Source organism: Pleurodeles waltl, chromosome 7, assembly GCF_031143425.1.
Source record: "Pleurodeles waltl isolate 20211129_DDA chromosome 7, aPleWal1.hap1.20221129, whole genome shotgun sequence".
Classification (NCBI taxonomy): Eukaryota; Metazoa; Chordata; class Amphibia; order Caudata; family Salamandridae; genus Pleurodeles; species Pleurodeles waltl.
The window spans coordinates 75,252,329-75,324,417 of NC_090446.1; the positions used below are offsets into that span (position 1 = coordinate 75,252,329).

The 72,089-nt window shown below is 45.2% G+C and overlaps 1 protein-coding gene across 1 annotated transcript; it reads left to right on the forward strand.

Moving 5' to 3' along the window:
- Positions 1-18,113: 18,113 nt before the first annotated feature.
- Positions 18,114-51,039, forward strand: LOC138303671 (epidermal differentiation-specific protein-like). The gene is made up of 4 exons (XM_069242982.1): positions 18,114-18,260; positions 27,041-27,122; positions 31,426-31,515; positions 48,529-51,039. The coding sequence occupies exon 4, from the start codon at positions 48,569-48,571 to the stop codon at positions 49,574-49,576; it is 1,008 nt and encodes a 335-aa protein (XP_069099083.1). The 5' UTR covers positions 18,114-18,260; positions 27,041-27,122; positions 31,426-31,515; positions 48,529-48,568; the 3' UTR covers positions 49,577-51,039.
- Positions 51,040-72,089: the final 21,050 nt, after the last annotated feature.

Here is a 72,089-nt window from a genome sequence, read left to right on the forward strand (position 1 = left end):
TTTTGAGACAGTCTTGCACAACCAGGTTGATTCAGTGCACCAAACACAGGGCTCTGAAATAGCCACCGTCTGCCATGGCCTTGACTATGTTACTACCATTGTCCGTGGCAACAAATCCAATGCGGAGACCTCTGTGTCTCAGCCATTCAGACTCATTGCTTTTAAATTCACCCAATATGTTTGCAGTTGTATATGATTTCTCCATGACGAGCATGGCTACTGTTGTATGCCGCCAAAAACTCTTAAAACTTTCTTTATGGCCAAGACCTGTAGATAGCTTATGTTTTACACCTGCAAAAGAGAACCTGTGTGCAGTAATGCACATATAATCAGTCACTGTCAACAGGTCAACATGTCTGTCATCAGGTGGAAAGTGTAGACAACACTTTGCTGCAAAGTTTTTCTAACTAATTGCAGCACATCTTGATGCAGCACTGGAAGCAGCTACTCTGGCAAAATAGATCTGATGTTGAACCTTCCATTTCGGGAAGATGACTGACACAAATTCTAAGAATCCCACTTCTTCCACAAACGGAAAATGGGAAGAGGTCCAGTCCTACCATTTTTGCCAGCTTCCCACTGTACAAAAGTGCTGTTCAGTAGTTGCTGCCTAAACATGCACATAATAACAGCCTGATTTTCTTCTTTTCGGAAGCCACTGATGCAGGCAACTTTCAAGAAGCAGGCGGTGGTAGACTCAATGTGCATTGTGAGGCAGTTTCTGTATGCCGTGGTATCGCCATATGACTTTGAGTCTTCTTGTGCCATTGTGAGGTCACTGAGGCGGGTGATTCTGGTGCATTACTGGCAACAGGGCTGCTTCGAGTGAGGATGTCACCCTCTTCTTCACCAATTTCCATAGTGATTGGATTTGTAGCTGATGTTTCCTACCTCTCGTCACCTTCACCACCATGACTACATTCAGCAACTGTTATAAGGTGCTTCTCCCACCGGATTGCATGATGTTTTTCATATTGGTCCTTTGGCCTCTAGTGCCATATTGTGAACCAGGCTTACCTCGACGAACAATCATGTGGCAAATGGAGCATATTGCAATATTCTCCTCCTGTTTACTAATTGCAAAAACGTCCAAAATAAGTACTTTCTTAGTGGGCCACTGTCAATGGCCTAAGAAGAACTGGAGGTAGGTGGGTGTGTCATCAATTGCCTCTCTGCAGTGCATACTTCTACTGAGGCAGGGGTTGGTGCAGGTCTCAGCTGGGGCTTTACAAATATGGGAGCAGTTGGTGCTATCTGTGCCACATCCATTGGAGCAAGTTGAATAGTAATGCCAGACTCCTCTGTGCCAACTTCCACAATGACTGGCTCATTATCGGTATCCTCCTCATCATCCTCTTCCATGAATCTAAACCTTTCAGCAACTTTACTTTTCCCCTGCCTCTCCTGCTGTTTCCTGGGCTCTTCTTGAGTCCACTCCATATCCCTATCATCGTCATCAGATGTAGTGCTTGGAGGAGATGGTGGAGTAGCACCCTTCTTTTTCCTTGCTTGCTATCTTGGATCCAATGATTCTAAAAGAGGAGGTTCTTGCTTAAAAGAAGATCTACTATTGCTGGCTGAGGCTGCTGTCCACTTTGCTTCATGTCCTGAAATGATTGGGTACAAATCCAATTCAGCGTCACTGCTTGTTGGCATCACCATGATTGCAGTGGTTGCCTCACTGACAGAAATGTTCTTGAGCTTCAGTTGCCGTGGTGCTGTTGATGCCGGAACGCTGCTCCCAGGTTCCTCCCCAGAGGCTGGTGTGGCATGCATATGTCTCCCAGAAAAGGTTGCGGTCGGCACGACACAGGTGGAAAGCTGCTTCTTTTCATTTACCACTTTCTTGGGAGCCACTTTCTTTGGGGCCATTCTAAAGTTCTCAGTTGGCAGTGGCACTAAACTGCACAGGCAGAAGAGAGCCCAGATTTCTTCTTCCTTGTTCTGTTGCAAGTTCCTGATTCCCCCCTTGACCCGCCACCCAATGCAACAGTCAGGGGCATAACGGTTTTAATCGCTTCAGATTTCCCAGCAATCAGGCTGCCATTTAATGTTGAAATACATTATAAGACAAACAAGGTGCACAAGAAGGGCTTACAGAGGAATGTGGATTTGTAGAGGTACTTGGGAAAGAAAGCGCATTATTTTGTGAAATAGCCAACATTTTTGAAGTCTTTCCAAACAGAGTGAGGGAGAGAGTGTGTGTGCATTTTTGTTTGTGTGTTTAAAATTCCTGGTGAAATCCTAAAAGTCACTGTATCCAACTATGTATCACATTTGTTAGAGGGGGGTATCACAGTGCTTAATTTATAAATAAAAATGTGCTGGTGCCCAAAGCTTTCCTTTGAAACATGTGACTGCTCCCTTTAAATGTGCGAACACCGAATATTGAGGCAGCGTAATCCTAAAGGCATCTCGGGCCTCTTTAATCCATTTACAGCCACTCCCTGCCCCTTCAGCTCACTCTTGAAGCTTTCTGTTTTCTCTGTTTGTGACGCTTTTTCATTTTTCTCTTCCTCCGTCTTTCCCATATGTGTTTTTGCTCACAGTAAGGTGGTCATTACAACACTGGCGGACGGTGTTAAAGCTGCGGTAACACCGCAAACAGGCCGGCGGACAAAAAAAGGGAATTACGACCCTGGCGGAAACCGCCAACAAAGACAGCTACTTTAACACTCCGACCGCCACAGCGGTACAGACAAGCAGCGCGGAGGTCACCGCCAACAGACAGGCGGAAGACAATGTACCGCCCACACTATCACAACACACCAATCCGCCACCTTTTCCGGGGCGGATTCACTGTGGATAAAAACACGGCAGAAACAGCTTTTGCTATGGGAAAACTCTCACCTCTACACATCCCACGAGGAACGAGGACACCATGGAGCCGGAACTACAAATACTCCCAGCACTAGCATTCCTGCTCATCTACGACCAACAGCGACGTACGCGCAGAAGATACTGGTGAGTACTGCACCTACGACACAGGGGAGGGGGGAGGCAAAAGTTACGGGGACACCCACCAAACACCCCCCCCCCACCCTCGCATATCACAACATACACACCAATGCAGTCACAAAAATCACAGTAACAACCCACAATCCCCCCGGAAGAATGCAAAGACAATGCGAATTGCGGTCAAACTCTGTATTGTGACAATATACTACCCATAAAAAAATAAACTGACACATATCACGAAATTTGTGAAAAATAAATGTACAATACAAGAAGTAGTGCAGATATGTACACAACAATGTGCGTGCACAAACAGTCCAAAAATGCATGGGCGACGCCCACAATAGATACCTGACCAAAATCTGAGAGAACACTGCCGGGGCATCATATAGAAACAGTACAGGCACCTCAGGGGGAAGGGAAGGTGGGGCACCTCAGCCAGATGAAGGCGAACCCAGATCCACGACGGGACACCATGCCCATTGATGTATCCTGGGGAGTGCTAAGCCACAGTCTCTCAAGTCTATACAGTGGGTGGCTTGCCCACTGTGCCATCCTGGGGAGTGCAAAGCCACAGTCTCTCAAGTCTTTACAGTGGGTGGCTTGCCCACTGTGCCATCCTGGGGAGTGCAAACACACATCTTCGCAAGTAGATGCAGTTCTCTACTGGTACTGGGTGGGTCTGGTGGCCAGACTGGATGAGTCTCCCCGTGAAAGTACATGTCCTGTCACTGTCCCAGATGCACATGGGAGAACGATGCCTGATGTGCCGGACTATTCATACCCACACGGTCCTGTCCCTGTTCAGCGGTCTTCACCATGGCGGTCTTGTCCCTGTTCAGCGGTGCTTTGCCATGGCGGTCTTGCCCCTCTTCAGCGGTCTTCACCATGGCGGTCTTGTCCCTGTTCAGCGGTGCTTTGCCATGGCAGTCTTGTCCCTGTTCAGCGGTGCTTTGCCATGGCGGTCTAGTCCCTGTTCAGCGGTATTCACCATGGCGGTCTTGTCCCTGGCGGTGGTCTCCTGACCAGTAACGATACTTGGGCCCTCTTGGGCTGTGACTCCGGCGGTGGCGGTGGTCTCCGGACCAGTAACGATACTTGGGCCCTCTTGGGCTGTGACTCTGGCGGTGGTCTCTGGACCAGTGACGAAACTTGGGCCCTCCTGGGCTATGACTCTGGCGGTGGTCTCCTGACCAGTAACGACGGTGCTGGTGGTTGTGTCTGGACCGCCGGAAATGATGGCGCACTTCTCCGCCGTGACACTCACAACAGGTTGGGGAGACTTCCTCTGGACCTTCCCCACCTTCTTTGGAGTTACAGAGGACTCACCAATCGCCTTGGATCCCATTTCACTTTGTGTCCCACCAGGAGTCTTGACACGGTCCCTTCGTCCACTCTCCAATTTCGGAGCCTTTACAGGGGGTGGGCTGACAGTGCCTTGGCTCTGGGTCCTACTGCCTGCCCTGGTGGACGGGACACTCCAAAAACCTGGAACACGCACCACTAGTACTGGAGGCTTTTTGGCTGAGGCGCTACGACGGGACTGATGAATAGGAGGGGGCGGGGGCAAAAAGGTCAATTTGACATAGGGACAGTTTCTGACGTACACTGGGATGGGTAGCTGGAGGGGGTCTGGGAGTAGAGGAAAAGGAGGTGGTTTTAGGAGGTGTCACTTTAGCTGTTTTGGGTGCAGGTACTGGAGGCTGTCGTGAGGTGGATGGATGTTGGGTGAGTGATTGCCGGCGTTTGTGTACTTTGGGAGGGGGCGTCACAGACACACTGGGAGAGGACACAGGGGACGTGTATATGGCAGTGGAGGTGGTGAGTGTAGGTGAGCGGCTTGTGGTGCTGGGTGTCCTGGTGCGAGTCCTAGTGCCTGTAGATTTGGTGCATGCAGGTGTGTGTGTAGACGACACTGGGAGGGAGGAGGGAGAAGAGGAGGAGGGGGACACAGTGGAGACAATGGATGTTGCTGTATCTGTATGGGTCTGATGCTTGTGTGAGTGCCTGTGGTGTGTGTGGTGCCTATGTTTGCTTGAGCTACTTGTGTGTGTTGACTTGTGTGCATGCTGGTCTGTATGTGTGCTTGGGATGGGCTGGGGTTCAGGGGATTGGGTCTGGGTGGAGGAAGTTGGAGGGGGGAGGCTGGACACAGGGACAATGGCTGCCATCAGTGCTGAGGCCAGAGATTGCAGGGTTCGCTGAAGGACAGCCTGACCTGAATGAATGCCTTCCAGGAATGCATTACCGTGTTTCAACTCTCGTTCTACACCCTGGATGGCATTCACAATGGTAGACTGCCCAACAGTGAGGGACCTGAGGAGGTCAATGGCCTCCTCACTGAGGGCAGCAGGGGTGACTGGGGCAGGGCCTGAGGTGCCTGGGGCGAAGGTGATGCCCACCCTCCTGGGTGAGCGGGCACGGGGCGAATGCTGAGGGGCTGCTGGGAGGGCTGTGCTGGTAGGGGAGGTGGCGGCTGTACCTGTAGAAGTGGGGCGCACAGATGGTGCCGCCACCACAGGGGAGCTCCCATCGGCGGACGAGTCCGTGTCGCTGGTTGGTGATCCTGTGGCCGACGTGAAGCTCCCCTCGCCCTCCGTCCCACTGGTGAATTCAGAGTCTGTGGTGTGGCCCTCCATGGCCATGTGGGATGCAGCTCCCTCGTGCTCCGGTGCCACTGTACCTCCGCCTGTTGATGCTGATGTACAGAAGGACAGGGAGAGCAGAAAAAGGGGGGAGACAGAAGAAAGAGAGTTTTAGTGCATGGCATACCGCTACCATTGGCGGACAAGACAAACGCAGCAGCCCCATGCATTATGCCGTGCTCCTGCCCTCTGCACATGCAATTTCTGGGATATGCCCTACATGGCAATGGTGGAAATCTGCACTCATGGATGGCAAAGGGGCAACTATACATCAATTAGGCTTGTTTTTTTAGCTTGGGTAGAGTGCCACATGGCCTACATAACGGAGGGGCCTTGCCTACCTAACTCGCCCTGGCCTAGGGACACCCACAGCCCACCACACCCACCCAGACAGCTCCACTGCACGCAAAGTCCATAGGATGAGGTTGTACTCACCCCCTTGTGTCTGCTGTGATGTCCTTAAGCGCCCATCCAACTCCGGGTAGGCCACCGCCAGGATCCGGAACATCAGGGGGGTCATGGTGCGACGGGCACCCCTCCCACGTTGGGAGGCCATCCCCAGCTGAGCCTCCGCCGTCTTCTTGCTGCAGCGGCGAATGTCCTCCCATCTCTTACGGCAGTGGGTGCCCCGTCTCTGGTGGGCCCCCAGGGTCCGGACTTCCTTGGCGATGGCACGCCAAATGTCCCTCTTCTGGTGGGTGCTGACCTACATGACATGCACAAGGAAAGAGGAACAGTCATTACCTACAGCACCGTCGTTATAATTGGCCCCCTCCAAACTCCATCCCTGTGGCCCATTCATCCCCATGCATGACTGTTCTATGTACTCTGCCCCCTTCCCTCATCCACCCAGCCCTGTCCAGCCAGGCCTATCCCATACAACGTGCTCCCTGTGTACTAACCTGTTGGTCTGGAGGACCGTAGAGTAGCGTGTACTGGGGGAGGACCCCATCCACAAGTTTCTCCAACTCCTGTGCAGTGAAGGCAGGGGCCCTTTCCCCAGACGCAGCAGCCATCGTCGCTTCCAGACCGAGGTCACAGCAGCACTAGCAGTGTAGGTCCTCTCCTGTGGAAGGTCAGGTATCTAGTGAGTGAACAGATAGAAAATGGCGGTGACGTCCGCGGCGGTGCGCATCATCACCGCCGGCGCACCTGTTCATTGGCTCCTGGGTCCAATGTTAACCAATGCAGCATTGCGCCGCGCTCTACGACCGCCTACCGCGACGGTGTCCAACGCCAGCGCAGTTACCCCACAATTCCATTGTCCCAGTTTAGAGGTCAGGCAGCCGCCATTTCAGGGGCCCACATGGCTTCAATTACTACTGCGTCACACATACCGTGGCCTACACTCAAAACCTTTCCCGGATGGGTTAATTGCCTGTTGTAGTCTTGTGTGTGACTGTGGGTACATACCTGGAGGAATGCTGACAGTTTCTTCGCTGTTGTCCTTCTTAGGCACCGTCAGCTGGGACATATTGGAAGATGGCGGAACCCGCCGGTGTACCGACCGCTGGTGGACCTGTTGACAATGGAAGAGCGACATGTCATCGTGACCTACCGGTTTGACTGTGCCACAATCCAGGAACTGTGTACCCTGTTGGAGCCAGACCTGATGTCACCAATCCGCCACCCGACTGGAATCCCCCCTGACGTGCAGGTGCTGTCAGTGCTCCATTTCCTTGCAAGTGGGCCATTTCAGGAAACAGTGGCCATGGCGTCAGGGATGTCCCAGCCTATGTTTTCCAACGTCTTGTCCAGAGTGTTGTCTGCCCTGCTGAAACACGTAAGGAGATACATCATTTTCCCTGAGGCCCGGATTTGCCAACAGTAAAAGGTGACTTCTATGCCCTTGGACATATCCCCAACGTCATAGGTGCCATTGATGGGACCCATGTAGCTCTGGTCCCCCCCGCAGGAATGAACAGGTGTACAGGAACAGGAAGAGTTATCATTCGATGAATGTCCAGATGGTCTGTTTGGCAGACCAGTACATCTCGCAGGTAAATGCTATGTTCCCTGGCTCAGTGCATGACGCCTACATCCTGCGCAATAGCAGCATCCCTGATATGATGGGTGAACTCCAGAGGCACCGTGTATGGCTATTGGGGGACTCTGGTTACCCCAACCTGTCCTGGCTACTGACCCCAGTGAGGAATCCCAGGACCAGGGCAGAGGAACGCTACAATGAGGCCCATGGGCGGACTAGGAGGGTGATCGAACGCACCTTCGGCCTCCTGAAGGCCAGGTTCAGGTGCCTCCATATGACAGGTGGGTCCCTATTCTACTCACCGAAGAAGGTGTGCGACATCATCATCGCCTGCTCCATGCTCCATAACTTGGCATTGCGATGCCAGGTGCCTTTTCTGCAGGGGGATGATCCAGATGACGGTGTTGTTGCAGCGGGTGTGCCTGTGGAGCCTGTGGACAGTGATGAGGAGGAAGCTGATGAAGATGAAAACGACAACAGGGAGTCTGTCATACAACAATATTTTCAGTGAGACACAGGTGAGGACAATTTCATGTTTCACATAATATTACATTTCACACGTCTACCTCTATCCTGTACCTACATTTCACTCCCTATTTGTTAACTGAGTTGTCCCCTTCCATTTCAGTTTCACCAATGTGGTAACCTACGTGTCAACAGCTTGCACCCTTGAAAGGCTTGTGATGTGTGACCTTGGTATGTTGGCCTTCCAATGGGTAACCTTTTTTAAGACTGTAATTGACAATACACAGTTCACAATCATTGACTGACTCCAATATTATTATGGTTTCAAGGGTGTTTATTGAAGTGCATAAAAATGTAGGGGGGTTGTGAAATGGGGAGAGGTCATGGTGGAAGAATGTCCATGGCAGAGTCCAGTCTATTAGTCTCACAGGTACATTGCACATCTGGCCATTGGAAGTGGAGCTGGGGCAGTTCCGATTTGGACAGGGTAACAAAGTGGGACAGTGGGGGGACAATCAGGGTGGTCTTATTTCCTGGCGGGGGTCTTGCCATCTTGCTCTGTCCTGTTCCTGGATCTCAGGGACCGCTTTCGTGGTGGTTGTCCGTCTGCAGGGGGTGGGGTGCTGGTGTGGTGGTCCTGTGGCGGGGCGTCCTGTCCACTAGCGCCGGCGGAGGTGGTGGGCATTTCATCATCCTGGCTAGTGTCAGGGGCCCCTTGGAGTGCCACAGTGACCCTCAAGGTCTTTTGAATGTCCATCAGCACCCCTACGATGGTGACCAGGGCGGAGCCGATGATCCTGAGCTCCTCCCTGAACCCCAAATACTGCTCCTCCTGCAGACGCAGGGTCTCCAGCAACTTGTCCAGGACCGTTGCCATAGTCTCCTGGGAGTGGTGGTATGCTCCCATGATGGAGGAGAGGGCCTCGTTGAGAGTTGGTTCCCTTGGCCTGTCCTCCCCCTGTCGCACAGCAGCCCTCCCAGTTCCCCTACGTTCCTGTGCCTCCGTCCCCTGGACCGTTTGCCCACTACCACTGCCCCCAGGTCCCTGTTGTTGTTGGGGTGGTGGGTTACCCTGGGTGCCCTGTAGTGGTGGACACACCGCTGATTGACCTGTCCTTGGGACGGGGGTATGGGCCCGCTGGGTGGGTGCTGTGCTGGTGTTACCAGATGGTGGCAGCTCGGTGTTGGGCTGTGGCTGGGCAAGGGGAACCGACTGTCCTGAGGCCCACGATGGTCCGGGCTGGTCATCAGTATCCAGTAGGGCAGAGCTGCTGTCGTCACTGTGGGCCTCTTCTGGGTGTGGAGTGGTGTTGTCTGGACCCTCTGGTGTGGTGACGTTCCTTCGGGTTCCTGCGGGGGAATAAGAACATGATTATTGCATGTGTGTGTTTCATGGTGTGCAATGGTTGGGTGTGCGTGAACCCCAGTGCAGGCATTCCTGTGTGGGGGCTTGTGTGGTGATGGTTGGGAGGTGTTGTGGGTCTGTGTAGTGGGCATGCTTTAGTGCTGGCGGTCCATGCTTAGTTGTGTCATGCAGGTATTGGGGTTGGGATGGGTGGTTGGTGTTATGGGTAGATTAGTGAGGAGTTAGGGTGATAGGGGAGGGTGTGAGGGTGGGGGTGTGTGATGTCATGCAGGTAGGGTGGAGGATATGATAGTGAAGATTTGACTTACCAGTGTCGGTTCCTCCAACGACTCCTCCGAGGCCCTCAGGATGCAAGATGGACAAGACTTGCTCCTCCCATGTTGTTAGTTGTGGGGGAGGAGGTGGGGGTCCTCCGCCAGTCCGCTGTACCGCGATGTTGTGCCTGGATACCGTGGAACGCACCTTCCCCCGTAGGTTGTTCCACCTCTTCCTGATGTCCTCCCTATTTCTTGGGTGCTGTCCCACAGCGTTGACCCTGTCGACTATTCTTTGCCATAGCTCCATCTTCCTGGCTATGGATGTGTACTGTACCTGTGAGCCAAATAGCTGTGGCTCTACCCTGATGATTTCCTCCACCATGACCCTGAGCTCCTCCTCGGAGAAGCGGGGGTGTCTTTGGCGTGACATGGGGTGGTGTGTGTGAGGTGTGGGGTGGTGTATGTGTTGATGTGTGTGGTGAGTGTAGTGGTATCTGGTGTTTTGTGCGTGGATGTTGTGTGGGTGATGGTGTAGTGTGCCTCTGTGTGATGGGGTTCTCTATTCTGTGGTGTCTCTCTCTGGCCTTCTCTCTGTAATAGTGGTCGTAGCGGTTTGTGGGTGATGTGGGTGTGTGTTTTATATTGTATTAAGTGTGTGGGAGTGGTGTTTGTATGTGTGTCAGGTGTGTGGAATTGTCCAATGTGGTGGTGTTTTGGAGTTGTGTGTGTATTTTGAGCGCAGCGGTGTGTACCGCCAATGGAATACTGCGGTTGAAAGACCGCCGCGTAGATTCGTGGGTCGTAATAGCATGGGCGTGTTTCTGTTGGCGTGGAGGTGGAGGATATGTTTCCGCCAGTTTATCGCTGACCTTTGGTGTGGCGGTATTGTGTGGGTGTCTGAATTTCGGCGGATTTCGTGATGTGTGTCATAATAGCTGTGGCGGTCTTCCGCTGCCGCCGCGGTGTACTGGCAGTCTTCTGCACGGCGGTAAGCGCCTTTTACCGCCAATGTTGTAATGACCACCTAAATGCCTGATGCAAAAACTAAGTGCTGGCGCTCAAAAAATAATTGCGGGTGTCCTGCACCGGAGACCACAGGCTCAAATTATGCACTGGTGTAACACCCCACACAACCCCACTTGAAGCCACGGCCCTGGCAACAGTGTTTCTGCCCCTCCACAGTTCTATCAATGAATCCCCAAATCCATAGAAACAGTAAATCAGCAAATTGTAGAAGTCATTTTTGTTTGCTGCTGGGATCCCAGAAAACCTCTATCTACACCATTTGGGGGGGGTTGGGGGGGGTGGCTGTAACCCCGCTGTATCTGGGCCAAATCTCAATACAACATTATTGGGATCCCAGAAAACAGCATCCTCGGAACAGCGACAATGTGTAATCCATCAATCAATCAGGAATTTGTAAAGCGCACTACTCACCCGTGAGGGTCTCAAGGCACTGGGGGGGTAGGTGCTGCTACTGCTCGAACAGCCAGGTCTTGAGAAGTTTCCTTAGGGTAAGGAGGTCTTTGGTCGGGCGCAGGTGGGTGGGAAGAGTGTTCCACGTTTTGGCGGCGAGGTGTGAGAATGATCTACTGCCGGTTGTAGTTCTGTGGACGCCTGGGATGGTTGCGAGGTGGGCGGAGCGGAGATGCCGGGTCAGGGTGTAGAAGGAGAGCCTTCTATTGAGGTAATCTGGTCCGTTGTTATGTAGTGCTTTGTGAGCATGGGTGAGGAGTTTGAAGGTGATTCTCTTGTTGACTGGGAGCCAGGGCAGGTTTCTCAGGTGGTCTGTGATGTGGCAGTGGCAAGGGATGTCCAGAATGAGGCATGCGGAGGTGTTCTGGATGCGTTGCAGCCTCTTCTGGAATTTGGCCGTGGTTCCTGCGTCGAGGGCATTGCCTTAGTCCAGTTTGCTGCTTACGAGGGCTTGGGTGACTGTTCTTCTGGTTTTGGTGGGTATCTATTTGTAGATCTTTCAGAGCATCCGGGGGTGTTGAAGTAGGAGGAGGAGATGGCGTTGACTTGCTGGGTTATGGATAATCAGGAGTCCAAGATGAATCCTAGGTTGCGTGCGTGGTCGGTGGGAGTCGGAGCGGCACTGAGAGTGGCAGGCCACCAGGAGTCATCCCATGCGGAGGGGGTGGAGCCAAAGATGACAACTTCTGTTGTGTCGGAATTGAGTTTGAGGCAGCTGCTCTTCATCCATTCGGTGATGGCCTTCATTCCTTCATGGAGGTTGGACTTGGTAGAGTCCTTGGTGAGGGGGAGGATCAACTGGGTGTCATCGGCGTATGAGATGATGTTGAGTTTGTGGGATCGGGCAATGTTAGCAAGCGGGGCCATGTAGACGTTGAAGAGGGTCAGGCTGAGGGACGAACCCTGGGGTAAACCGCAGATGATTTCGGTGGCCTCCAAGCGGAATGGAGGGAGGCGGACTCTCTGGGTTCTACCGGTGAGATAGGAGGTGACCCAGTCCAGGGCTCTGTCATGGATTCCAGCATTGCTGAGGCATGAGCGTAGGGTGTGGTGGCAGACGGTGTTGAACGAAGCCAAGAGGTACAGGAGGATGAGGGCCGTGGTTTCGCCGTTGTCCAGTAAGGTTCTAATGTCATCGGTGGCAGCAATGAGGGTGGTTTTGGTACTGTGGTTGCTGCAGAATCCAGATTGAGAAGGGTCCATTTCTCCTCGAGGAAGCGGGTTAGTTGTCTGTTGACAACCTTCTCAATGACTTGCCGGGAAGGGGAGCAGGGAGATAGCCTGAAAGTTCTTGAGGTTCTTTGGGTCTGCCTTGGGTTTTTTGAGGAGGGAGTTGAGTCATAATGACATCCAGCTGATAGGGCAGCAAAGCTTAAAGAAATTCTGGTTTGCTAGACACCATGCTTCTTCTGGCTTTACCCGCTGTTGATGCTGTCTAGACTCAGACTGAAATACATGCTGTCTAGACTCAGACTGAAATACATGACATTTGATGCAGCCATGGACCTCTAACTTAAGACAGACATTACAGGATGGCCGCCCTATTCTATGTCATCATGGACTCTTTTTTCAGTCCCGGGCTTTTCACCTACATATGTTAGCTTTCAGGTGTGTTAGCCTAATTCAGAGATGCACATCATTGGTCCAGGAGGGTTAGATCTATACCAGATTTTTAGGGTCAGCACTGACTACATAATGAGCTTCATTTAGATTCAGTGTAGTAATAATTACCTGTTTTCATGCAGTTCTTCATACCTCAATCCTCCGGTTTCAATGAGATGAAAATGACTGGTGCTACTAAAACCCAATCTCTTCTTCTGCTTTACTGACATCATATGGGAGAATGCCTACTTGGCCTTTCCAGGACTGAAAGTCTTGACCTTCAGCGCGCTCAATCTCTCAGCAAGGACCTTTAACTTACTTGGTCATCCTCTTGACTTATTTTATGTGGACATACCGAAACACAGGTTCTCCTGGACTTATATTCGACAACCCAGATCGAATTACTTAGATGAAATCAAAAAGGCAATACCACCCTGGATGCATTGGATGCCACGTAAAACCCCAGTATTGGAATCTGCCTTCTTCAATACAGGGAGTATGGTGGCTAACCTGTAGGTTCACAAAATTATTGTGACCAGAGATCGGGCCAGTTTTACAAGGCCCTAGTGCCTCTTAGCACCACACTAGCATAATTGTTTTTACGCTAATGTGGCAGTAAGGAGGCCATTCTCCTTCGTCATATTTACAAAGTGGCGCAATGCATGCATTGCGCCACTTTGGAACCCCCAGTGCCACATTGTGCGTTTGTCAGGCATAAAGTATGCAAGGGGAGCATCCCCACACATGGAGGCCCATAAAAATGGTGCAGTGAAATTTACATTTAACTACGCCATTTTTAGCGTCATTTTTAATGCCTGCCTAGGACAGGCATTAAAATGGGACGCGCATTACTTTCTATAGGCTTCCCTTTACTTTGCAGGATTAGCGCCACATACTTGTGGCGCCAATCTCGCAAAGTACCACAATAGCATAAAAAATCTTTGACGCTATTGTCCTAACATGCGCCATGGTTCTCTGTATCGTAAATATGGCGCACACATTGTGTGGTTAGGTGGGAGCAAGAAAAATGGTGCATCAAACCTGGTGGGCCACTGTCTGTAAATATGACCCATAGTCCCTTGATACCTACAGACAGGTAAGAAAAATGTACTTCAGTGATAAGACCCAGCCCTGCTGAGTCCAGCACCCTGACCCATGAGACTGGGCAGCGCCAATTTACACCTCGGCCAGAGCTTCTGGAAGTGCCAGGGCAGCCGCTAGAACCTCTATTGTTGCTGTTGTTTATATAACATGGACAAATCCTGTATTTGGTGTGCACCCAAAGGACCTTCATAGACCGCAATGCACTATTCAAGCAAAGCTTGCCCTTCTCCAGCAGCTGCCACATTCATTCTGTAAAGACCCAGAGGTGAGCACTGAAATCCAGGCTCCATTGACAAGCTGGCATTGATTTGTTTGCTGGTTGTTCTTAGAGGCCATCAGCGTTTTTTTCGAAGTTTATAAAATAAACTCTCTTTCTTAACAAGAAGGCTATTCCTCCACAAGTATTTCTTCCTCTGTAATCTCTCACTCGGAGCCAGGCAGGCATTGTTATCTGTGACCTGTTTATGTGTTGTGGGGCAAACATTACTTCCTGCTGCACCGAAGTAACCTCTCTTACTAAGTTTTCGGCAATGATTCCATAAAAGGAGATGTGTTGCTGCTTTATTGAGGGTAGGAGTGACTTTCATGAAATATATACCAGCGCATACATGGAAGTCCAACCAACATATGCTGCTGGTGTTAAGATTCTACGTCAAGATAGGCCTGACTGGGAACATGAGAACATTCCTGTAAACCTATCAATAGCAGGTCCTCTCTTGTTGCACGCAAAAGGTGTGGCTAGGGAATTTAGGAATTTGCAACTTCCTGCTGCTGTCACCATCTCCTCAGGCCTGAAATGTTATGTTCTCTGGGCCGCTCCTATTCAGGCCACTATTACTGACTGCATTGTGCAATCTTTACCTGAAACCCTCTAGGTGGGCCCCCGACCAAGGTGTGCGTGTTTTTTTGGCTGCTTGCAAGAAGGAGAGTAGTGATCAGCCATTATGAAGCGGATTCCAAATTGTATGCTAAGGGTGTGGTAGTGAATATGCACGTGAAATTACCATTACTCTGCAGTAAAACCGCACAAGTAACATGTAATTATGGGTTAAACCTCATCCAGTGAAGTATTACCACTTGGGACAGGATTTACCACACATAAAACCACACAGAATTCCCAATTTGTTGGGGTTTAATGCACTGATTTACTACCTCCTGTAGCCACCTGGTAAGTGTATGCTATGCCCTCTTTGTGGGTGGGGGTGGACAGAATGGGGTGTGAGGAATAGGGAAGCGAAGGATAAGTTCAGATAGAAGAGACCAATCAGGTTAGGACTGGGAATCTAACAGCGGCGGCATAACTCAAGGGGGGGCAGTATGGAGACCAGGTAAAAATAAAAAGCACTTACCTTGCCTCCGTCCCTGCCGCCTCGCTCATCGCTCCTCTTGTGGTGTCCCAGCAGTCACTGAGGCACCAGCAAAGGGTCCCCAGCAATCCTGGTGTTGCTTTCATGCTAAAGCTAGCATGAAAGCAGTGTCAGGATTGGTCTAAATGGCTCGGACTGCCGCTCAGACACAGCCCTGGGGTCTGTGCAGTTTCTCCAGCCTGGCGGTGTATGCAGCTGGGTTGGAGACACCTAAGTGCGCATGTGTGTTTGGCCAGCCTAAGATGGCTGGCCAAACACAAATGCGCACTTAGGTGGATTCTCTCCTCTCCCCCCTCCCACTTCCCTCCTCCTGTGGCCCAGCCCCAACCCTCCCTGTACTGCTGGCTGTGCTAGAAGCAGAAAAATAAAACGCTAGTAAACTATCATTTTATTTTTCTCCTTCTGGCTCAGCCAGTGGGGCAACGCTCCTTCGCCATAGTCACTAAAATCCAAAGCAGTGCTGGTAACTATTGTCAGACCAGCCCCTGTGTGGTGCACATCGAGCATGTGCAGCGAGCAAGACTGACCACTACAAAAAAAATTGAGGAAAAATGGCAAAAATAATGCATTGTTTAACACATTTTGCATTATTATTATATATTTAATTGAGTTAGCTTTTAAAGCCCAGTAAATGATGACCTTAGAGTGCACCAGGATACCCAGTCATACCCATAAGAATTCTTACAGAGAACACAAAAAATAAGATGTTGAGAATGAAACATGAATTTAAATATAACATAAGTGCACTCACTCCCTGTTAATCAAAGCTGAAATGAAAGACAATTTTGAGGGATATCATCATCCTCCACCGAATAAGTGGCAAAATAGGGTCGGCTTTAGAACTGGTGGCACTCGGTGCGACAATATTTTTGGGTGCCCCGCCACAAATTACATCTTCCTCCTCAGAATCTCTCACCATCACTCTCCAACAGTGCCTCTCATCCCTCCGTAACCCCTCACAAATATTTCATTTGTTCTATAGCGTCTCTCATACCAATGTAGGGTGTGGGAGCACTTCACATCACACACACATGCAGAGACAATGAATCATACGTGTGGAAATCAGTGTATAGAAAATGTTAAATAAGAAAAAGGTGACTATAAGGTGTAGAATTCAAATATCATCCACACTGGTAGGCATTTTTACGATTGCGTGGTATGGACAAGCACAAGCTATAGTTTGAAAATGTAAGACAGTGGTTAAGGTTGACTTCACTAATAATAATGTATTTTATAACCAAACACACCCCTTTTAGCAACATTAGGACAATGAAAGACTGGGGAAAAACATACCTTTCTAACCTGCATTATGCAGCTTGAATGCAGCTATTTGATGGCAGCTCATAGCTCACTGTGCTATTTTACAATTGTAACTTATGAACTACAAGTAACAAAATGGTCTCTATGATAAAGCAGTAACCCACTGAGCTATCCCCCTAAAATACAATTGTGTGAGATGCATGGTACGCGTTCTTTGCAGCAGGCATGTTTACCCTCTGCGCTACTTTAGATGAGTCAAAATTGCCGTTAGACAAAACTTTGATCCCTCTCCAGCAGGAAAATGATCACCAGTGTTATCTTGACGTTTTTATTGTTGCCAAATGCCTTTTCGTGGCCTTGTATATATGGGCCGGCACACTGCGCGACCCGAGCGTAAACAAAAAAACACGCTTCGCTGGCGTAATGTGTGGCTAGGACCTCGTAAATGAAGGCTCTGAGTTCATGCACTGAGGGCCTGATTACGACTTTGGTGGAGGGGATTGCTCCGTCCCAAAAGTGACAGATATCCCGTCCGCTGTTTTACAAGTTCCACAGCATCTCCTGGAACTTGTAATACGGCGGGCGGGATATCCGTCACGTTTGGGATGGAGTAATCCCCTCCACCAAGCTCGCAATCTGACCCTAATTCTGCTGTCTCTGACTCATAGAAACAATAATTATAAGAGAGCTGTCACCTCTGATGGATGTTGGGGATGTGGGAAGTGGGGGGGTAATTGATAAGAGGCAGCAGAGGTCCACCCACTTATAAAAAAACTTTCTACAATAGAGAAAAAGGTTTGTCCTCATCTGCTTCTAACAGAGATCCATATAGACTATTTGGGCTGGTATTTTGTGCAAAATACCCTTAAAACTCTTTTTGAAATGTATTTTTGAGAGTTTTATGGATTTAATAGCTCCACTTAAAACCAGAGAATGCCGTGGCCTCCCTGCTTAGATTGCATACTTCTTTAGGAATTCGAAATAGGGTGGAAGGGACATCTGTTGGCAGATGCCTCATATCTACCAAACTCTTAATCCTCCCCACATGTTTTCCAAAACTTAAACATCAAACTATCATAGTTTTCAAACTCCCGTGTGTCCCCACTGGCGCGTCCACCCAGTACACCGCTGTGTTGGTAGATCCTTGCTAATAAATAACAAAACATGCACCCTTACAGAGATAAGTACATACATACATACATGCACACATGCATGCCTACAAACAAGAATACATACAGACATACATACACACGTGCATACCTACATACAAACAATAAATACATACATACACATATACATGCATCCATATATACATACATACACACATACATATATTCATGCATACATGCATACATACAGGTATTAGCCCAATGTCCAAAGGCAAACCGATGTAGCATCCCGACCTGGGTCGAGGTGAGCAGGTTTCACATTGTACTTGGAACAGCCTTTGAGCGCGTGGGTGAGAGGGATATTACCCAACAGCAGTTACTGCTGAGCCACAGCTGCCTGAAGAAACCAACCTTCTAGCCGCCCGCGTCCGAACAGAGGGGGTTTGTCTGCACCTGTGCCCCGGGGTGTATTCGGATAAGGTTTCGTTGTAAATCTTTCGCATTCAAGGCACTTTTTCTTCAAGATCTACTACACAACTGTCAATCATTCAATTGGTGGAATGAGAGGGGGAGTCTTGCCGGGGGCCTGGGAAGGGCAGAAGCTGGTGGTACATAAACAGGGTGCCTGATAGGTGATTGTGAGATGCGAAGGACGAGGGGACATCAGGTGAGTACACTGCATGGGCCACTATACTTTGGTTTACTGTCTGTGAAAATCTTCGAGAGTGAGAAATTCTATACGGGAAGTTGGAGGGTAAATAGATGATGTGGAGGCGCCCAGGATGTGTGCACGCGCTGGCACTCTTACTCAAACACGCACACGAACATCACATCCGGACACATCACGCACATACACCATAAACAGATAAACACCCAGGCCCCGATATGCTCACATTCACACCTTACACACGGACTCACACACCTGCAGAAACATGAACAGACCCACAAAGACAGACAACACACACATCAAACTACATGTATATATAAATACCCGAACACACACATATATACACACTCCCTGCACCTGCAAGCAGAGGCCCTGGAATAACTTCAGGTGGGCAGTCATAGCACAAGTCAGTCGGAACCAGGGGAAATCCGTGCGAGGCAGGAAAGTTGGAAGTATAAAGAACATGAAATATTTGGAGCTGGGAGGGATGTGAGATACGACTTGTTTTGTGGATCACTGGTTGCAGTACACCTCCAGAAAACAAGAGCCTGGGCGTAGCAGCTATCCGTTAGCAATCTAATGCAGGGGAGCCTAAGGAAACCAGCATCAAAGAGTGCCATAGGGGTGAAAGAACCTCAAGAGACAGGCTAGGAATCTAACCGGGTAACACCAGCCCCCACAGCCTTGCCACAGTGAAAGCTCTGCTCCATAACAAGGACTGGGACCCTGGGTGAGATCTGTCCACTCCACCATATCATGTTGACCTTTGTCAGCAAGACCTAGAAATAGACACGACAAAATGTGGGTGACACAGGTGATTGATGCACAATACTGCTACCTGTTGCACAGTAACACCCACATGTGTTTCTAGACACATTACATTGGATATCCAATGAGTTACTGCTCAACAGGAAGATAAAGATATTGATTCTGATGGTGCGTCTGTAGGGGACAGTCACAGCCATATAAGAGGATCCTTAGCCATCAATCTCGTTTAAAAGCCAGACTTAGCCCAGACAGCCTACAAGATTGCCACTCTAAGTACCCTTGCCCCAGGGATATCCCCATCCATACCAACTCTCCTACAAATCACGAAGAAACTGAAAACTGAACGCTACACTAAATACTAGCTCAGTTAGGCTGACCTCCCACCCCTTCCACTAGCTCTACGCACTCCCTCTCTACAGTTCCACCCATTGCACCCTCACCAGGGTTTGCTCCTTGGCGAGCGCTCCTTAGCTAGCCTTCTAGGCTCGCAGAACTACCAAACATACATCACCATCTCAGGTCTGGGTTGGGCTTGGTCGACTAAATGTACATCTAGTGCCTGGATATGATGCAAATGAATACAAGGGATTTTTGGAAAATATCTTGCAGTGGCTTATGCTCGTCTTCAAGACAAGACAATGAAGCCTTTAGTAGAGCCAGGGCCTGCTCAACGGTAGTCGAGTAGAGATGTGGGCTTCCCAAGTCACTGGTGACAGGGTGATAGTAAAGGCCCTAGATGACCTTGCAGCTACACTCAAGCATTCACCCATACTCATCAGCCTCTGTTATTGAATGCCTACCTGAACTGGTAACACACGTCTTGTGTAGTCTGTGTATGAGTGCATGTGCTTTACCACCTATGACGCCACCGAGCTTTCTTTAACATATATTCCATGTCACCCGGCTGGTGTTTAGTGTCATGTTTTCAATACATCTTAAGTTTCTGCCCAACCCTACAGTTTTGCGAGTGTGATGTGTGATGAGCGTCAGCACTCCTCGTGCCACACATCCTCGGTGGAGGCGGTGCCTCGCGATGCTGGGACAGAGGCTGTTTCAGAGGATCTGGCAGCCGTGGGTGGGTCTAGGGCAGTACTGAGGGGCGTGGTTAAATGGCTAATTAGCATCACCGGTCTTCTGCATATTTAAAAGTGTATCTTACTCCTCATGCAGAATAGAGGCGGAGTGTGCCGAATGTGTGCACATGCTAGAGCGCCAATGGCAACACATAATACTGGAATTGCTTTGAGGAAGCATTTCAGGAAACACACAAAGGTCATGTGACCCGCGTGTATCAACATCCCATTCATCGCCGCGATGAGGATTTGTGAAATACTGTTCCTGCTCTGAATGTCTCACTGTGCAGGTGAGAGCACGCGACAGAGCAGTGTAAGACGGGAAGCAGAATTAACACCGGTTGCATTGAAGCCACCTTGCATCCGGTGTCAAGTTCCCTGTGACTGGCAATATTTTCAATGATAACGCATATCAATACCTTTGAGTGCCCTCATGTTCAGTGGATTCTCATTTGCGTGGTGTCCCTTCTCAGGCTTTGGAGAGTGCAGCTGTCCTTCCTCCATTTCTTACAGTTTCACATAAGGACCATGCAGCTCAGCCGGATTTATTCTATTGAGGGGGCTCAGGCTGGTTTGGGTGTCCAAGGCCATTGTCATTTCTTTACTAGTTATCCATAATGATTTACTACCTGCTTTTCGGAGGCGTTTTAGGTCTGGCCTAGGGACAGTTTTAACTTTATCCCCAGCCTCATGCTTAAAATTAAAACAAATAATACTAATAAAAGTATCCACATACATACATCATATGGTGGCTGGCAGTCACTCTTACATACATCTCTTAAGTGCTGTCCACATTTTGCCTACACCCACTGCAGCACACAGCAAGATACGCTGGGGCAAATTTACAAGAAAGTGGCGCATCATAAATGATGCGCAACTTTTCTTGCGCCCCACCGGCACCTAACGACACCATGGTATTCATGATATGATGCACCACAGCGGTCGTTAGGCCAACAGCATCAGAATTTTTGATGCTATTGTGGGTGTTTGCTGCACTAGCTTAACATTTTTGATGCTAGTGCATCTAGTGCTTTGAGCAGGCATTAAAAATGATGCCAAAAATGGCAAGTGAAATCTTGTAAATTTCACTGCACCATTTTTGCGGGCCTCCTACCGCTGGGACAACCCCTTGCATACATTATGCCCGGTACAGGCATAAAGTGGTGCAAGGGGTTACAAAGTGGCGAAATGCATGCATTGAGCCACTATGTAAATATGGCGCTGTGAAAATACCTCCTTAACGCCACATTAGCGTACAAAAATTATGCTAATGTGGCATAAGGAGGTGCTAGGGGCTTGTAAATATGCCCCAGTGTGCCCCTCCCATCCACCCATAGCTAACTTGAACTATGAGTGACAGCATTACGCATATCTACAGTATGACATTATATCTTCAGTGTTGTAAATGGCCTTGGGTGGGAAATTTTAGTGGTAAATACCTTTCTGCGATTTTGACTACTTACTACTGGCATCTAAATGAAGGTAACAGTGCAGGGCTAGTCTTATGACCATCAATGAAAAGCATCTTTTGTTGGGAGTTGATTAATTATTTCATATGAACATAAAAGAGGTCCTGAGATGATGTAAGCATTGATGAAGAGGTTTAGGGGCATACTTATACTCTGTTTGCACGGAATGTGCGTAAAAAATTTTGACGCACATTTGGCACAAACCTTGCCCCATATTTAAACTCTCATGCCTGACCCCACGGACATCAAAAAACCTCAGTGTGCATCATTTTTTAGATGCGAGAAACCACCTTGCATTAATGACATGCAAGGTAGGCGTTCCCGTCCAAAAAATGACTTTAAGGCCTGTGCGCCTAATTTATACTCCTGCGTCATTTTGATGCACAGGAGGGGGCGGGCCTTAAAAAACGGCTCACAGCCTGATGTGCACCGTTTCTTAACGCCTGGGTGAGGGCAGGCGTTAGGGACCTGTGAGCTCACTTCCATGGTCTCAGACCATGGAAGCAGTCCAGAGGTGCCCTTCCCTGCCCCCAGGGACACCCCCTGCCACACTCGCCCCCCCCCAGGAGGACACCCATGGATGGGGGGACCCATCCCAGGTAAGTACAGGTAAGTTGAGGTAAGTATTATTTTTTTTTTTTTTAAAGTGGCATGGGGTGCCTAATTTGGGACCCCCTACATGCCACTGTGCCCAATGGCCATGCCCAGGGGACATAGGTCCCCTGGGCATGGCCATTGGGCAAGGGGGCATGACTCCTGTCTTTGCAAAGACAGGAGTAATTTCAATGGGGGATGTGCGTCAAAAAATAACGCAAGTCCAGTTTGAGCCATGATTTTTGACTCAAACCTGACTTGCACCATTTTTTTAGCACAACCCCCATTTTCCCCTCCGCCTAACGTCAGTCCTTAAATAAGGCACCCACCTGGCGCGTAGGAATGGCGTTAGCCGGCGGTAAAATTAAGTATAAATATGGGCCTTAGTGAGACAAAATCTAGAAAATTAACTTTTGATCCCTGGTCTTTGTATTGTGGGGCATTTGTTCTCATTTAAGTACTGTGACAAGGAAAGTGACAATGACTTAATTTTTTATATATATAGCTCGAGAAAAAGTTTAATTTAGATGACATTTACAGACTTTCATAAATGATCATTTCTCAGTAAACCACATTTGGCTCCTTTTGCTCTGAGACTAGCTGAAGCAAAATAGAAAGTAATAGGAAACCCAATAAACCATCTGTTGCCAGTAAATAGCGTCCAGAAGTATCTAGAATAAAATTCGAAAGAGCTAAACATAGCCCCTTTTTCATGTAATTTACCAGTATCTATTCCAAAATTAGATATATGAAGCCTACAACAGTCTCTTGCCACAATGTGTCAGGTTTCTTGCTCTCTTTCCATTACTGAGTGCATGGTGTGCTCTGTGAAAACTTGATTCTACTATTTGGGGTCAGGTAATCACTGGTAAGGCTGGGGTGGTGGAGGAGTTTGGACTGATGGTGGGGCTGTGGCAGCTTCAGAGAATAAAGGGGCATATTTATTCTTTTTTCACACAACTTAACACAGCAAGGCACCTTGCTGCACTGCTCAGCGTGAAAGAGAGAGGGCAGGAATGCTCCATATCTATCGAGATATGGCACGTTCATGCACTTCCCTTTGGCTGGCTCACTGTTGTCTGCTCTGTGCCGAAAAAGGCACTTGGCACCCTGGTGCTAAGGTGACTGTGTTGCATGCAGGATTGGTTTTGTGCAGGAAGGGTCACTTTCGTGTTTTGGTGTAACGAAACTGGAGGTGGGCCCCCTGCAAAGAGCATGGAGGGGGCCCCCCCTGGACTCACTCAGGCCAGGAGCTGAGCTGGGGGCCACCTCCCTGGCACCGTAGGGGGTTGGTGGAGGCCTTTGTTATGCCTCTAGCAGAAAGCAGCACGCGTAGAAAGAGGAAAAATTAGGAAGAATAAAGATATTGCTCCTCGTTACTGGCGCAGAGTAACGCAAGGGAGTGACTTGCACTATCTTGTATAACCCCAGATTTACCAAGCACTGTGAGGCCACGGAAGGAGGCCTTGCGTCTTATTAAATTTAATCTAGGCTTTGCGTTCCCTTGAGTCACGTTGCGTGGCTCAGGAGCGAAGCAAAACTTTGGTAAATATGCCCTTGTATTTGGATCGGTCCCCACCTGTTTCTGAACATAAGTATGGTTTATAGCTGTCTTGACAGCCTATTATGTTCTTAACATTTCATTCATGATATTCTACAAAAATACCTTTAGTCAATTGGAGTCTCGTTTAAATTTTGGTTCCGCCCAGAAGACAGCTGACAAGATAGATCGAGACTGGGTCAGCCATTCTCAGCATTTTGTTTCAGTCCAGAGAACAACCATTTAGTGTTTGGCTTCTGAGGCAGTGTGAAGGAGGTTGTGTTGCTTACTTACAATATGCTAACCGCCTGCCTCCGCATCAGAGGTGACAGCCAGCGACAGGCAAAGGAGTTTGCATCAGTCACAAACTTCTTCGCCCTTGTTTCAAGAGATTCATTGCAGCTCACAAAAGGAATAACCACCAGAGGGCAGCCTCATTCAAAATATGGCTCTGCAACGCGAGTTTCCCCATCAATTGTACTCCAACCACATTTTTAGTACTAAACATATTTCAACAAATGTGATGAAATAACCACAAACTGGCATTTACCTGCATCATGTTAAACGTAGGGAAGCCACCCTCTAGGCATAACTGTCAGACCGACGCAGGGGAGAGTGATACAGAGATGCAGGACAGGTCTGACTGTCCCTTCAAGAAACCAAATAAATAGCAGCTTTAACACCATCCAACCAAACGTCTCCAAATTGAAACACTGTACAGAATCTTAACTAGTAAAGTCAGCACATAGTTAGAACTTCTTGCCTGGTGAAAGGAGTTGGTCCAGGACTGTCTTTCTTCTGCATGTTGGATCTTCTAGTCAAGCTTGTGGGTATGTTACTTGCCTGTCAAGGGTCGCCTCTTTGTATTGGCTGGGGTTAAAAATCTAAATCTGGCCTCCCCTGTGGCAGGCCAGCCAGCAAGACCCACGTGGCTGAACGGTGCAGTGTCAGGTGGGCTGGAAATGTCGAGCTACCCTCAATCAATCAATCAATCTTTGAAAAGCACGGCTAATCACCCGCCAGGGTCTCAAGGCGCTGGGGGGGAGGAGAGGGGAGGAGAGGGGCCTCATCCAGAGAGCCATGTCTTGAGGTTCTTCCTGAAGATGGTGCGGACGGGCTTTGTCTGAGGTGCAGGGGGAGGTTGTTCCAGCTGTTTGCTGCAGTGTAGGTGAAAGATCGTCCTCCGGCGGTGGCTTTGCAGATGCGAGGGATGGTGGCCTGGGCCATATGGGTGGAGCGGAGGGATCTGGCGGGGGTGTGAAAGGAGACGTGGTGGTTCAGGTAGGCTGCTCCTTCGTTGTGTATGGCCTTGTACCTGTGGGTGAGAAGCTTGAAGGTGATTCGCTTCTCAACCGGTAGGTAGTCTAGGGTCCTCAGGTGCTGGGAGATGTGTTCTTGGCGAGGGAGGTCCAGAATGAGTCTGGTGATGGCATTCTGGATGAGTTGAAGTTTTATGATGTTCCTAGTTGAGGTGCCGGCATAGAGGGCGTTGCCTTAGTCGAGCTTGCTTGTGACTAAAGCGTAGCTGACAGTCCTGTGACAGTCTGCTGGGATCCATCTGAAGATCTTCAGAAGTTTGCGGAGTGTGTGCCAGCAGGAGGAGGCAACAGAGTTTACCTGGCAGGTCGGTGCTGGGGGGGTCGATGAGGGATGTGGGCCACCAGGAGTCATCCCAAGCTGAGGTGGCGTTTCCGAAGATGATGAGCTCCGTCTTGTCGGAATTGAGCTTGAGGCAGCTTTCTCTCATCCAGGTGGCAAAGGCTTCCATTCCTGTGTGAAAATTCTTTTTGGCTGTGTCCGGGTCTTCGGTGAGGGAACTGATGAGTTGTGTGTCATCAGCATATGACACGATGTTCATACCGTGGCTTCCGAAGATGGCAGCAAGAGGGGCCATATATGCGTTGAACAGTGTGGGACTCAGTGAGGATCCTTGGGGGCTCACCATGCCTCTAATTACCAAGTTAGAAGCAATCCAGGGATATGGAAGGTCCCACATCAAAGAATTGCGTTGCCGTGGCATCAGTGCCATTCTTGAAATAACACTGTGCGCGCATCTTCTGCAATTGGTAAGGGAAGTCATTCTTCTATTCAAAGTGTAGAACAAGCTGGTCACTGCACAATCAGTGCAACCATGTATGGAACCATTCAGAATGGACCCTAGAACTCTTAAGTGGGTGCCAGGCCTGGGCTCTGGCCAAAACCTGCTCAAATTAACCACTGGCATGGAGCATTGGTACGAATACCCCGCATTCCTCTATCTCTAATCTGTGTCATGGGGAGTGTGAAGTTAGAGAGGGTGTCTTGTGTGCTTTTTCCTGCTTCAGATAAGTTTTGATTAAGTTTGTAAACGTCCTCCCTGGTGTAGTGCAGCAGCAGGGACCTCTTTACTGCTCTATTTGTTCCATAAGTTGCTTTGAGGTAATTACTCACTCCTTCCTGCAGGATGCAGCATTGGCAAGTGAGGCTAGTGCACTGAGTGGGGGTAGAGGACATGGGTGGCGTGCAGCGTGACTCTCCCCATCTATATCATGGTCTCATTACACCCCATCTTTAGATATTAGTGAGGCTCTTGTGTGTTTGCTTCTCTTGTGGGATTCATCAGCTTCATTTTTTTGGTTGATTGCACCCAGTGACTGAGCACTCCAAGCCATATTGCCAAGAGGTGACAGACTTATCCCATCTTAAACACTCTATAACTAGCAGCAAGTTCAGGTGCCTACTGCCAGAGCTGGCTTTAGCGCTGGTGGTGCACAGTGTGACAGTCTTTTTTGGTGCCCCCACCATGACCTCCTCCTCGGATTCCCTCATTACAACCCAGCAAAACTACCCCTCATCTTGCCACAGGAACTCTCTCACATACATTTCATGTGTTTTAAAGCACTGGTAAAGGATGGTTTTACTAATCCACTCAGCTATCCACATAAAATACAGATCTGTTCTTTGCAGCAGGGATACTAACCCTCTGAGCTACTTAATGGTGAGTCGAAACTACCACTAGACAAAACTCACATCTCTCTCTCTGTCTGGAAGGAACATTAATCACAAGAGTTATCTTGACATGTTTCTTGCTGCCTGAAACCCGAACACACGAGATACTCTGCAGCAGGTCTTTTGAAATAGTAAGTTATTGCTAAACAAGGCGTCCCTCCTGAGGTCAATGCCCCCCCATTCCAGGTCAGCACCCAGTGCAACTGCACCAGTCACATTTCCCCAAAGCCGGTCCTGCCCACTACAGAGATGCTGTGGATTTCGATCATTCCACTGAAATAAACTATATTATGTTGTCTACCATTTATACATTTATTCAGTCATGCCATGTTTTTCTTCTCCTTGTAGATCCAGCGATAATTGTTAGCTGTCTGCTGCGAGAGTTGCCAAAGGCAAGAAGCAGTCCTTCACAAGTCACTTTTGCAAAGAGGTAAGTGTGAAAGCTTTCCATCAAAGGTTTCTTATTAGGAAGCAGATGTCTCTTTTCAATACCACCAATATTAGGGTGCTGACATGTTCTTTGAAAGCTGTGGAGGGAAATCCTTGCCCTGAACTCTAATGAGCGAGTGAGCCAGGCCTTTTCTATGGAAGGTTTGGGGTCCTTCCCATGAGAAAACTTTGAAAAAGATAATGCAATTTAAAGCTCAAATTTCACATAAAATTACTAAAATGCATTGGCACTTATTAAATATTCAAGTTCTTTATTGTGTGTGTCAATGAAACCTGGTGCTCCTCATTAGTTGACCCCTGTTTTTTCAAAATGTGTTTTGGGTGCCCCCATATGTCAAAAATTGTCAAAAATTGACTCCAATATGCCAGGTCTAGCATTTTGTCATGGGTGGCCCATGTCAAATATTATTACATAAATAAGTATGTCAGTGCTAGAATTCCACCATTATGGCTATCCATATATCATGGGTAACCAATTAGTAAAAAAAACAAATACCTCTAGTATGTCAGGGCAAGCATTTTTTCATTGTTGCCCCCACCCACCTTGGTTGTCCTCCCTTCTGTCAAGAATTATCTCCAAGTGCTGCTGCCAGCATTTTCTAAGGGTGCCCATATGCAAAAAATTGAATCCGGTATACAAGAGCCAGTATTTCACAATTGGTGCCCATTATGCCAAGAATTACCTCCACAACGCCAGTGCCAGTATCTTGTCAGAGGTGCCTCCAGTATGCCAGTGCTAATATTTTACCATGGACGCCTCTATAAGCCAAGAATTACCTTCTGTATGGTAGGGCAAATGGAGGACTCGCCAGCAAAAAACAACATGCTCACTCACTATCACTTACATTGACGGACACATACTCAGTCTCACTCATTAGTTTCCACTCACTTATTTCAAAGTCACTCTTGCTCTCACTCTTACTTTCACTAATGCTCACTCATGTGCACTCATTCACTCTCACTCATTCCCATTCTGATGTAATCATACTTTCTCACTCACAATTACTTGCACTCATTGATTCTCAAACCCACATATTCACTCACTCTGACTCAATGAATCTCATTCTTTTACACTACTCATTTTAAGTCCCATTTACTCTAACTCATTCATATTTTCTCACTCGCTTACAACTTGCAATCACTGTAACTCATAGATGTTTAACTTACATACTTAATGTAATTAAATGATCCAAAATGCTATAAACACACACTGACTGACAGACCAGTAAGTAGTGGGAGTTCCCAGCAGTACAAAATGGCACTCAGCATGGCTGGTAGAATTTAACAGTAATTGGGCCATACAATTTACTTGATAAGATTGTAAATACACCTTCATTAGTACTAACTCCCAATAGAAAGAAATGTCGTAGATTTGTACCAGAAAGAAGGGGCATTTTTCTTACTACATCACACACCCCCCTTCCTTGATGACATAAAATACCACTTTAGGAAGAAATGCTAACACAAATACTGGTCAAAATCTCTTATGAAGCACTTTTTCCTCAGTAGCTTTTAGACCTGAACAGCTATGACATTGTAGTGTATGTAGGATGACTTGCCCATAGGAAAAATCTATAGGTCAAAAGCAGACAAAATAAAAATATACCAACAGTAGAAATTTGTAAAATTAGCTACTAGAGGCCATTCAGTTGAAAGCATATATTTAAACAGGCATTTGCAATACAATAGGTCTTGCATTTGCTTGAGTTAAAGCTATTGCCGTTGTAAATGCATAACTGAACTTTTCTTGACACATAACTTGGCCAACCCTGCTGCATAATTTGGTCCTCTCTGCCACATAATTGCAGTGCATATAGCTAAAGCACTTCCATTTACTTTCTTCCTCTATCTGCAGCAAAAAATGAAAATATTGCTATTATTTATGATATTTTTTATATTATTATTTTGGGGTCCCTGGAGAGTTATGGGTAAAAATGTTTTGTAAAAGGAATGCCCTGCAAAGCATTATGGGGTGAGTTTCTGAGTGCAGCAAATATTGTAGTATATTGACTGTAATGCTCAGAACAGCCACTAGAGGGCACCACTATAAAAATAACATTTGTAAGAAACATGGTCATGTAAACATATAATCACCCCTAGAGAGCATAACCACATGAAAACCGAATGGCAGAACATAATGAATTGTAACCATACATTTAGCCTCTAGAGGACGTAATGCTTAGAAGGCCTATTTGCAGCCCTACTAACATAATATTACAAACCAGGCCCTTAAAACACAAATTACTCCCCGCTGTAAAACAAAAGTTCCAGCCATGAGAGAACTTAAAAAGACAGTGAATGGTGGTAGGTGTTAATATTTTGCGGTCCACCCCAACCTAATGTGGGGACCAGAGATGCTCTAGCAGAAGGAGTGTGTTGTGCTGAACATTTTGATGGTGGTCCGACTGTCCTTGGACAACCACATGGTGGGTTATGGGCAAAAGTGTTTTAGAAAAGGAATGCCCCGCAAAGCATTATGGGGCAAGTTTCTGAGTGCAGCGAATAATGTAGTATTTAATTGCAATGCTCAGAACAGACCCTGGAGAACATCATCATAAAAATGGCATTTGCAAGAAACATGGTCATGTAACCATATAGTCAGTCCTATAGAGCACAACAACATGAAAACAAAATAACATAAAGTAATGCAGTGTAACCATATATGTAGCCTCTAGAAAACATAGTGCTTTACACATTTCAGACCTAGCAAGCCTACTGCAATACTATTACAAACAAGGCTCTTAAAACACCAACTATTGCCAGCTAGCTTGCTTAAAACTACATTGAATGGTGGATGAGGTTACTAATTTGGCCCCCCCCCAACCTAGTGTGGGGACCCATAGATGACCTAGACAGAAAAACGCACTGTGCTGAATGGTTCGGTGGTTGTCCCATTGTCGTAGGACCTCCACAGGCTGAGTTATGGCCAGAAATGTTTTGAAAAAGAAATGCTCTGTATAGCATTATGGGGTGAGTTTCCGAGTGCAGCGAATATTGCATTATATTGACTATAATGCTTGGAACATCCCCCAGGGGGCACCACTATAACAATACCATTTGTAAGAAACATGGTCATGTTACCATATAGAAGAACATGATATTGTAGTAAATGATATTTCTGACACAATATTTTTGTCAGATATATTGTTTACCACAATATTGTGTCAGTGATCCTGTTTTTTCATTTCTTTTCTGGTCTAATGAAGCAGTAGAGACCTCTTCACTGCTCCACCTGTTTCTATGATGGCTTTTAGATAATCAGTAACACCTCCCTGCAGGAGACAGTGGTGGTGAGAAGGGCTAGTTCATTTATTGTGCACCGAGTGAGTCTTGCCATCTTTATGTCAATCCATGGTCTGAGTTTCCTGTTTGCTACCTTCTCCTGTGAAACTGTGCTTATCTCTCTTCTTCGTGGTTCTTTGTGTGACTGTACCCAGCACCTGAAAACATCAGACCAGTTCTTGGTATTCATTGCAGTGCACCAGCTGGATCTGAATTACTCACTTGGTTACTGCCTTTGAACAGGTGCTCAAGTGTGCTCTACCCCTTATTGGCATTTGCAGCCATCCTTGGATACAGTGCGTGAACAGTACATAAAGGCGGGCTCTGATTTGAGTAATTACCAATGACTGAGACTAGTTAAAGCATCCGACCTATGACCATTTTATTTTCTTCAGTGCAATGCACTAAGTGCGACAGGTATGCCCAGATGTGTGTTCTGAACTCACTATGCCCCTAGAAACAAGCTGCAACTAAATGAAGAGGCATCAACTATGATGAAACCATTCTTGGGTTGTTTGTATTTTGGTTCTGAGAGGACCTGGGTTGGCAGTTCAGGTTGAACTGTTACTATTAGAGCAGGATAAAGGCTGCTTTGCATCTGGGTTGGTCTAAATTGAGGTAGTATAATGTGCAAAAAGTAGGATGGAATGAGATGTGGCCAGAATAGTTGCAAGTGGCTAAGATCAATTTAGACATCCTACCATCACTTTTTCGTTCGCTTCTGATCTTGACATAGGACATAAGCATTCTCTGTACAACAAAACAAATTTGCAGTGTCTCATTTTTTGAAAGATTAGGGTCAAATTAATGTTTCTGAAGGAGCATTTATGACCATTTACACTACTCTCAATGAAGTAAATATTTTTCTGTTTCCGTCATGAACATTCCACAACCGATAGCAGGACCTGGTGGCTTCTGCAGTAGGATTGTTGATTTAACATATTTGACTCAGATAACTTTCTTAAAATTTTAAGTTGTCCACATTGATTTCCTTCTTGTAGATCCAGCCGTAATTGTCAGCTGCCCGGTGTTACAGCCAGCAAGAGTCCTCTGGAAGCTACTTAAGCCACTGGAAACCAGTTTGTTGAGAGGTAAGTGCGGCAGCTTTAGCTCGTCCTGTCATAAACTCCTTATTAGGAAGCAAATTCTCAGGCAGCCGGGCTAAAAGAACCTTGGCTTCCAAGTTGACTGCCTAAGTCTCACAAGAGGATCAGCTCTTGTGAGACTTGAGACAGAGGGCCTCATTACGAGGCTACCGGTCTTGAGACCACCAGCTTCGCGGTGGCAGTCAGGACCACTGCTGCTGTGGTGGTCCGATTGCCACATTAAGAACCTGGCAGTTAAACCGCCAGGGTACTGCCAGCACTGCTAGGATCCATGATCCCGATGGGCTGGCGGTGGCAGAGATCGCAATCAGCCAGGGCGGCGCTTTATGCACCACTGCCCTGCTGTTTACGACCTTGTTCTCCACCAGCCTTTTCATGGTGCTTTTACCGCCATGAAAAGGCTGGCAGAGAACAGGTGCAGGGGGGGCCACAGGGGGGCCTGAGCACTGCCCATGCACTTGGCATGGGCAGTGCAGGGGTCTCCCTACCCAGCACCCTCGCAATGTTCACTATCTGCTGTGCAGACAGTGAACATTGCAAGGGTGCTGGTGCACCCTCCAGGCAACAGCATGGCTGCCGGCTCAATTACAAGCCAGAGATAATGCTGCCACCTGTTTCCCACTAGGCTGATGGGTGGAAACCAAGGTTTTCACCCGTCAGCCTAGAGGGAAACACCTAATAGGCCTGGCCGGATGGTCGTCACTACGGCGGTGCCCACCCTGTCAGAAGTTGCCGGACGGGCTTTCCCGTCCGCTAAACTCAAAATGAGGGCCAAAGTTTTGCTAAACCTTCCAGACCTCAATTGACAGAATGTCAATGTACTGCAAACCTTTTTTGTGAGTTCCATGCCAGAGGATTTTATTTTTGTTTTCCAGGGGCATGGTTTGTTGTTTCTTGTTCCATGTGTGGGCAGCTCTTCAGGTGCAAAGCTTTGCTTCACATTGTTCATGAACTCACCAGTAGAATTGGATTCTACAATAAGACTGCATTGCTGATCGCATGTATGTGCATTAGGCTGGATTTCTAGCACTATTGTACTCAAATGACACTGGGTGAGGTGGTTTTGACTGTGTCCCATGGTCTATGCTCTTTCCGATGGTCTTGTTTATTGAGATCGAACAGTCAGAACTGCTGTGTAAGTTGAAGGCTATGAATCTGTGCTGTCAGTTCCCAGGATCTGCCCTCTCAACTATATCTTTTACAGTATATTACTGCAGCACCCACTGGACAACCCTACAATCTTACATTGAAAGAAACTCATACTTCAGGTCAGACACCATAGGTCAGACAACATGCGAACATGCATGGGCAGGAATGCTAACCATGTTTCAAGTTCCAAAGATTTTATAAAGACTGCCTTCATTTATGTCCACTCTTTTATTTTAAATACTCTGAGACAGCACATTCTTGATTTTGCTGGAATTATCAGAAGATTTGGAACTTGCTTGTCAATCCCATGATGTCAGATAGACTGCGAGGGTTGTTGGGTGTCAGTAGTAGTGTTGCAAAATTAGTTGAAGTGTTTCCTCCCTGAAAGGAAGGTTAGCGTTGGAGCAGGACAGGAATCAATCAAACCGGTAAAGGTTCCATGCTAGTACTTCCAGGATCATGTCTGTATCAACCCCACTTTAATATCCACACTCAGAATCTCCACCAGCTACTGTTATACCTCAGAATCAATTAAAAACATTATGCTGGTGACATTCAAATATTGGGTTGTATGTCAGATCATAAATAAAACATATATGGCCTGGAATGAATATCATGGTGGAAATATTCTTGACAAAAATATTGCTCCATTGATTGTAAAATTTCTATTACTAACTCCCATATGCTAATATTTCCATAAACAATATTTAGGACACAATGGGGGTCATTACGACCCTGGCAGACGGCGGAGAAGCGGCGGTAAGACCGGCAACAGGCTGGTGGTCTTTTTTTTGCAATTATGACCATAGCGGTTACTGCCATGGTCATCCGCCGCTTCTCCGTTCCGCCCGCTGGGCTGGAGACCTGGGTCTCCAGCCCGGCGGTTGTCACTATACCACCGGCGGGATTTGGACCAGGCTAACCGCCATGGATTTCATGCGGTTTCAAACCGCCATGTAATCCATGGCGGTAAGCACTATCAGTCCCAGGGAATTCCTTCCCTGGCACTGATAGGGGTCTCCTCCACCCCCCACCCCGAGTCCCTCCCCTACACCCCCCACCACCCCTGCCACCCCCCAAAGGTGGCAGGACCCCCCCCTCCACCCCGACCCCAACATCAGACATCACTCAATCACACACGACACGCATGCAGGCACCATCAACACACATACACGCACACACACCGACATACATGCCAACATCCACACACACAGTCAGACACGCACACCCACATTCAAACATACATGCACACATCCATACAGACATACCCACAGACATACACGCACTCATTCCCAAACATACAACACCCCCACAAGCATACACGCACTCACACACCCCCTCTACATACACATACGCACACTCCCATGGACACACACAACACCCCCCAACCCCTCCCCTAACGGACGATTGACTTACCTGGTCCGTCGATCCTCCGGGAGGGGACGGGATCCATGGGGGCTGCTCTGCAAACACCACACCGTCAACAGAACACTGCCACACCGAATCACAGGACCTGATTCTGTGGGCGGTGTTCTGTTGACGTGGCGGTGGAGCAACCTCTACTTCCTCGCCACCCGCCAGTATGGCTGTTGGCGGCTCTCCGTCCGAAAAAGGACGAAGAGCTGCCAACAGTCATAATACGCAGAGCGGAAAACCGCCACCACTGGCGGTCTTCAGCACGGCGTTCCCTCAGCGGTCTTTCAAAAAGACCGCTGAGGTTAAAATGACCCCCAATGTTTCTATGAGACCGCCAGGGCTAAAATGATGGAAGCACCGCCAACAGGCTGGCTGTGCTTCCAGGCGTATTACGACAGTGGCGGAACCGCCGTGGTCGCACCGCCGCGGCCCAGGGGATTACGAGTCCCCGACTGCCAGCCTTTTTCTGGCGGTTTGCACCGCCAGGAAAAGGCTGGCGGAACGGGGAGTCGTGGGGCCCCTGCACTGCCCATGCCACTGCCATGGGCAGTGCAGGCGCCCCCTGACAGGGCCCCATGCACTTTTCACTGTCTGCTATGCAGACAGTGAAAAGCGCGACGGGTGCAACTGCACCCGTCGCACGGCTGCAACACTGCCGGCTCCATTTGGAGCCGGCTCCTATGTTGCAGCAGTGATCCCCACTGGGCCGGCGGGCAGAAACCAGGTTTCCGCCCGCCGGCCCAGTGGGGATCTCCAAATGGCCGCGGCGGGCGTGCGGCCGCATTGGCGGACGCACAGCAGTCAGATCATGGCGGGCGGCTGATGCCGCCCGGCAAGGTCGTAATGACCCCCAATATTTAGACCACCATTTTCTGGTCACATACCGAAATGGTGTTTGATTATCCAAAGATGGAATAGCTGCCAAGGGTGGAGGTGTTCACCGCTATTAGTCAATGGATAAATTAAACCTGCATGAGCTTGTATGTTTCCAAATCATAGTTCTTGTTCTTCCACAGTGATCATTGGTTAAAGAACCAAAGCCTTCTCTCCTTAATGATGAGATACAATGTTATGCTGGAAAAAGCTTTGTTGATGACTGACAGCCAGGTTAATCAGGTTACAGAATCATTCAAGTAGTATCTTCTGTGCTTTGAAGGTCATGTCATCACTTTGGGCCTGATTATGACTTTTGCAGTACCACCTTGGGACCACCAAAGCCGCGGGGATGCCACCAACACCATGGAGGCGGTGGCCCCGCAACCGTATTACAATGTTCCCGCCAAGCTGACCAGCGGGAACATTGTATTACAAGGTACAGTGCTGCGGTATTGGCCTCGGCTCCCTTAAGGTAGTCGGACCACTACCGTAGCACCACATGACCATTCCGATGATGCCACGCAGGGGGAGCCAGCACTCCCCATGCCATGCCCCAGTGGCCCCTTGCACTGGCTTTCTGCTAGCCTTTCCATGGCGCAGTAACCACCATGAAAAGCCTGGCAGAAAGTGGGGTTGTAATCAGCCAGGTGGTGCTGCGTTTAGCACCGCCCTGGCTGGTTACAACTTCGGCCACTGTCGACCTATCGGGAACAACATTCCCAGTGGAGACGGCAGTCCCCTGCTGGGTCCGCTCACCAGGGTTGGAATGTGGCAGTCGGATCGCCACAGTTGCGAGGGTCCAACCGCCACTGCGAGGCTGCTGGACCTTGGATCAACAGCCTCATAATGAGACCCTTTGTTGTTTGCAAAAAGATCAACTTTTGTGAGAGCCATTATTGGTGCTATAACTGATGATGGCAGTATAAGCTCTGCAAAACTTAACAGCGAACAGTTCATTCACCTTAGAGGGCCTATATCTCTCTTGTTAGTCAAAAATTGCACTTACCGCCAGTGGCCACTTGATCAAATTTAATACCCTTATACAAAATAGTGTTTGGTAACACCCCTGATCTATTCAAACCCAGCCTGATTCGGATGAGTGATATAATATTGAGTCTAGAAGTATTGCAATAGAAAATTATTGTGTCAAAAATATTGTTGACACAAATATCATCTCCCTGTAGTGATGATAATAAGTACAAAAATAGCAAAAAAAATATTGTTCACAATAATATACAAAATATGACAAAGATATTCTTTCCTGTTATATGGCAGTTTAAAATATTAAATCTTAAATATTTAAATACATAACAGTTATATATTGTATATTAAATAAATGTATGTAACATTTACTATTAAAATTAAATATATTCATATATAAACATAAACACAGAAATACTTGTGCGTGTATGTTTATACATATATATATATAATATACCGCTATTATAAAAAATTTATTTTGCATTATCTTAATTTTTGTGTATTTTTTCAATTTACTACTATAAAAATATATGTATTTTTATATTTTAATGTAACAAAATAAAATATGAAATATTAAATAACTTACCAAAATAATTAAAGTAAAGAGAACACATTTACTAAAAACATTATATGTATACACACACCTACATATATTCACACATACATATATATATACACACACCCACAGATATATATATATATATATATATATATATATATATGCAACGTTTAAAAAAATTACCAAATAATGATATAACAATAATATAAACAATATTAATAAATATAATAAAGTCTGTTAATAACCGCATGAAATTTCATAGGGGTAAAATTTAGGGGCAGATTTAAGAGCACCTAGTGCCTCCTTGCGCCACATTAGCATAATTTGTTTTACGCTAATGTGGCGCAACAAGGCCAAAATCGCCACGCCAAATTTACAAAGTGGCGCAGTGCATGCATTGCACCACTTTTTAACCCTTTGTGCTACATTATGCCTGCATCAGGCATAATGTATGCAAACGGGGCGTTCCCTCATTAGGGGGGCCGAAAAAATGGCGCACAAAAATCTAAAAGATTTCTTTGTGTTATTTTTCTCCACACTTTTAACGCCCGCTCAGAGCAAACGTTTAAAGGAGGCACACCATTGTTTACAATGAGCCTGAATGGGCTTTGCAGGATTAGTGTCAACATTTTTTGTGTGCAGTGCCACTTTCCTTAAATCAGGCACTTAGTATTTCCACTCCAGTCGGCGCAACAGTAGGAAAAGTGTTGGACTCCAAAGTGTAAAATGAACTATTCCCACTCCAGTCTGCACAACAGTAGGGAAAGTGCTGTACTCTGAATGGGTAAAATTTACTATTCCTATACCAATCTAGGCAACAATAGGGAAAACATTGGACTTCGGAGGGGTAAAATTTACTATTCCCACTCCAGTCTGTGCAACAGTAGGGAAAACGTTGGCTACACAGTGGCAAGATTTACTATTTCCAGTCCACTTTTTGCAACAGTAGGTAAAGAGTTGGACACCGGAGGGGTAAAATTTACTATTCCCACTCCAGTCTGCAACAGTAAAGAAAGTGTTGTACTCAGAAGGGGTAAAATGTACAATTCTCACTCCGATCTGTACAGCGGTAAAGAAAATAGTTTACCTAAAACACATAACATACTTTAATAGCTCAATTAATTCACTAAAAATATACAAATGCTGATATAAAAATCATATATTTAAATTTAAAAAACAATTACATATTTTACATAACTATTACATTTTTTTTATTTCAGGCAAAATAAAGTTAATAATTGATATTTAATTAAATTCCCACACTATACTACCACAGACCTAGCAGCCCATATTAAAATATAATGAGAATACAAATAAAATAACACAATTAATTTATTAAGTAATAAAAATGAAACATTAATAAGTGAATAATTCTTTGAAAATTAATTATTACTCAAATAACTGCCTGTTACCCTACATAAACAACAACCGACAACTAATATATAATATAAAAGCTATAGGGCCTGATTACAACTTTGGAGGAAGGTGTTAATCCGTCCCAAAAGTGGCGGATGTACCACCAACCTTATTGCGAGTCCATTATATCCTATAGAACTCGTAATACGGCTGGTGGTATATCTGTCACATTTGGGACGGATTAACACCTCCTCCAAAGTTGTAATCAGGCCCATAATTCTTAAAGAAATAACATAATTGTTATTCAATTAAATATTTGAATAAAAATTAATAATTAATTAATAATTATTACTCAACTTAACCCTATACTCCTATAAACACACCACTTGCACCTAAAATATAAATTATACCCCTACAAACCCAACATGCACATAATACATAGCATACAAAATTTAATACTTACACAATTTACATAAATATCACCTAAATACGTAATAATCATAAACATTTCATTATTAATTAATTATACTTAATTAACTTCTCACCATGTACCTTTACAAACTTTCACTATCTGCTACGACACTATAAATTACTATTAACAATTAAATTAAGAACTATACCTAACTTAAAATTACAAACTATAATCATAAATATTAATAACAGTTATACAAATAATCTAACGCATATACAATTAAAATATAACTCAAATTATTATAAAGATAATTAAAATGATATTTTACAACTATATTATTGAAAATGATATTAGCAACACAGATATTATTGAAATTGATCTCACTTACCAAACATTTTATAATAACGTCAACGATATTGCTGCATCATGATATTTAGGTGTCTCAATATTAATGCTCAATATTTCGGTGACTTGATATTTTTGATTTGATATTTTTTTCAATTACCCCTGATCCCACACTGATTTAAGATTTCAACGAATAAACATCTGTTGGTGTCTCACCAAAGTATTGGAGAAAAGGATGTAAGGGCCCTTTCCAGCCATTGCAAGCTTATTGTGAAATTCTCTGCAGATATGTACAACAACACAATCCAGAACGGCTTTAAGATCTATTTGGGTAATTTACCAGGATTGCTTTACACTGCAAGTGGCCTTTTAGATTTTGTGCTTTCTATATATGATTTATGTATTCAGTTTATGAAGTATTACTGCTACCTAGAACATCCTCAATTTCTGGTCTTCGGGAATTGTGGAATGGTAAGTAAACAGTTAGAAGAAGACCTAAGACTCCCTGCAGAACAGTAGTACAATTTTAAAAATACCCAGGTCCAGCATTATAGTAGAGATGGTGTGCCATACACAAAAGTTTGACAGAAACATGTTTCTTTTAAGGTAACAAGTGTGAGGCTCAATGATGAAAAGAAATATGGGCCTGATTTAGATTTTGGCGGCGTTTACAAGTATTGCTTCAATCTGACGGATTTCCACCTGCCATATTTAGAAGTCTGCCCGCTGATTCTCCATCCACATTGTTTTCAGTCATGCAAGTGGCACACCATCGACAATGCGTCTGTCTCCTCTGCTGGCTAACATTACTCTGTCGTCATCAGACTGGCGAGATTGCACCAAGCGCATTTAGATTTCTCAGTTGTTCTGGCGTTGTTCTTGCAGCTGATTCCTGACAGCGAGATTTCGTTGCAGGGCACATACAACATTGTACTATGCCTGCGGCTTTTGGATGGACTCTAACATCACACACCTGATGTGTTTTGGCTAATTGTTTTCACCAGCATAGCACACCATAATACACACTCCATTTCAGACCATGATCCTCGGCCTTTCCATCACAGCGCAACAGTTTTCTGCTGCAAACACACAAAGAACCACAAACAACATACACACACTATTGACACTATACTCATAAGCTCAGCACCCATAAGCACCACAACCAGACCAACCACCACAACAACACTCATCTAAACGAATACTCTCACACAAAAGCACACCTACACATAAAACAACACCAATGATCACACACACCTGAATATTACACATCAGAAAAAAAAACACATCCAAACACACAAACTAACAAAAGACCCACATGCAACTACCAAACATACAGAAACAACCACATCACCCACTCCAACTCCCTCTACCTCAACCAGCCAATCCTCTCCCACCCCTCTTTCCCTTACTCCTCCTTCCTCATTTTTATCTTACCTTGCCTTGACCCCTCTAACACCTAAACCCACACTTCCCAGGAAAAAAGCATTGAGGTGTCTACAATGTGCCCAATAGATGCCCCTTCCTGAGGAGGTTACCCTTGTACTATCTGTAGGAGGCAAGTTATGGGCAACAATACCAGAAGATATTGTATATTCAAAGTATTATTTACTGTTAGTTTTTGTTATATTACCAAATTAAATTACATGAGAGAATGACCTCATTTATGAGTAATCTAATTTTACTTTCATAAACCTTGTCCTACCTTTATTATTTATGTACAATTCATTTGTTTTATAAAATGTTAGGGATGGAACTGTGAGATATATATTCTTGCTTACATTTATTACAGTAAATACAAAATATTTATGAAATTACCTGTTTGTAAAGTCCACACATTAGGAAATAATTCAAATATAATGGACATAAAAAATTTGATGCAAGCATGCATCATGATAATGGACACTTACGCCAAAAAATACCATTGATATTTCTATTTTTAAGTGTTCATAAAGGTGTGTTTTTTACATTTCTTAAATTACAACATTACATAAATGCAATAAGAAGTAGCAAAAAATTGCTTGAAGAAGAGTTTTAGAAATATAGGGGTCTAGAGCAAATGTAAACAAACAATTCAAGAGAAAATAAGGTAAATAAAAGGCTTACCTTCGATTCTGGTGACAACGGATTGGTTTGCTTCGTGGACAGGTAGCAGCAGCAAAGGAAGGACTTGAATGATTGGGTTCATCCCTTCTACACCACCAACTTAGTTGAGGAATTTTACCCACCACAGTTACGTCGACAGGAAGGCACATCATGATTGGGACGGCGGCAATATTAGCTGTATTCCCTCCAACAGCCACTTTTGCCTATGATGCTGTTGGTGCAGGTGTAAAAATCTGGCAGAGACGGCAGGTCTCAGACAATCGTCCATAGACCCACCAGCATTTAAATTCAGTGGGTGGACCGCCTAGTAGGTGGAAGTTCCTAAGTGAAGTAAAGTGGCATTTTGAAAGGCATGGAGCGATAAATCCTAACCATACCAAAATACAAGACCTAACACCCAGTTTTCTTAAAAGAAGGTAGCAATGGCAGAACCTTTCTTAACACTTCATGCAACATGCGGGTGGAAACCAGCTGATTGATATGATCCTTAAAACTCAGTTGGTATCAAAAGTCAATACCAACTTATGACTTATGGACTGGCATGGAAGGACAGCTTAGATTAGAAGGCCATCACACATTGGACCTTGCTGAAGAGGTGTTTCCAAATGCAAGTAAGTTTTGTCTTTGTGCTCCAGTTAGGACAGAGAGCATTGGATTTCATCCAAGCAGGAACATGAGTCAGAGTCTGTAATGTGTGACTGATGCTCTGCTACCTCAGGTAGTCATACGGTCAACCAGTTGTCATCTACATAGGCATAGAAGTTCAGTCCAAATAATCTCATTAGAAATGCAAGTAGAGCCATATAAATATTAAACTGTACAGACTAATTACTGACCCCTAAGTAAAGGACTTAGGCAATGCACAAACATAAAAGCAAATGATGCCATCCTTCAGCCGGAGCCCTTCATGAGTTCACCTATATGATGGGCTTGTCCTAGAGCTCCTAACTAGAAGTCATAGTGCATTCTGACATTGTTGTGTGCTAATGTTGTGGGCAAAGTATTCCTCCAGGTCAGTGAGGGATTACCCACAGTGCTCCAACCCTCGACTGGAGATGGATGCCCAGTTGGACCAGCAGCCCCTCCTCTCCAGAGGAATAAGAGTCTAGTGATAGCTTTCCATCCTCTATACCGCAGTCCTCTTAAGGACTGACTTTTACAAGGACAGTGCTGTGGAAATAGCATTTTAGTACCTCAGAACTAGCCTGGTGCCAGACCAGTCTGCACGAGCATCCCCAAAGGTGTTGGGCCATCTTCCAGGATGGGTCTGCTCCTACCACGTGTGATCTCCATGGGTGATGTTTGGTTCTGCCTAACCCCCTCAACAGGACTGCATAGAGACTAGGCCTCAAATCAGAATATTAGGCTGTTGTTGGATACAGACTTGATTATAAACATTGACATCTCTCAATACTTGATGGAATGTTTACACAGTCCAAAGTAATTGTGTTCACCTTTTGGTGGCTACTAGCAAGTTGGAGCATCCCACCCCCCTTAAAGCAGTGACATATACCTTCCAGTGGCAATGCAGATGCAGACCAAGGTGCTTTTCCTTATCCTTTAGACCATAGATGCAAAGGCCCCATTTTCATTTTCAAAAGGTTTGTCCTGTACAGGCCAAATGTTTCTTTAAGAGTGGATCTCTAATACTGTTGTCCAAAGTCAATAAATTTGTTGGCAAAGTTAAGACGAAGGTTACTTTCTGTTTTGGCACTCACTCTGTGCTCATTGGGCCAAACTATTTCTACATGCATTATTTCATTTCACATTCTCACCAAGAAAACACTGAAGACATAGATAGCTATTTTCCAGGATTAGACTCACCCATTTTCATTCTAATTCTTCTACCTCAACAAATTTCCAGCAGCATGAATCTGACCTGTCAGTCCAGTGCTTTAGAAATAATATGATGTTTTACAATAAATAAATATGTTTTTTAGAACCAATTTCAGGCAATAAATATATTCATATTGTACAAAATATGGCTTATTTTTCTGACCTACAGGAGACAAGGAATGACAGTGAGCTGCGGTTCAAGTTAGTGCCAAACCCAGATATACTGCCAAAAGGATGTAGTTATCATACACAAATAGAAACCATGTCTACATCATACTATTTAATGGAATTGTATTGTACTGTAACATTTCTACAGCCTCTTATATCCCTTCAAAGAGTTGATGTGCTACTGGCTTCCCACAATTTATCTACTCTGTTTTTGTGCATGGTTGATAGAGTGTAAGTTCATACAGTGACCTTCAGTGAAGAGTTGGATTTCTTATGTGTAGTTCATAAGGGTGCTTCAATCATGTTACAATGAACACGTGGCTGCACTTAGGCACAAGTTAAAGAACCCAATCATGAGAGAGCTGCTCTTCAAATATTCACCATCTTCTGGGTTGTTCGGTGACAGGCTACCCTAATTGTTGTCCTTGATTGGAATGGTGTGGGCATGCAATTTACATGTGGAAAGTATTCAGTGTTGTATGTGAAGTTTGGTAGATGTGCCTCAATCATGACATTCTTCATCTTACTGTGCAAATGCACATAGTAAAACTGGGAAGTGTAAGACAGATAGATACATACCATGCATGCCATACATACCACCCCACTTTAATTTGACTTGGTCATGATAGGGTCATATGTTTGCTATCAAACATCATCCTTAATTCACAGTTCCAGGAGGCTGTTCCAGAGCTTGGTTTTCTGCACAGCGAAGTAAGTATTACTGGCAACGTTCTTGAAGGCAGCAAATCTGGATTGAAGAAACTTTCTTTGAGACCATAAGTAACATTTTATTTAGAAGAACATAAGTTAATGAATAAAAACACAGAGCCATAAAGGAGTTATTTTTGGCCACATGCACCCGTGGGGAGCACGTATCACTGGAGATCTGTGATTGCCCATGTGTTGATGATGATGTATCCTTTGGTAAGGTATGAAGGAATTCTGTCTAGAATAGTAACATGAATGTGGAGGTCAGACACTGCATGAAGAAGAGCGAGTGGTACACCATGTCAAATACTGAAGTGAAGCCCAACAGAAGCACAACATTATGTTTACAACAGTCATCCTATATGGAGAATAAGACATGTTTAAAGGGGACAAGAGAGATTTGGTGACCTTACCAAAATTAAGCCACTGGAAATTGGTCAGAAGCTGGCCAGTTTAATGTAGTAGTCCTAGAGCTCACTAGAGATCCTGCCAGACGAGTTTATTGCTGATGACTCTTACAGGGAATGCAGGATAGGCGAGAGGAGGATGTTCTTCAGGTGACTCATCCTTACCAAAAGTTCCTCCAATTCATTGGCTATGGCTAAAGATAGGTGAGGTTCTGCCAGTCACTGTTTGTGTAAGGTGATAGGCATAGGATGAAGTTTGCAGTTAATGTGAAGGATATGTTTGTCACTCCAGGTGATGGGCTGATTTGCTATGATGGTGATGTGCCCCAGTGAAGCAGGGATTTTGGCAAGGCTATGCATGGAACATGAAAGATCAGGTAGCTGACACCGAAGCTAGATTCATAAGCATCATCTGATGTGGGGCCGGTATGGTTTGTCAAACCAGACATTCTGGCCTCCCAGATGCAAAGATGGTTATGTCTGTAATGGTTCCAGTAAGGCTGGATTGTTCAGGGACAGTGTGTAACTCAACAGAAATAAAAAAACACAAGTTGGAGAAGATGAACAGTTGATGAGTAAAGCTTTGCATTCTGTGGATACATGCTCTAAGTAGCTGAAAGTGGATGGAACGTTCTTAGAGGTGACCACATCTTAGATACTTAGCTTCATAGAAGGCCAATTTCGCATGAGAATTGTAGAGACTGAAGGCTCAGCCTCATGAAAGGCTGAAAAATGTCATCGGCTAAGCATTTTTCAGCGATGAAGAGAAAATAAGGAGAACAAAAGATGTTAGTAGTTAGTTAGATTAGCAAAAATGGCGAAATGTTGCACAGGAAAAGATTGTGGTTTGAGGTGAAATAGGAGCAAGAGGAAAGTAGACAAAAGATAAGTGTGAGATTTGTAGAGGTGTCAGGTGTGGAGAAGAGGTGTGAGATGGAGAACAATCTGCTTCTTTTGGGTACTGGTTTTGTCAATGCTGCAGGGTTGAGGGAGGAGGGAGTCAAGGTGCAACAATGTCCTTAACAGATTCAAAGATGTAGATGAAACATTTGGGAAGGTGTTTTAAGGGTGTGGAAGTAAAGGTTTTGCGAGAGGAGGCCACCTACGGGAGTGCAATCGAAGAATGGTCCTGAGTTGGTCATGGGAAGAGAATGTCTGGGCAGTTGAGAAGAGTGGAGTGCTTGAGAGGTGTGGAGAAAGCCAGGGAGACAGAGTGAGGGAAGAGGGTTATTTGTAAGGTAAGGAGAGTTGTGAAGAAGGAAAATTAAGCAGTGGCTGGAGAGGGATAATGCAAAGCATAAGATGAGAAGATCTGGAACAGAACGAGAGAAGGGAACATTGGAAGAAGAAGCACAGTTGCATGGAAATAACCTTGATGAAAAGGGAGCTCGCATGCAGGACATTTTGAAAATTAGTGATGTTTTACTGCAGAGTGAGAATACAGATTGAGAATACCCGTGGGAGAAAGGTGAATGGAGAATGTCTAGGCTCCCAAACCCACCAGCTAATAAAAACAGATGGGGCAATCCAGTAATGGAGTAGGTGCAATGCCCTACAAGCAACAGATTTCCGAAACTAAGAGCTAACAATAGTCTATGGAACAGGAGGCTTAGACACAACACACTAGAAAGCACTGCTCCTCCAAACAACTTGTTACTAAGGGGCATATTTCTGAGCCGCTTGTGCTGCCTTTGCGTCACTTTTAGTGGAGCAGCAGCAGTGCAAAACATTGCATGCTTTGAATGGCCTCATAGATATGGAGGACGTCAAGGAAGCGCAAATTGGTTAGTTGCCTTACTCTGCATTCCATGGACGTTGCAGTGGGTGTTCCCACAAAACACCCACGGATTTTGACGCATCCCCTGACTTACAAAGCCATGTAAACTTAGGGATTAGTCAAAACCTTACGCCTCCCCTGGGGAGGTGCAGCAAGGAAAAATATCTTTATGTATTCTCGTTTTTTCTTCTTTCTATGTGTGCTCCATTGTGCAGCACACATGGAAAGAGGAAAAAGCCTCACTGTATATTTTTTTTGCAGGAAGATGCCCCTGAGGGTCACAAAAACAATCCTGCATGTAACGCAGGCATCCTTGCACCATGGTGCAAGGGTGTCTGCATTGGTGGTAGGCTGCCAAAATGGTGCCAGCACATAGAGGAAGGGCAGCAATGGGCTGTATACCATAGATTTGGTGCATTCCTACCATTTCACTTTGAAGCAGAGCAGCGCAGCAAGATGGTTAGCAGCACTGCTGTGCCTCAAATCCCCATAAATCTGGGGCTAAGTGTTAAGTCATTAGGTGTCAGTGGAGTCCAGCCAGGTGCAAAGCTGGTGCAAGCTATTTAAAGGTTCAGCTTCTCCAATCCACCAATTAATTAACATCTGTGAGATTCACCCTGTTGTAATGTATAGGCCACAAACTGGAAATAGAAGCTTCTCAAAATCAGGCATAGCATAGGTGAAAGTAATTGTTGAGGCCAATATATTACAGCTAGGCAATAACAGTAAGCAGGATCAGCCCACAAGGCACGCTAGTATGAAACTATGGGAGCGCATGAGTTATTGTTTCAGTCTTGTGTGCTCCTCAAGGTGATCCTCCGACTCAAGTTACAGAGAAAACATCAGAATTCCCAATAAATCATTTGGGTGTCATTGGCCACAGTTCTAAGATGGCCTGGCAGAAGAAATGGTATTCTCTCTCTCTCTCTGTAAGATAACCACTTAGGGTGAAACTTCATCCACTACAGAGTCAAGTACTCTGCTTAGAAACAATGGGGGTCATTACGACCTTGGCGGTCTTTTTGCAAGACAGCCGAGGGACTGCCGTGCGGAAGACCGCCTGTGCAGGCGGTTTGCCGCTTGGCGTATTATGACTGTTGGCTGCTCTCCGTCGTTATTCCGACGGAGAGCCGCCAACAGCCATACTTGCGGGCGGCAGGGAAGTGGAGGTTGCTCCACCTCCACCGCCACGCCAACAGAACACCGCCCAGCGAATCACGTCTTGTGATTCGCCGTGGCAGTGTTCTGTCGGCGGTGTGGTGTCGGCGGAGCTGCCCCCATGGCTCCCGTCCCCTCCCAGAGGAGCGACGGACCAGGTAAGTCGATCGTCCATTAGGGGAGGGGCGTTGGGTGTTGTGTGCGTGCATGGGGGTGTGCGTTTGTGTATGTATAGGGGGTGTGTGAGTGCGTGTATGCTTGCGGGGGTGTTGTGTGTATGGGAATGTGTGCGTGTATGGCTGTGGGTATGTCTGTATGGATGTGTGCGTGTATGTTTGAATGTGGTTGTGCGTGTCTGACTGTGTGTGTGGATGTAGGCATGTATGTCGGAGTGTGTGCGTGTGTGTGTTGGTGGTGCCTGCATGCGTGTCGGGTGTGTGTGAGTAATGTTATGTTGGGGGTCGGGGTGGGGAGGGGGTCCCTGCCACCTTTGGGGGGGGGCAGTGGTGGTGGAGGGGTAGGGGAGGGAGTCGGGGTGGGGGAGACCCCTATCAGTGCCAGGGAAGGAATTCCCTGGCACTGATAGTGCTTACCGCCATGGATTTCATGGCTGTTCAAACCGCTGGAAATCCACGGCGGTACGCCGGGTCCAAATACCGCTGGCGGTATACTGACGGCCGCCGGGCTGGAGACCCAGGTCTCCAGTCCGGCGTGAGGGACGGAGATCCGCCGGATGACCATGGCGGAAACCGCCATGGTCATAATACACCAAGGTAAGACCGCCAGCCTGTTGGCGGTCTTACCGCCGGTTCTCCGCCATCCGCCAGGGTTGTAATGACCCCCAATATATTAAAATCAATTGTGCACATGACAGGAACCTGGGTCACAAGTCTCCTGAGCACAAAAACATACCATGACAATCAGACGTGATGAAATTAGAAGAATGATAGCACATTGATACAGTATGAGTGACTTCTGATTCTACCCATCTTACAGGAATTTGATATACCAGTGAGGTCTGGATTCCTTCCTGTTTTGAAAACAGTTTTTCTTAGACTGAAGATAAGCTAACATTTAGCTAAAATATCTGAATCAGGTTTTGCCATTTCCTTGGCTGCATTCTACTCTGCAGGCGCCTTGGGTCTGCTGAATAGCTTCCTTACACTTTCGCAAATGTTCTTCTTTGTAAGACTATTTTACCATACTTTCAAAATGGAATATTTGTTCTCTTTCCATCTCACACAATTTTCTCGAATGCTAAACAATTCACTACGTTTGTTCTCCATAGGTACTTCACACTTACTACTTCTCTGTTAAGTGAGAAAGAAGAAACCATGAGAATTTTTATTAGTATTTAAAATTATTTTCTTCTATGCACGAGGTAGAATTACATTAAGTGAGGAAAAAATTGCTATTGACCCATACTGTGTTTCTGTTATGAGTAAGTGTCAGCATTTTCGCTGTTAAAGTGGAACAGGATAAGGTTTCTGGTTCATCCAGTGATTTCCTCCTACCATTACGTATGGGCTATCTACACACCTATTAAACCCTAAGAATATGCAGTAGCAAACTTCACCTGGAGTGCCTCTAAATTATTGGTAAACAAAGCTCTTATTCCAAACAGAGGCACAGAATGTATCTTGTTTGGTGACAAAAATTATTCTTTGCAAGAAGAATCAATTATTTGAATTTGCGCAAAATGCTACTTGATGTTTCTCTACTGAGTGGCTTTTGTTTTACGTTACAGAGTCAAAGAAGGGAACACAGTGGAAACTCTGTAACTGACCATGAACACAATCACTGTCTATGAACATGCCTACTTCAGAGGACTCCAGAAGACTTTTACTGCAGATGTTCCAAATCTGGTAAATGAAAGCTTCAATGACTGCATCTCCTCTGTGAAGATCGTCGGGCAGCCCTGGATCCTTTATGAGCATATAAACTTTCAGGGACAGTGCCTACCTCTAGAGGAGGGAGAATATCCAGGGATTACTATGAATGATGGGGCATCTTCTCTTAAAATGATCACTGATGATCTGAGCAATCCACAGATCACAGTCTATGAGCATATCAATGCAGGGGGTTATGCCTTAGTGCTGACTGAAGAGAAAAATCTAGCATTTGGGGGCATGCAAGATAATATATCCTCACACAGAGTCCAGAGTGGAGCATGGGCTCTGTACGAGCATATAAACAGAGGTGGAAGGTGCATTGTAGCCAGGGCCGGTGAATATTTGGCGAATTACTGCAACATTGGTTTCAATGATCAAGTCTCCCACGTGTATCCTCTGCGCCCTGGTAAAGCCTCTGTGACAGCCACGATTCTGTGGGACAAGAAAAGGGTAGAGAGTGAAAGGAACAATGAGATAGATCAGTATTTTTATACCAACAACACAGGCATTGAGCAGAAGTTCACTGCCACTTCTTCCAAAGAATTTGAAAAATATGTCTCCCATAGCTTTGAATTCACCAATGAGACATCAATCAAGGTGGGTACATCTTTTACCTTGAAAGGAGTGGTCAATATTGAGACAGAGGTGTCCAACACCTTCACGGTGAAGAAAGGTGAGACTCAGTCATTCACCACAAGGAAAAAGGCAGAGTTGAAAATGCCAGTGAAGGCCCCGCCACGCTCAAAAGTGACTGTCAGTTTCATGTGCAAGGAGGTCACTATGTCAGTGCCGGTGGAGCTGAAAATTGTCCGTGGAGCTAAAACTGAGATTGAAACTGGAACATACCGATGTGATTCAGGCACAGAAACCTACATTCATGTGAACAGCCTTCCTATAGTTTGATCTTAGTGGGAGCCACACTGTCTTCTTACTAGCAGACACACCTCAACATTCAACATTGGTTTGCTATTCTTTGGGTGATTGTGTTTTCCTTAAAACTGTTTTCCTTAAAACTGAGATGCATGGGAGGGATCCTTTCATGTATAGCTGTCATTTCCACTGACATTGCTTGAAAAATCTACTTTTGGCAGGAAACAGTGATCCATCTCTTATTTCAAGCCATCAAAGGTGTTCCTCCTGTAGTGTAATGTCCAATGATAAAACCACACCAGGATCACAACCAATGCCACATTTGGACTTGGTTCTCCCTATCACTGCTGCTTAGCGTTCATATTGCCCCCTCAGAGCAGCGAACCAGTGCCATAGTCTGATGAACCACCTGATATCACAGAGGCACCAATGAGTGAGTGTACCCTGCGAAACTGCAGCCAAAGCTGTACTGTGAATGGCTGTGTGTACGTCTGCCGCTCCTTTCATATCCGTAGGAAGTGTCCTACTGAAACAGACCACTTCCTGACAATGGTTTCATAGTGTTTGTCCGCAGACAAAGCTTCCGACACAGCTGCACCAAGCCTGGCCATTGAGGTTGCTACAGCAGTTCCTGTTTATTTCTGTGTATGTTTCTTGCAAGTGGCAATCTGTATCTGACCATTGGGTGTCAAGCTGCAGCAATATCTTTTCCCTCCAGAAGACAGGAGAGTATCACATTTTAGATAGCCAATTAGCCATCTCTGTCTGAATTCTTGTGGGCATCAGAATATTAAATTCCCGGACTGGCCTCTGGCTACAACTGCTGCACCTGTTGACATTTGTAGGGCTCACGCCACTTTTATGGCACGTATTGACCCACCGCAGTGTGCCAGTCTTTCATAACTGATGGGGCAGTGCAGATGTCTGAAAATGGTTTGTACCTTGAAGCAGTGGCTAATTCCCCCGAGCGGTCAATGTATGTGTTGAGGGCACTACATGGCCAGAGATTAAACACAAACACATTCACTTATCTCAAATGTTTGTGATTGTATTGGTGAATACATGCACTAAACAAGGGTGGCTGGATAATCCCGAAAGACAGGTTTGTGCACAAGGTCCCAACGAGTGAAGTGAAGGTGCAGACTTCAGTTGCATCATTACTGTGCTGCAGTACCCATTAATTAAGATATTTCTATGTGCCGGCCTAGGGCCACCAGCACTGAGTTTGAAGTTCCTTGTTTGTTGTTCTTTTCTAATATGTACTTCCATTATACTGCATCTGAAGCTGATACATGACATGGGACTACAAGTCTAGTCAAGTAACACAAATCACCGACTTCTAATACTAAGGGGAATAACTAATGTAATAAGTAAGGATTCTCTTTTTTTATTTTGCTTTACTACACTAAGCAAAGCAAGTCAACGTTCAGGGTTTGGTTTCCTGTACAATTATTCTTGTAATGCCTTATGGCTAAATAAACTTCAATTAATAAACAGTTCTAGTGTGCATGTGTCTCTTCTTTCACCTTTTACTGGAAGCCTTCGCTGCCACATCATAATCTTGAGAAGTGTTAGAAAGGATAGTTTGAGGAGCACTGTCTCTTGCTAGCTCTCAGTGATGGAAGCTTCCAAGAGACAGTGACAGTCTAAGAAAAGGAAAGATGTCTGTCTCCAAGAATAGCGCTCCCAGGCACTCTGTTGTAATTGTATGCACTCCTTACACCTTATTATTCACCCACCGTCCACAACAGTCCATACAAAGATGCACTAGCAAATAGCTTTCAAAGGTCCTCGTGTGCCTGCACATGCATACTCATTCACATGCATATACTTGCAAACACAATAAAGAAAACCCACAACAATACACAAAGAAATGCACAGCTATTTACATTCCCAGTCCACAAACACATACACACTGACACTTGTGCCCAGAAACATACACACATATGCTAAACTCTCTGTGACACAAAGAGATATACAAATATATAAACAGTTATACACAAGGCTGCATATTACTATTCAAATCAAATCCACACAAACACTCAAAATACCATCGTACGCATACAGACTAACATATACCCAGAAACATAAACACAGAAAAGAATAAAATAAAACCCAGACAGAAAACACAAAAAATCGTAGAACTCTGAGCAGATTATGGTTTGGATTTTGTAAAGACATCTCCTAGATCAAGAGTCTATGACAACAGCTGCTAATGCTGGGCTTGAGTAACTAAACCCTTCCCTTATTGCAGACCATCCCTCGATTGTTTATGCAATGAAAAATGCATCTGATCTACAATGTTTTTTATTCAGGCTATACTTCCTGTTCTAGCCAGCCTCATAGCAGTGTTTTAATACGTAAAACAGTTATAAGATTGATTTTTGCCAGAGGAAACGGAAATGTTTAGTAAATCAGTGCTTAATCCTTGGAGTAGGAGAGAATTTAGGCAAACAGGAGCAAACGGCTTGATTTACATAAAAAAAGGTTCCTTGGTTAAGATGCTTCTAAACTTGGAACGTTGGCCCTGAGTAGTCTAGATTTTCCCTCATCATTAAGATAGATAGTGTTAAGACATCTTATAGCCCTGAAATTCAATCCTATGGCTGTCGGATTCCAGGAAATCCACTTGTTATTTGACCTGATGGCTTTACAACTGTCTTAAGTCCTATAACCATAGCTGTCCCCTGGAAGTAAATATTCGTAGGTCAGGCCCTCATTGTTCTACTTGTACCAGCTGTGATTGCCAAACGCCAAATAGCACACAGGTGGAACATATCCAAATCTTCTTCCAAAAAGGAACAACTGAACAAGCTGATTGCATGCTCTAGCCATATTGCAAAGGACCTAAAAAGTACATTGGAACGCATTTAGGGAGTCCTCAAATATTTGTGAATTAATGTATATTTACATACATATATTATCAAAGGGAGAGCAGGGATAAAAAGATAAAACATGTATTTCCGCACTATATTTCAATTCAGCTGTTATTTTACCAAAGCATGATGTAAAGGACTATGCTGGAGCGCTCGCGGAGGTCTTCTTCCCGCTTCGGGATCAGAAACTGCATGCGCTCCGGTTAACCAGAAAATCAAACTCCAAACTGAATAAAGTTTCAAAGCTTTATGACAATCTTAAAGTCAATGTAATGTAGATTGTGCGCAAAACTAAATTATAAACATACATAAAAATCATAGGCTAACCGAAACATATAAAGAGATTTTGGGGCCAATTACGAGTTTGGCGAACAGGAAGACCCATCCGCCGAACTTCAGATGGGGAGGTTGCCGCCTTACTGGCGACCTCCCCGCCGGCGCCATTATGACTTTCCTGCTGGGTTTCCACCTGTCAGCGCAGTGGGAAATTGGTGGCAGGATTCTCATTGGTTAGTAATTGAGCCGCACCAATGCTGCCGCCCGCAGGGGACACCAGCACCCTCATAATGCACACTGTCTGAACAGCAGACAGAGCGCATTACAGCGTGCTGGGCAGGAGGACCCCTGCACTGCCCATGCAGGGGCATGGGCAGTGCAAGGTCCCCTCTGTGGCCCCCTGCACCTGTTCTCCACCAGCCTTTTCATGGAGGTAAAAACACCATAAAATTACTGGCAGAGAACCAGGTTCTAATCAGCAGGGCGGTGTTGAGTTCAGTGGCTCCCTGGCTGATTCCAACCTGTATCGCCATCCGCCTGTCGGGAACATTGTTTCCATTGCAGATGGTGGTCATTTGGTGGTCTGACCGACAAACTCTTAACTTGGCAGTTGGACCATCAACAGACCGCCAGATGCCTAATGAGGCCCTAAGTCTAGTAAACATCAATGCTATTAAACACTCCAAGAGGATAACACAAACTAACAAAACTAATTTATGCACTTCAAAATCAGATTTCAAAGCAAATGATGGTGATATCAGTAAATCATTAAAATTCAATTAATAACGATCATCTTTCAGGGCTGGGTCATCCTTATCCCTAATACAAATTTGGACTTGCATGTGTGGGGACAGGCTAACACATGAAGGGCAAAATAAGAGAAGAGACAAAAATAATTTGGAAAATCATCTAACTAGGGTAACTCACTATAAAAATACATTGGTGTAATCACCTAAGCTTAAAAGGAAACAAGAAACCACATTTCGGAATATATGTCTCCTCATGGGACAGCAAGCAGGAAAGATTGTTCGAGTCAGAGGGTTCATATCTACTTAGCATAAGTAGACAGCAGAATCAGGGCAGTACAGACACGGGCTGCGCATAGATCAGGCCAGCAGTTCAGAATTTATTGGGCATATTAGTACTGAACAGAATAGGCAAATACGGCAAAATGACTAATGGGAAACTCATAAAATAAAGTTCAAAAGTGGCAGAAGACTTGGAGAGGAATAGGAGGTGACAGCAAGAACACTCAATAAGAACTCTCAGATGGACCACTAGTTTCAGAAGTCTCTCCCTAACTAGAAATGTCCATTAAGCTCTGATTGGTCGATTGTATCGGCCATCTTGCACAAATTGATCAAAATCTAATAGGCGATCGTTAACGACATCAAGTTTGCAACTATTTCAGATTTTCTTATTGAGTATGTGATATCATCTCAATTAATTCATACAGTTCCGCCAAAATATAACACTTATTCATTGATTGCAACTTTTAAATCTTTTCACGATACACAGGATGATTCTAACAGTTCTCATATGAGTTTCTATAATTCTTCCTGTCTTGTTCAACAGCTAGAACAAATATTGTTACATCTGTTATTCAAGGCATGTTGTCCGAGTTTAATACAATAGGACATTCACCAACACATCAGCAAACTAGCGAAAAAAGTCAGGTTAAAGGAAACAGAAGGAATCAGTACTTTTCCTCTGCTGCTGCAAAAAAGGAACTTCAGGCCTAGTCTAGCTAACAAAGCCTAAATACATATTAATGCAATTAATACACATAAATCCTATTGCGCATCTTACAATTTGAATAAAGTATGCAAAGTAAATTATTTAATTGCAATCATTTTGTACAACATTAATAACAGTCTAAACGTACATTTGTTTTCCTGCACACATGTAACTCATGTTAACAAATTCATTTAAATCAATATAAGAACAATTAATTCATGTTAATTTAATACTCATAATTTACTTTATTTCTACTATTTCACTAAAATAATGATTTTGATATGAATTCATGTCAGTAATTCACTTGAAAATAAATGTACAACATCTTTTCATGACAAAACGCGATGTTCAAAACTAATAAAGGTCACAATGTCAGCCATGTTTCAAACACGTACATTTTTACATTTCATGTTCATTTCTCTGTTAGGCCTTTAAATTGAAACTTGTAAGTCACCATATGCTAACTTCTATGCCACTAATGTATTAGCAAAGATTGATCTTTATCAACTAAATCAATCAACAATTCAACTTTACAATTTACTTTGAAGAAAGAAAACTTTCACAATTACATTAAATTGTGGGTTGGTACAATAGATAAAAATTAAATGTGCAAGAATAATTTTTTTTAAATTGATTCATCATATCACAATTAAAATTCAAAACGCAAAAATGATTAGTTATTGATCTTCTGCATCTTTACATGTAATTTACAGAATAATGGAGACCACTGTACTACTATCACAGCTATTTTTTTGTGACAACATAATAGAGTAACACTTTTTACATTGTTGATTTTCCATCAAACTTTTGCAATCTGACGTATTTTCCTATTGCTGGTAGAAATTTATGATTTCATTAAGTATTTAGAGGCTGATATTATGCATGTTTCTTTAATGGTATTTAACTCAGCAGTAATGATAGAAACATTACCTTGCAAAGATTGCAATTTCATACAGGAAATAGACCAACAATAAACTACAGTATGTCCTGTAGCTTCATTTTTAGGTCTCACATATGGATAATTGTTAGGTTTCTGTTGTTGAACACTTTGGGTCAGATTTAGAGTTCGTCAGATTGGTTATTCTATCACAATCATGATGGATATCCCATCCACTGTACTACAAATGCCATTTTAAATAATGCACTTGTGACATTGCAAATGGTGCATTCATGTTTGCAAAGTAGTAACCCACCCGCCAAACTCTAAATCAGGCCCTAACTTTGGACCGTACCAACAATTATAGTGGCTTTGGGTTGATGCCGCCTTACACTTCGTTGCCTTTCATGTCAATCCTAGGGCCTGATTACGAGCACTGCGGGCCAGCCGTCAGGCCGCCAAACCCACGAGGAGGGACCATCGTGAAGCTGGAGGTCTCCACCCACCCTATTACAATGTTTCCACTGGGCTGACCGGCGCAAACCTCTGTATTATGAGGTTTCGGCAAAGGAGCTGAGGCAATGCTGTCATACACAGCACCCTCAGAATGTGCACTGTCAGCATAGAGACAGTGAAAATTCTGAGGATGCTGGGCAGGGGGGCCTGCATTGCCCATTGTATTGTATTGTTTTGTAATAGTATTTATATAACGCTTACTACCTCTGACGAGGCGTCAAAGAGATTTTCGTCGAGTAGCACGCTACTCCGGAACCCAAAAGGAATTAGTGGTGGATTAGTAAAGGGAAACATGAGTACAGTTTTAGTATTATTACGAGTTAATTTGAGCTGCGTACATGTGAATTTGTTAGTGAGATTGACTGGAGTAATGGAGGGGTGGAGGAGGGAAGAATCCAGAAGTGTTAATTGGGAGTTTATAGTAATAGGATTTAGGCTTGGGATGAGTAAAGGGGGGATGGAGGAGGGAAGAGTCTGTGGAAAGGGTTAGGGAGATCAAAGTAGCAGGAAGGCTTTTGGATGAGTTAAAGGTGAGATAAATGAGGGAGAAGTTAGTAGGGTTGTTTGGGAGATCATAGTAGTAAGCTGAGGTTTGGGTGAGTTAGATGTGGAAGAGGAGGGAAGAGCTTAGGCAGGGTTATTTAGGAGATTAAAGTAGTAGAATGGATTTGGGATGGGTCAGAGTGGAAATGGAGGATAGATTGATAGTGGCATGACATATGGTGATGGGTATACAAATTAAAGCTTAAAAGAGAGTAAAAATATAAAAAATATAAAACAACATATTTATAATTTTATATATATGCATATACATATATACACATGTTTTATCATTATTTTTGTTTAATTTATTTATGCTTTATTATTAATATATATATAATTTGAATTGTATTTATAGATTTTATTTGATTTTTATTAATTTTTTTCTCTAGTACAGTAGCACTAGACTAATAAATAATAGATATGTGAGTACATAGTAAGCAAATATATGTCCAAGGAATATAATAATGGGTATAATATGAGAAGAAAAGTAGTATTGTATAAACACAGACTTTCAAGATTAGTAATATTGGAAGTTAATTAATAAGTGTACTTTTCTAACATTCATTTATCTTTACTCAATTTTTGAATAGCCAAATACCTATGATAATATAAGTTGTGTGTTGTAAAATGAGAGCAGGGATTCATAAGTATCTAATATAACAACTTATCTAGGAGCTATGCAATGACCTATGAAAATGTTAAGCATAGAATAACATACAAATATATATATATATCTACATATATATATATATATACACACACACATACATACATGAATACACACACATATACATACATATATGTACATAGATATACATACTTAAACCGTGAGTAAATATACATTAGTTAAACAGGTTTAAATAGGTTAATTTCTGTTAATGATCTGTCATGAAAAGGCTATTGGAAAGGGAAGTCGTGATCAGCATGGCGGTGCTGAACTCAGTGCTGCTGTCACTGACCACGACTTTGACTGCCGCCAACCCGTCTGGATCCATGATCCTGACGGTGGCGGCGGTCTCCTGGCGTTCTGACTGCCAAGATCGTAATGTGGAGGTCGGACTGCCAGGATTGCCATGGTCCGACCTCCTCCATGAGTTTGGCAGACCATGGACTGCCAAACTCGTAATCAGGCACTATGTTTCTTGCTTTTTATTAGATAGTGTTGGTGCTTTTACCATTTAAAGGGTTGATTGGATGGATTGGGGCTGTATGTAAGTCCCAAAGGATGAGAATGCTATGCACTAAGTAGATCTGCACAGGAAAATCCACTCAGCACAAGATTCAAGGTGCAAACCATGAAGGTGCATTTAAAATTAAGAATCATTACATGAGGCTAAATGCTAAAAGTTAGGCAAATAAGTCATGGAGTGGAAAGCATAAGGTTAACTACTTTCAAAATATTCTAAGTTTAAAATCAATGAGCACTCTGAAAAGTATTCTGCTTCTAAGGAAAAATGGAAAATCATTTGTACACATTCCAAAAGCAACACTTATTGTAGCTTTTTACCAGCAGAGAACCACGCCCTTAGCATAGTTTGAAGCTGCACAATGGCATGTACTAATAAAGTTGCAATAAAAAAAAAACAATCAGCATTCAGAAGTTGTATTACATAAAACAGACTCTTTAGTAGCCCTCCCAAAATTATAATTGTAACAGGACTTTTAATCTAGATACAAGGTCAAGTACCATTGCAATACTGATCATAGCTGCTTGAAAATATGAATAAGGTAATTTCTACTAGCAAAGACATCATCCTTCCTCATCAAAACAATATGTGTGTTTCTCTGGTAAGCAGTAAGCTTTCTCTGCAAGCTTGTAAATGTTTACAGCAAAAGTAAACATAGCCAGAGAACAGGACACATTTGCTCTATTTAATGAACAAAGGAGAAACCCTGTATATACGAAAACATGCACACGTGCAATTTCTAAAATACATGTTTTCAGCGAAACCAGGCCTACGCCCAGTAAATTAGTTTTGCAGCTACTTATGGTAAATTAAACACACCCTAATTTATTCAATCTCATTTCACTCCTACAATCCCTAGCTCTGATGGTATAAATCATCACAAATCACCATAGACTGTCCGTAATCCTCTGTTTCTTCTTTCTCATTTCTTCCAAGGTCTTTAACTCAACAACAATATTCAACTTAATATCTTTCAGTTCAATCTCATCTCTCTTTCTTTTCTTTTCTGTCATAGTTTCCTTCTTGCACCCACAATGTATCACATTTCTAAAGCTTATGACTTCTAAGAACCTAAAAATAAGCATGAGACCAATTATACACATCAAAATCATAATGGTAAAGGTTAATACTCTACGAATCAATCCTCCACCCACATAACAAAACCATTCAGCAACCTTTGAAATTTCATTTCCAATCTCACTGAATCATTAATCAACAATTACCCCTATACCAATTTCTTCAAAAGGCTTTGTCTCACTCAAAATTGTAGTTATATTATTAATAGATTGATCAAACATTTTGCTATTATCTGGCCCATACATTTAGCACTGCTGGAACTTCAAAACATGATACATTTTACCTTCCTATTCAAAGCCCTTCTATCTTAAATCAACATTGCACAAATAACAACCACGTCTTTGTTAGTTTTGGTTAATTCACCTGCATTATTAGCAAGTAGATCTATCATGTCGAGAACCTTCTGATTTTCATGTAATTCAAAGAATATTCCAAAAGAGGTAATCAGCACACCAAAAATATCCACTAGCATTTGTCCAAAACCCTGTTTCACTCTTCTAAGACCAATTTTTCTCATTTCAGTCACATGATCCGTGACTCCAAGGGAAACTAAAAATAAATAGCAGTTACCTATCCAATTGCATGGTCAATTAATATAAGGTGTCTTTTGACAAACATTATAAATTCCTTTGTGTATATGCTCTTCACACTTCATATATTTACCATCAAACAAAACATTATAACTCCATTAACTTTTTCTAGTCATTTCAAATGTTTCTGGTTTCTCGGATACCCCATGCCTCATACAGACAACTCTTTTCCTGTTCAAGTTTGAATCTAGGATATCTCTTAGAATTTCTACATCTCTGTTTAGATTCTACATACAACTCAATCTCCTTAGCTTCATTCAAATATCTACTAATTTTCAATCTTTCCTTATTAAATTCTCTAATTACATTTTGTTCTACATCAGTGAATCAGCACACTCTCTTTTTATTCTAGTTTTTATCTTAATGTGTCTTATTGGTTTACCTGGCCTAACAATAGAACCTCACTCCTCAGTATTTAGATCAATATTTACATAATTTATCTCTGTCACACCAAGAACCGCTTTGCTGAATTCACAGGACTTCTGCCAAAGAAAAGATCTCCCACCACTTTCCCTGAATGTTCATTTTTAGTATTAGAAGAGATGACTATACTGATAACCAGCCTTTGGGGAAGGAGAGGTTGGAGAAAAAAAGCGAGAGAGAGGCAGAGAGAGAAAGAGAGAGAAAAAGAGAGAGAGATGGTTTTGGTGTACTTAAAGCCCCCATGGAGTGGCAAGGTGCATTCCGTCGCCAGGAGAAGCACTCTCCAACAAGAACAGAATAATTTTAGACAACCATACACAAATGTTTTACAATCAGCCTGAAGTGCAAATCCTTAATGAAACATACCAAATAGGAATTACTAGACGAATTTGGAGCTCATGTGAAGGGGCCTTGAGCAATTATCCTTGAACTAACTCCTGAGCATGTATTCTTTAGCCTCTGCTATGATAGTTCTGACATCTTTATCTACCCTTAGCAATGAGTTACTTCATGCAACTAGTCCCTTTCATTTAGCCAAGGCTTTCTTATTCAAACACAAAGTTCTTGAGTGTCCTTGAAGAAAAAGGTGATACCAAAACTAGAATGGCAGGTCCATGTAGTAATCTGGAAAAACTGGACCATTAAACTGCAAAATGAACATCGTAGTCAAAGTGATGGGGGCACTGCAGTGCCAGCTGATCCACCAGGTTCCAGGGTTCAAGATTGTTAGAAGTTGTCTCAGAGCTAAGGTATGGAGTTCCAAGATCAGTTGGTGGCCCCAGTTTTCAAGATGTAGATGTCCAGGATATTTGTTACATGTGGCGGAGCTCAGAACTCAAGAATGGCATTGATGGGATACACAGCTCTCTCTCACTCTCTCTCTCTTAATGATGATTAGAAGGCTATCTCTGGCAGGAGACTGGGGTAGGAAATAAAAGATTGAGTAAATAGATACATTAGACACTGGAGCGTTACTGAAGATTACAGGCAATTTGGGCAAGAAATAAAGGCCTTTAATTAGATGGCAGGACAGTTGAACAAATAAACAGCAAGCAAATATATCGGTGAACCTTGAGGTTAAAGGAAACAGAGGCTTTCAAGTAATTTGGGCATGAAATAGAGGATTTTAATTGGATGGCAGAGCAGCTGAACAAATAAGCAACAAGCAAGCATATCAAGCAAACTTGAGGACAGCAGGAAACAGGGGCATTTCACTAATCTGCACAACATGTTTGTTCAAATAGAAATTCCAAGCATTAGCCCTTAGCTAAACACATCCTGAAAGAATGCCCTCAAACTAAAGTACAGATCATGCTTAAAGAAAATGTAAAGTGGAGTCCTTGGCACCTGCTTAAATACAAAACAGTGAAAAGTACATAAGTTAGTATATGGCACCTGTCCAACTGGAAAACAGTGACAATAATGGGAAACAAACAGCACAGGCAGACTAGGGTATGACAGTTCTCCCCCTCAAAAGCTGACTGACTGGATGTGGCTTATCTGGATGATGAGCATGAAAGTGTCATAGCAGACAGGGGACATGGACATGTGATGCTGGATTCCAGGACATGTCTTTGGGGCAGTAATCTTTCAAGTTTATCAGATAATACAACTTTGCTTTATCGCTTTTTGGGTCTAAGGGCCTCATTATGACTCTGGCAGTTGGACGAGCCAACCACCAAAGCCACGGGGAGGAGCAGCTTCCTCCCCAGTCATATTAGGATGTTTCTACCAGGCAGACCGGTAGAAACATTGTATTCCAATGTTTCCATCAGTCAGACTGGCAGAAAGAGTGCAACAGCATTGGCCTTGGCTCCTTTATGGGGACCGAGGCCAATACCGTGGCCCACGGCACCCTCAGAATGAACACTGTCTGTATTGCAGACACTGCACATTCCAAGGATGTGGCAGGGGGCCCAACAATGGCTTTCCACCAGCTGTTTCATGGCGGGCCTCCACCATGGAAAAGCTAGCGGAAAGAGGACTTGTGATCAGCACTGTGGCGCTGAACTCAGCGCGGCTGTTGCTGAGCATGACTCTGACCACTGCCACCCCATCCGGATCCATGATCCTAGTGGTGGTGATGGCCCCCTGGTGGTCTGACCACCAGGGTTGCAATGTGGTGGTGGGACTGCCTGGTGTGCAGCAGTCCCACTTCCACCGTGTGTTTGAAGGTCCACAGACCACCAAACTCAAAATGAGGCCATAAGATTTTGTGAACCTCATATTCATTTTGATTGTCAACCATCACAGGAGGGAAAGATTGTTCAGTATGCGTACCTGATCAGTAGGGTTTAAGAATGGATACATGAATTACCGAATGGATTTGTTAATTGTCAGGTAAGGAGAGTTTCATGGTTAACAGATTGATGATTGTTCAAATTGGGTAAGAATCCACATAATGGGGGATGAAAGGTGGAGGATAAAAACCAAGTGGTAGACCACCAGGAGGGATAGGATGACCTGGGCCATGAGGACCTGGACAAATATGACCAGAGCTAGAAAACCTAATCTATGATGTCTGGGGTCACCATGGACAAAGAGGACCAGAAACAAATAGATGAGGAGAAACACAACTAGTTTGTAATTGGATCGTGATAGAAATTAGGTTTCTGGTTGGCAGAGGTATACACCTTGCACCTTGTCCAAGCAGGAACTACAATCTTAGTCAGGGTAAGTCAGATACACACTAAAAGGTATTCTGTGCTCATCCTCTGGTTGCTTTGCACAGAGCAGTCAGGCTTAACTTAAAAGGCAACGTGTAAAGTATTTGTGCAACACTTCAAATAGTAAAACAACAACAGTGAAAATACAACATAAAAAGATATCACACACAGTTAGAAACATAAAGATTTTATGAGTGAAACAAGACTAAACCACAAAACTCCAATTAGTAGAAGTTGAGATATGATTTTTTTAAAGATTAAAATGCCACATAGTGCTTATAAGCATAGGTAATTCAATCAATCAGTATTTATAAAATGTGGCACTGTCATCCATAGGGGTATCTGGGCACTGTGAAGAGCTAGGTCTTGTGTTTCTTCCTGAAATCCGTCAGGAAGGATGCTGTTCAAAGATAGAGGGGTAGGTCGATCCATGACTTAGTGGCGGTGCAGGAGAAAGAGCGACCCCTGCTCTCTTCTGGATGGGTGGGTAGCCAGTGGAGGTTCCTGAGTTGGGGGGTGATGTGGGTCCATATGGGAAGGTCCATCAGCAATCTGTATGGTCTGTTCTCTTTTGAGGAGCTGGGTGGACATGCCAGCATAGTGAGCTTTGCTGTATTTGAGGCAGCTGGTGACAAGGGCCTGAGTGACTGTCTTTCTGTTGTTGACTGTATTCCATCAGAAGATTCTGCAGTGTATGCAAAGGGTGTGGAAGCAGGAGGAGGTTATTGCATTGATTTGTCTTTTCATGTTCAGTCCACTGTCGAGTATGATGCCTAGGTTGCGTGCATGGTCTGTGGGTGTGGGTATTTGTCCAAGTTCTGCTGGCCAACAGCTGTGGTCCCATATGGAGGTCTGCTTCTCAAAGATCAGTATTTCTGTCTTGTCAGAGCTGAGTGTAACTCAGTTGTCACTTATCTATTTGGCTATGTTGGAAATGGCGTTGCAGAAGTTGATTCTAGTAGTGGAGGGGTTTTCGGTGAGCAAGCGGATGAGTTGAGTGTCGTCTGTGTAGGAAATTAGTCTGGCGATATCTGCGAGGAGGGTCATGTAGGTGTTAAACGGGGGGACTGAGGGATCATCCTTGGGGTACACCGCCTAAGTTGTCCTTGGGTTTGGAGGTGAAGGGAGGCAGCTGTTTGTTCTGTGTGAGTCCTGTGAGGAAGGAGGCGATCCATTTGAGGGCATTTAGCTGAATGCCAATGTTGTAGAGCACCAACCAGGGATATCATATTGTGCTATACCAGAGTAAGCCCAAAGGTTCAGGCTCACTGTGATGGAGCATTGGTCGGATATAGTCCTAGGTAAGTCCCGCTGAAGTTTTACCTTCTCAGAATTGAGCCAAGAGCCCCGTTTGTGGGAAGAATTTTCTGAGAGTAAGGAGAGCACCATTAGTGGTGATCTGCAGATGAGAAGAGTCAGCCGGGTGTCATGAGTAGGTGGACTTGTACTTTGTAGTCATGAGCGGCGATGCTTGCTGTGCAAAAAGATGAACTTGAGGTGGTTTGCATTGATACTTCATGTGAGTGGCATATTTCCTGTGAGAATGGGCCCATTCGCGGTCACTGGTCCAGAAGTGTACTGAGGTAGTGTCAGAGATCCAGTACTTATACCCAGTTGTGCCTTTGAAGTGGGGGAGACTTCAAAGAAGGGTATATGAGATGCACAGAGGCCCTCCTTTCCTGCCCAGGCCCTCAACTCACTATAGGGCGGTATGCAGCTCTTTCTGTGTGGCAGGACACTGCCCTTTCAGATGTAAGTGTTAGCCCCTTCCATCCGTCCTTCCCAGGATGGCCCATCAGGGTCTTGATGGCCCATAAGTCACACTTAAAATCCCTTTGTGTGTGTCTGGCTAAAAGAAATGCACAGACCCAGCTGTCATCACACCTTAGATGTGCATTGGAGACAGGCAGTAGGTACCACTCCAAACCTGGCAATCCTATCTCTTCCAGATTGTGAATTGCTCTTTAAATTGTAATAAGGTAATCTCAATGTTATTCTACGGGTGAGATAGACCTTCCAGTAGTGAAAAACAAATTTGGGAGTTTTTCATTATCAGGACATTTCAAACTTAAAAGTACATGTCCTGCCTTTTAAATACATTACACCCTGCCCTGTGGGCCACACAGGCCCACCTTAAGGATGGCTTACACGTATAAGAAGGAAAGGTTTAGACCATAAATAGGTGTATCTTGCCAGGTCGAAATGGTAGTGTAAAACTACATACCCAGGCTCTGCAATGGCTTGAGACAAGGTTAAGGGGCTTCTTAAGTGGATGGCACAATCAGTGCTCCAGGCCCACTAGTAGTATTTAATTTAGAGACCCTGGGCACATGTAGTGCACTTTACTAGGGATTTATAAATAAAATAAGTATGCCAATGTTACCATGTTTTAGGGGAGAGGGCACAATCACTTTAACACTGGTAAGCAGTGCTTAAGTACACAAAGTCCTAAAGCTAGCAAAAACAATTTCAGAAAAAGAGGAGGGGGAAGGCAAAAAAATATGGAGTGCCTCTTCAGAGAGGGCCATTTTCCAACAGACTGGTATTAGAAGGATTAGGATGACTAGGAGAAAAAAAAGGACAGTGGGACCAGGAGTCCAGGATAATCAGGACAGGAAGGCATGTGAGACCCGGAGCGAAGGCAGCAAGAAGAACAGAGCTATGAGGACTAAATCAACTTAAAAAAGATAAAGACCCGGAGGACTGCCCACAGGTCCAGGAGTGCCATAAAAATCAGGACCTAGGGAACCACGGCATGGAGTACGAAGTGGGGCAGAATAACCAGAACCTGGGGTACAAGGACCCAAATGAGGAGGATCAGATGCATCAAGGGCAGCCAGAACCAGGAAGACACAAGGGGACTGGACAAGGGTGTCTAGGTCCAGGCCCAAAATAACCAGGCTCCAGTGTATCTTAACAAGGTGGATCAGATCTGGAGGGCCAGAACCAGAGGGTGCAGGATGAGGAAGGTGAAGAGAAAAAGGAACAGAGTCCTAAGGATCAGAATAACCCAACTCAGGAGAACAATTACCAAGAGAGCCAAGTCTTGGGAGACCAGGACACAAGAGACCAGATGGGCCAAAAGGAACAACAAGGTCAGGACCTGTAATACCAGGTGCAGAAGGTACAGGATGAGGATGACTTAGGCTAAGTCAGCAAAGCCAAGAGAGCGAGAAAGGAATTGGATAAACAAAAGTCCAGGCCCACTGGGATTTGAATTAGAAGCTCCAAAAGGGTCAAACTCAGGATGACTCCATACCAGGATTATAAGGATTACATATGCTGCACTATGACAAACTAATGGGGACAAATGTAAGGAAACCAGACCCAGGAGGACTACTATTAAAAGGACCAGGGCAGTGGTGACCAGGGCCAGACTTGCGATGACCAAATGAGTACCAGAACAAGTAAGACCAGTTGGACCAGGAACAGAATGATTAGGAACCAAAAGAGCAGGAGGGAGTAGATAAACTATAGGTGCACTTTGAAGTAAGCAGGAAGCCAAGATCCAGCACAGACCTTGAAAGGCTTGACTGAAGGTAAATAAGTGGGGATCCTGAGAGTGGGTGATGGAGGAGGGAATTCTTGGATGGGACCAGGGAGCTTGGGGTTTCTGGGAATAAGGCATGAAGTCTGATGGGAATCTTAAGCAGTCGCAGCTCGCGAGGATTACAGGGGGCGGGGTGGCCCGCCGGGGGATATTAATAAAATTAAAAATGAAAGTAAAAAAAGCTTACCTGTAAGCCACGCACAGCCAATAGCCTCAGTGCTCATCAACCCCAATGTCCCATCCCTTTAACTACAAAAGGATGATAATCTTAGGGGCATATTTAAAGGAAAGTGGCGCTGCATCCAATATCTAAGATATGACGCATCAGGGCACAGGGTAGGGGGCAATAGCATAATTTTTCATGACGCTATTGATGTACTCTGCAGGAGTAGCACCAAAATGTTGGTGATACTCTTGCACAGTACATGGCCCCGGCTCAAGATGGCCACTTGAAGAAGGAGCTCTGCATGCCGGTGGGCCCGAACAGCAGTGGACAGAGACGCTGAGTGACGGGACGCACGTAACATCATCCGGAGTGATCTCGACCCTCCAGTGGAATGATGCCGCGGACGGGACCTCAAGATGGCGGATTCGGCTCAACTGCGTGCAAGGCTTAAAGGATGGAGCACCGCAACATTGCAAACCACGGACAGTGCATACAGGAGACCTGACATGGCCTAAAGGAGCACACAGTCAGTGATTGGAGAGCCGGGCACTGGGGAGACGTCTCACAGTACCGAAGCCTTGCTATCCCCTCCTCCCCTCCCTCAATGTACCGGAGTGCATGCGTACCCTGAAGCCTGAGAGTACACGGATCAGGAGGGCCTCATAGACGCTACCTGTGTGAAGCCTAGAGGTGGTTCTTGGCTCCATCAACTCGTCCAGTGGGCGGGAGAATGCCTGGCAGACAGCACCTGTTACACCTGATACCAGGAACTAAGAAAGGGGGGATCACCTGCTTGAATCAGACCTAGAAGCAGTGGTTGAAGTCACCTCCAGTGCAAAAAAGCCTCCCGCTTATGTGTCTGAACACTGGAACACTGGCAACCAGCTCAGAGATGCCCTCAGGAAAATCGCATAAACCCGCCAATAAGCCCACATGACAACTCCTATTCTATGAAGTGATAAAACATCCCCGCACCATGGGTGAACCAGGAGGAACACCATCCCCAGACTGCACAACAGCCCCTTCTGAATTGGCACAAGGACCCATTATGGAATGAATCCTGCAGGAAATAATGATGGTGGGTCGCAGATTATTGGGAATGGACGCTAACATATCGGCCCTGGTGGCAAAACCATACGACAGGATATTGACAAATTCCGCCACAGAGTCCAGGGGCTAGAACAGAGAGTTGCAACAATGGAGGACCACCTCAATGTAGTCCCAGACTGTGGCCAAGAACTTCTCCTCCTATGCAGTAAAATAATAGACGTAGAGGATCGGAGCCGAAGAAACAATGTCAGGTTTTTTGGCTTCCGGGAACAACAGGGAGATACGAACATTGCACTATTTCTTCGCCAAACCCTTTGAGACACCATGGGTCTCGCGTTTGGCCCTCCACTGGAGTTCCAAGGATGACACCGAATGGGCCCAAAACGACCCAAAGGATCAGCAAGGCCTCGCCCCATCATTGCCTGCTTCATGCGACATGAGCAGGTATGCCAGCTCCTCACTGAAGCCTACAGCCATGGGCCATACAGTCATGAGGGGCAACAAGATACGCATGGCAGCGGATTTCTCTAAAGAAATCTATGATCGACGCAAAATGTTTTTCTCCTTACGCCCCCAGCTTCGACAGCTGGACATAAAATACGGCCTCTTTGAACCCACATGGATGTGGATCACTAGCCAGGTTAAATCCAGAGACTTTTTTGATCCGGAGGACATGCAACACTTCATGGACAAGCTTGTGACACAACATACGGACACGGATACGGCCTCTGGATCGATAATCCCAAATACAACTTCCATGCCACCTATATCTCACTCGACCCCCTGGGAGGCCCACTGACAAGGAAAACCCACCTCTCATCACAGGGGAAGAGATCACAGCAAACTCTCTCGTCCTAAGGAGGACAGAGATCATGTAATACTGGCAGTGGCCAATCTCACCCAGCTCCAAGACAGGGACAAATCCTGTTCGCCGCTGAAGCCCAATCCTCCCCCAAAATGAGGTAGCAGTATTCTGAGACCGGCTTCCCGGACCTGCGCGACACCCCAAGGAGACCAGGAAATATCCAGGAGCAATGCTCCAACACAAGAACAAGTATCATAAAACTTATAATCAGAGCCACAGACCCACCTCCTCAAGGTTTTCTACATCCCAAAACTCAAGCTCATCACCTCAAGCCCACCACGCAGCTTATGACAAACAATGTCCTTTCTTCAGCCCGCAGACTGACTACTAGAGCATAACAATGCAGACCTTTCGCCGGAGGAGAGGTAGGCCTAAGGCATACAATACCTTCATCGAAAAGTTAGACCCTATGACGCATATGCACATGCTGGCCAACATTGGAACATAAACCACTCTGACTCGTAAGCTATACGGACACTGTGGGTTATGATGAAGAGCAGCCCAATCTTTCCTACAAAGAGCCACGAGGCAAATCTGCTAAATAGTGACTTCTATGCCCATTGCTTATGACCTAGAGACACACCTCTGCCAAGATCTATACCACTAATCTGTGTCGTAAGGGGATACAATCCGGGCCCTACAGACTGTTTGACATCACAAGCCCCTTTCAAGACAATGGTTTTTTGTGAGACACAACCATATCAGATTGCCTTCTGAGGATGCTACAATGCGGACATAATGCATGTTAACATCTTTTGCGGCTATGTTGGTCCCTAATATTTGAAGTCGAATTGTTTATTGTTAGGCAATTATTACCCTATGCCTATCCCTCCAACCTTATTCCTCACTCCAAACTCCCACCCTCACTCTCATACTCACCTCTGTCCTCTTCAACCGGGAATGCCTGTCCCCTTCCCACTTGCTTCCCCCATTCGTTCTGAAACACCATACTCAGCATATGCACACTTGCGGGATGCCCCGGCGAAGCAGGGGCCCTCCAAATTTAGACCAGCGGATTACAGAATTGAGCCCTAGGGGCCTGACTTCAACAAGTGTTGAACTTCCCTCCCCTACTCCTCTCTTCCCTGGTAGCCCCCTCAACCTTGCTCTTATATACCACTAACTCCAACTCAGGGTAGACACCCACCCACTTCTTCTGTGTCTCGTGTATCGCAGTCTCACCAGTACCCCCTTGACAGTATACAGGAGGACCCCAACCTCTCACACACCCCCAACCATTGCAAACACCCTCGCTTCTGGCACCCCACACACCTCCCTACATTAGAAAAACATAGCCCTACGACTCCCCCTCTGCCTTACGGTCAAAGCCCTGACATGAACATCCCCACTAAATCCTGCACTGCCCACCCACTCAAGGTTATGACAGGGAAACGCAAAAAAGTACTCTCCGATCTCCAATCAAAACATGTTGATGTGGCACTCCTTCAAGATACACATTTAGATGACCTTGAACCTGAAAAGCTAAGACGCAACTGGGTGGGGAAAGCCATATACAGTAGCTACCCCAACCTCTCTCAGTTGAAGTCTGAGATGGTCAGAAAATGCAGAGCAGTGCTATTACTGCAGAAAACACTGCCCATAACTGTAACTCGGACATGGACAGACCAGGAGGGACGGTACGCCTTTGCGAAACTAAAGATAGGGGATAACTCACTATGCGTGGGTACCATCTATGCCCCAACAGGTCTTAAATGCCCATTCTTAGTCCACCTCAACCGACTCCTAGTAGAGATCGGAGCCTCATGTTATGTCATAGATGGAGACTGGAACCTAGCTCCTTATGCTATCCTAGACAAGACAGGACCAATAGACATTTGCAATAATCCCAAAAGGGCACTACTGAGAGACATCATATCGGACCACAGACTGGTTGACCATTGGAGAATAACCAATCCTACAGACAAGGAATACACTTATCTGTCCCCGGTGCACAGTTCCCTGTCCCGGCTGTACTACATTCTCACTTCACAATCACTGGTAGCCACAGTGGCGAAATCACAGATCCTAGAGACAGCACTCTCAGATCATGCCCCCCGTCATAATATCACTGACCCTATGCCTTACATCCCCGGGCCGCAAACCCTGGCGACTAGCAACACACCTCTACCAAACGCCGCAGGGTAAGGAGCAACTCCAAGCCCATGTCTCCGAATACATGCAAGACAACAAAGGCTCATATTCCTCCCAAAGAATGCTCTGGGCAGCGGCCAAGGTTACCAGCTCAGGTGAACAAAATGGCCAAGGAACAACAGCGAGACCTTGAGAGTCAGATCTCTTCTCTCACCCTTCTTTATACAACTAGCCCACACTACCCACGCACCATAAGCTAGAACAAGCATGCGCAGCCCTGAATGCACTATACACATCAAAAGCAGAATACGCATTGCATTGGCTCAAAACTCGCCATTATGAACAAGGCGAAAAAGCTGGGCGTCTACTGGCAGCACAGCTCCGACAGCTTGAAGCGACATAGGCGATACCTGCCATTACATCCTCTAAAGGGGAGATTCTTACAAAACCACAGGAAATAGTGAACAAATTCGCTGACTTTTACAAATTATTATACATCCCAGAATCAGTGGCTCGTACCCAACAAATAGAGTCCTTCTTGGATGAATCGCACCTGCCTATATTGTCGGATGCAGGACGAGATCTATTAGAAGGAAAGATTATCAAAGACGAGATACGAACGGTGTTAACCAATCTCCCCTACCATAAATCCCAGGGGGAGGTGGATTCCCAGCGGAATTCTACAAAGGGGCAGAAGAAGAGGCAACTGACGCCCTCCATGGGGCACTCCAAGAGGCCTGCGAAGAGGGCTCCCTACGAACCATCTATAACAGAGCTGTGATAGCGGTAGTATCCAAACCGGTGAGGGACCCTCCCCACTGCGGTAGCTATAGACCCATCTCCCTCCTGAATAGTGGTGTTAAAATATTGGCCAGCATCCTAGCGATCCGACTCCGCAAAGTCATACCCTCACTGATCCATGATACACAAGTGGGGTTCGTCCGGGACGTACCTCCAAGAATCACCTCAGGAACCTAACCCATGCCTTATGGGAAGCAAACAGTAGACCGTAGGAAGCCCTAGCCTTATCAAGAGAGGCGGAAAAGGCATTTGACCACATAGAATGGAATTACTTGGTAACTGTCATGCAGAAATTTGGGTTGGGGGGCCAATTTACAGCAATGGTCCACCTTCTATATGAAAAACCGACAGTGGGAGTAAACTGTGGTGGTTTCCTCTTTGACCCCTTTCCGATATGAAGGGGGACGAGGCAAGGTGGCCAACTCTCGTCCCTTCTCTTCCTATTGGCCTTAGAACACCTAGCGGCTACGCTTTGACAATCACCACTCCTTGCGGGGATCCGAGTCCGGGGGGGGAGTCAAGAATTTATTTATATGCAGATGATATACTGCTGACATTAACAGACCTGCCCTGATCTTTCCAAGCCCTACTGGAGATTATAGATGGCTTTGCACTTCTCTCTGGATACAGGGTCAACTGGGATAAAGAGGAGGCACTGCCCCTCTCCATTTCTACTACCAAAGCGGTGGTTCACGGTTTCCCATTTCGAGGGATGCCTTCACACCTGGAATACCTGGGGGTTTTGATAAATAGAGGTCTTGATAGCATGGTGGCTGACAGCCTAGACCCACTCTTCATATGTATGCGATTAGACTTCTCCAAAAAGTGGCAGCATCTGCTCACTTTCTGGGGCAGAGTACAAGCTATGCGAATGGTGAGTCTCCCACGATTCACCTATGTCCTGGGCATGCTACCAATATGAGTGCCCTTGCAGACCCTACGACTGGTGGATTAGGAGATTCGCAGCTTTGTATGTGGTGCCTCCTGTCACCGCATGACCTCCGCTAAACTCATGGCACGACGGACCGCTGGAGGCCTAGGACTCCCATCAGTGGAACGTTATGCCTTAGCCTCACAAACCTCCCAATTGACGTTTCTGCTTCTGAGAGTATCAGACCCACCTCAGTGGGTCACGACCGAAAAGTACCTGATGCAGTGCTCGACGGGCAAGGGGCTCACCTTGATGTATGAGAACCAAACAACCCACAACCGATCACCCAACCTGGTGATCCAGGCAATGCAGATGGCATGGGAC

What these genes read in the sequence shown, in the direction of transcription:
- LOC138303671 (XM_069242982.1), top strand. Translation starts at nt 48,569, where the DNA reads ATGAACACAATCACTGTCTATGAACATGCCTACTTCAGAGGACTCCAG.